This window comes from Macadamia integrifolia, chromosome 5, assembly GCF_013358625.1.
Source record: "Macadamia integrifolia cultivar HAES 741 chromosome 5, SCU_Mint_v3, whole genome shotgun sequence".
NCBI lineage: Eukaryota > Viridiplantae > Streptophyta > Magnoliopsida > Proteales > Proteaceae > Macadamia > Macadamia integrifolia.
The window spans coordinates 4511015-4573635 of record NC_056561.1 but is presented as its reverse complement, the minus strand read 5'-3'; the positions used below and the strand labels follow the sequence as shown (position 1 = coordinate 4573635).

Sequence of the window (62621 nt, the reverse complement as noted above, 5' to 3'; positions counted from 1 at the left end):
AAAAAAAGCTACTGCCTTATAGTAATCTAATATAAATTTAGGGATTGAAAAAAAAATATATATATATATATATATATTGCATTTCTTGTACCCATGAGTCATGACCATTCATGACCCATGGCTTCCTCCACAGGTCCAGAGAAAGAACCTTGCGGGTATGAAAAAGATTATACTATCCTCGGTTCCCTATGTTGAAGATACTCTTTCTGTCTTTCTATTGACTCCACGTGTTGACATAGGCAACGCTAGACTGGCAAGGTTCTTTCTCTGTAAACAAAATATCCTAAGACTATGTTACTTACTCATTGTTAATTAGAATATATGGGAGAGTTTCATACAAAGACAAGTATAACACAGAATTTGCACATTTCACCAATGAAGAGTTGAAAAATGGTATTATCTATATGAGATCCACATGGAGTTGAGATGGTCATAATAGGAGAGTTTGTCCATGTGGGCCCCATTGCATATAATGTGAGTAGGTTATAAAAGATATATATACATATATATATTTGGGTAGCATAGTAATCTGTTTCCTCTAGAATATATAACGTACATAAGGGAAAAAGATCCTCACGGCGCTTGAGTGGGGATTCCTTCTGACATTTTCTCACACAAAATGAGCCACAAGCTGACACTTCCTCTTCTCATACAAAATGTGGGCCCGTTACTAAACCAATCCATCTCTCACCTTCTCATTGTATGATTTCCTATTCATTTTGACATCATGGGAAATCTCTGCCCCTACATAATATTTTTTTGTAACATAAACAACACAATATTTAGAATAGGTGATTGCAAGAATACACAAATACTATTGAGAGCTGACTATATAATTCCTTGGTATATAATATTATATTCTTGATCTTTCATGCTATTGGCCTTCTATTATGTACGTTAGAGTTTTAAACATATCCAATGATGTTACTCATTTCAACTTTTTTTTTTAGGTGGGGGGAGGGTGTTTTTTAGTCTTATTTTTCCTTTGAATTTTGCTACTTTTGTTGTTCTTTAAACCTTCTCATGTGCTTTGGATTTTCTACATGTTATACTTAATAAAATGATTGAGCAACGTTGTATTACTGATTATTTTTTTGAACGAAGAAGATGATATTGGCAACAAATTATTAAGAAAATCTAAAGAAAAAGCGTGATGCAGGTGATATGAAGGAATCCACTTGCAGTGTGCCTCAACAACCCAATTTGTGTAATGTATTTTCCCTCATGTGATTAGTTCCTTAACTCAATTTGATTATCTTAATTCAATTTAATTATATAATGCATGGCACCCTCTTGTCCTTTTCGATATTTGTCATGTGATGCTTTTATTAGAGGAAACATGTGCATTCTTAAAGATTGTATATTAAAATTTTATAATTTGTTAGGGAAAAAAAGACTATCAAGTTGCGGGACACTTGGCACTTAGACATAGGCAAGATAAAATGACTGTCCGTGCTGTAAAATTAAAAGTGGGCACATATCCCTATGCTAATACAAGAGCCACACAACCTGCCATCGATCGCTCTTTCTTAAATTAATTTTAAGGATGAATGGTTGCAAGTAATGTATTAAGTTAGGTGGAGCCTAAATTTTGATGAGAAGTAGCTCATACTTATGTAATTATGTGTAAATTTAAGCCCAGTTTCACTCTCTCAAGTGTTCGAGTATAAAAAAATAAAATTAAAAACCCTTAAAAAATTATATAACTCTAAACCATTAAAAACGCAAAGAAGAATGTAAAATACAAGATAGCCCATGCGCTTGGATCAGAACCCTAAATTTGACTCTTTTTTTTTTTTGGATAAAAGAACCCTAAATTTGACAGACAACAAATAGGGTGTATTCATCCCTTCCATGATTAATTGACATACCATGTGGAAACCATGGGTAGAACCACACCTCCCTTGGACTTGCATCCATTTTATTTGTTGGTGGTCTGAAACGCTTTCTCATTCTTTGACTTCATAGTTGACTTATCCTGTCATAACTTATCATCTTCCCTCTTTGGGGGTAGGTGGGGGATAGGAGATGAGGGCAGCAATTCACAACTAATTAATAAGAACAATGTCGAATCAATCACAATGGCCAAAAGATAAGGGAAAAACCAATGCACCTTTGTTACGCTACAGTGAAAAGAGTCAAAGCATTGGGTGAGACACTAATGAATTGAAGGAAAAAAAAAAAAAAAAAAACCGAGTTGAAAAGAATTAAAAATAGAGTCATGAAACATGCATAATAGGAATTGAAACAAGTTTTGCCTCCAGCTTTTTGGATGTCTATGGAAGTATCACTTTCTTTTGGTAGAGGGGGAGTAATTAGAGTAATTATGACGTATGATTGATAAAGAATTTTAAGAGAGTGAAGAGATGTATAAATGGAAGCAAAAAAGGCTAGGTGTAGGTACTTGCGATGTAAGTTCATCGTTAAGAATTCATCCTCCAATCTCAAGACCCATTGCACTTGAATGGGTGTTTAGGAATAGTGATGACCTTAGATTCATAGGTGAAACCATTCACCGTGGATGAAAAAAAAAATATTTTTTCTTAAATTAATATGAAAACTAAAAAATATAATTATATACAAAAAAAAAAAAAGAGAGAGGTTTTGTGCACGGTTGTGCACGGTGTGTGACCACACACAAACTCATCCGATGGAGATGAAAAGGATGCACCATAGATCTTCATCTCTAGTGCAATGGTTATGACCGTGTATCATACACCGTGGTGCACAAAACCTTTTACCAATAAAAAAATAAAATATCTTCAAACTTTGAGGCAGTATTAGGCTTCCATAATTAGAATGGTAAGCATCTAAATCCTAACATTTCTAACAAAATATTGAGAGAGAGAGATGGTCCAAAGTAGAAGGCACAAAACAATCTTATCACAACTATGCCTCATGTAATTTGCCATTTTACTATTGCTAGGTATGCCATAATGTTAAACGTGAGACATGTTATGAAGGCTTATGAGTTCTGATGCTCATAGCCTCTGGTGGAAAGCCTAGCAAATAGCCAAATACCATGACCCCTTGAAGAAACGAGGTGAAGAGTCACTAAATGCACCACCAACCCAAGGAATCAGAATCCATGTGGGCAGACTATGGTGCTGATTATTATTTATTTATTTATTTTTTTTTTAGTAAAGGAATTATTTTTGAAACGTAATACCAATAAAAAAAAAAAAAAAAAGCGAAGTGGTGTTCTCTCTTCGGACAAAATGTGGGTCTTCTACTAGATGAATCCAACTCTTGCTTTTTCATTTGTACGATTTCTCACTCTGATGTCGTGAGAAATCTCTGTCCAAATTTTTTTTAACATGTACCAAATGCATGTATCATGCCTCTTTAAAGATCGCTATAGAGTGATGTCTCATTGATCATGAGATTGATTGAACAGAACAAATTATAACTATTTCTCTCCCTTCCCATAATTAGCCATGCATCATATCTCTATAAGGATCACTATAAAGTGAGACGGCACACCCAACATGTCCACATCTCCACTATTTTCTGGCATAGTGCTATATGCTATTGGATTGAAATTTACAGGATGAATCATAAGTAATTATGTACGAATTCTCCACAAATTTTTAAGATCATTTATTTATTTTTAATCCTTTTGGATTCTCATTTTTAAGACCACTTGAACTGAAAGTTCTAGGTATGAGTATGTCACCCTCCATATTAAGCGATATATATTGGTATTATATCGGTTGTATCAATAAAAAAAAAAAATATATATATATATATATATCTCGAAATCATTGAGTTTAGTTCCTATATATGTATTTGTCAGAGGTCAACATCTATTCATTTATTTTCATTAATGCCCCTCTTCACCCTGGAAATAACAATAAGTGGGACATAAGTACATTGGTCTATAACATAAAATTCCTATGAACATACATGCAGATGATCCATTCTCAACCACAACATTCTACCAGCTTTGTTTTACTCTGTCAGAGACTCGGAAGCCAGAAAGAAAACTAGATTTGGATATACTTACAGTTAAAATGATTCAGTAGTAAGTGTTGGCTAAGAAAAGGGGAGGGGGGGGGGGGCAAAGGCCCATGTAAATCATTTTTTTTTGGTAACAAAGAAAGACCCTGTGAATCATGTTGCTTTAAGCCAACTTGGGTTTTTGGCCATTGTGTTTAAAATGGATCATTGAGATGGAATTAGTTTTCCCACAACCCATGGACGGTATGAGATTGGGGGTAGTTATATATATATATATATATATGTCTTCTACCACCTAAAAAAGATTCTCTCTCTGATTCAAATCCCCTATGACGAGCAATGAGTTGGTTGTGAGAATTCAACAATTGGAAAGACCTCAATATACACCCTGTTCGTAGAATCCTCACCATGGTTCCCTGCCTCCCCGTATAGGATTTTTATGCCCCTCTCCCTATCTCTCATATATTGGTTTAATTAGGTTGTTGCAATAGTGACAAGTTGTGACTCACAACAGATTATGTGACTACGGTTTTGAAATCTGAGATTGTGGGATGGCTCAGAGCTTTAAAAAAATAATAATAATAATTAAAAAACATAAATTGTTGGGATCTTCCCCAACTTGCACAGACATACTTTTGTCCAAATACAAACTTGAATCACAAATGGTCAAACAAAAACTGTGTATAAAAGGCTTAGTTCTCTACCTCAACTCCCATCAATGCAACCAAATGTATAACAAGTAGAAGCTTAAAGCCATTGTTTTACAGAAAAGAGAATTTGCAGTGTCTGTGTAGGTTAGAGTGAGAGAGAGTTATTTATCTCTCATCAAACAGTCCAGAGTCATGGATTACTCTGCTCTACTGCAACCTACACCAATGCTGTTCCTCTTTGTGTTGCCGCTATTGTTTTTATTTGGTATGTTATTAAGGGGACGTAAGAAACTACCTTACCCACCAGGACCAAAGGGTCTACCCATCATTGGAAACATGAACATGTTGGATCAGCTCAATCACCGTGGATTTTCCAAACTCGCCAAACAATACGGTGGTCTCTTACATCTTCGTTTGGGTGGTCTCCACGTGGTGGTAGCGTCTACCCCTGAGATGGCTCGCCAAGTCCTTCAAGCCCAAGACATCAACTTCTCCAATCGCCCACTTAACATAGCCATCAAGTACCTTAGCTACGACCAAGCTGATATGGCTTTCGCCCACTACGGTTCCTTCTGGCGTCAGATGCGTAAGGTCTGTGTCATGAGGCTGTTCAGTCGCAGAAGGGCTGAGTCTTGGGCGTCCGTCAGAGACGAGGTGGATTCGATGATCCATACCTTGGTGTCCCAGGCCGGGGAAGGGAAGTCCATCAACGTCGGAAGCCTCTTCTTCTCACTAGCAATGAACATCACCTACAGGGCTGCCTTTGGGTCAGATGTCTTGGAGGGTCAAGAGAAGTTTGTGTCTATAATGCAGGAGTTCTCGCACCTGTTTGGGGTTTTCAACTTGGCCGATTTCATACCATGGCTCGGCTGGGCAGATCCCCATGGGCGCCGGATCCATAAGACACTCGTTAAGGCACGTAACTCGCTTGATGTGTTCATCGACAAAATCATCGACGATCACTTGGAGAAGAGGAAGAGCAGCAATCGATCTGATGATGATGATGTTGAAACTGATATGGTGGATGATCTGCTCGCTTTCTACACCGAAGAAGAACCACAGAAGAGTGGGGAATCGGCCGATTTACAAGGTTCCATCACCCTCACTCGAGACAACATCAAGGGCATCATCATGGTGAGTGAATCTAATAGTATGACTCAATACCAATTCCCGCCCCTTAATGATGAGTTCTGATTAGGTTTGTGTACGAGAATCATTACTGTATAGTGTCTGACTTATACATGTAATCCATTTCTTCTTTCTCCCAGATGAAGTGGATTACGTGTAGAGACCAAGCAGGCTCTTGCAGTCGAATCTGATCCAAAACACTTAATGAATCATCAAAATAGAGGTTTATAGAGGAGAGAGATTAAGGTCCTCTTTTATGTGAGGGGCATGCCAAGGAATCCATACAAAGACAACGTGCAAATCTTTTACCCTAATAATAATGAGGGAAAAAGGATGGTCCGCCTTGGGTGTAGAGGATTCAAAGAAGAGAGTGTGTAAGGCCCTCATTTATGTGAGAGGACATTCCAAGGAATCCACACGAGGACAACATGCAAATCTTTTACCCTAATTATAAGGGAAAAAAGATTGTCCGCCCGGGAATGGAATGGGGGTTTCATGGAGGAGAGCGAGAGTGTGTGAGGCCTCATTTATGTTAGAGGGCATACAAAAAAATCCACATAACAATGGGCTATTATCTTTTACCTTGATAATAAGGGGAAAAGGACTTTCTGCTTAGGAGTGTAGAGGCTACGCCAGTCACAAACAAGGTGAAATGACCACCCCGCCCCCCAAATGAGCTCTATTAACCCTCTGCTGGTGCAAGAGCCACGCTCCCAGATAAAGAACTCTCCCCCTAATAATACTAAGGGATGAAGTTTTCTATCCGGGTCTATCTCTCCTCCTTTAATTGGGGGAAGAGATGTCATTTTCATAGAGGAGGAAAGAGATAAACACATAAGAGTGTTAACATAGGCCATGCCTTGGACTGCAAACCTTTTCCCTATTTGTAATAAGGCAAAGGATATTTGAGCTAGTGGCATAATGAATTGACATCTGGTTCATGCCTTGATCATCATCATTCACAGGACGTGATGTTCGGGGGAACAGAAACGATTGCTTCATTGATAGAGTGGACTGTGACGGAGCTGCTAAAGAGTCCTGAGCATATGAAGAGGGTGCAACAAGAATTAGAGGACGTGATAGGGCTGGACAGGATATTTCAAGAGTCGGACTTAGAGAATCTCCCCTACTTCAGAGCCACAATCAAGGAGACACTCCGCCTCCACCCACCGCTACCGGTCTTACTTCACGCCGCAGCCGAGGACGCAGAAGTGGGAGGCTACACCATCCCAAAGGGAGCAAGAGTGCTTGTCAATGTTTGGCAAATTGGAAGGGATAAAGACTCATGGGAGGAGCCAGAAACCTACAATCCAGCTCGGTTCATGAGTGATGATGCCCCTAATTACAAGGGAAACAACTTCGAGTACTTGCCATTTAGTTCAGGTAGGAGGTCTTGCCCAGGAATGCAGTTGGGAATGTATGCCTTAGAATTGGCTTTGGGTCACCTCCTCCACAACTTCAAGTGGGAGTTGCCTAATGGCCTGAAGCCTAGCGATATCGACATGAGCGATTCCTCCGGAATTACCACTCCCAAAGCGGTTCAACTCGTAGCTGTACCCACTATTCGCCTCACCTGCCCCATCTTGTGAGTTATATATGACCCATCAATGGTGGCTGCTTGTGATCATTTAATGGTTGGCTATATTACAATTGTAAACATATCAAATTGGCTTCCTTGGTATATGTAATAGGAGGTCGTCTTCTTCTTCGTATTGTATTGTAAGAGGGCAGAAGTTATATTATGTAGCTAATAAAATAAGGGGCAGAAATAAGTTATATATAGATCTATATTATAATCAAAGTTGGTGAAAAATAGATGTGATTTCACTTTTTTACCCTTCTATTATATCACTCTTTTTTATTCCAAGGGTAAATCTTATTATTTACATAAAAATGATAATAATAACTCTGGTTGATGAGTCACCTTTAATTTATTTTAAAACAGAACTATTGGAAATAAGATAAGAGGCAACCAAAATATCAGAATAACTTATATAGTCATGATTCAACTTAAATTCCATTGAATTTTGATTGATTTATCATTTTTCGGATTTGATTAATTAGAACAATGGAGAAGTAGGAAGACTAATACATGGGGCTACGTGCCAATGGCCCTGAAACGAGTCTAACACTCCACACCTAATTCTCTCTCTAACTTATCTCAAATCATTCTGAGACTTAACGCATCGAGTGAGTACTCGTCCACTCAATTTATCAATTTCCTCCATTGCTCAATGGAAATCTCTCTGTTTTTGCGCTTATGTGTGCATTCTTTTGTTAATTACACAATGATACATTGGAGAATATGGGTTGAAACTCAGATTTGAAACCAGATTTAACTGACAGGCTCTGGTTTGACTTTAACCAATCTGTTTATCTATACACATTGAGAAAGGGTATATTTGGTATTTAGTGTTGGGTGTACATGTAAAAAGATAATTATGTCTCGCATTTCGTTTATTACAAATAAATCCATCCAAACTGACATCGTGAGGGATGCTTCTAAAGGTGTAATAAGGGCAAACACCAGGAGAGGTGGATGTAAATTTCTTTTGTATTTATCTAAGGTTGATTAATATTTACCGGAAGAAAAAAAATTCTAAGGTTGATTAATGCCCCCAGGGGTGTGGAGTTATATGCATCATGTGGGTCAAAGTTTCAATGGTTGCACCATAGTAAACTTCACATATGACTTTTATAGTGTAATAAGAACCGAGTTTTCTTTCACCCACTCCTATGTCACTCGTATTTAGATGGGACCCTTAAAATACTAGAAAAGGTAATTCAGACCTTAGACAATGGAAAGGAGGTACAATGAAATCTGTGGTAGGTGAAGAGAATCTGTGGGTGAAAGAAAATTTTTCCATAATTTAAGTTAATAGTGTTTGGGGGAAAAAGCCTAAAAGACAATATAACCCCCACACCTAGACAAAATTCGCAGTGAGAAGGGAGGCAAAATGATCATCCAAACCCTCATGAAACAGGTAAATCCCATATCAATGCTTCTACTAGTGCTCCTATTGATCCACGTTGCCTTTTACGGAACCCTAATGTTTGGCCTACTTCATGTTCAACAACCACAACCACATATCGCGTGATCTTTATTGCTGCTCATAGTGATAATGGTTATGCTGCAACGTACCTTTGTTGTGTTTCTTAGTACTACTACCTTCTTCAATGTTCTTCGGAGAAGAAAGGGTCGTCACTCTGTTGCTATCATTGTAGAATACATTTCCCCCTCCCTGATTTTGGTCATTTGGCATTCCATGTGCACAAAATCCAAAACTGTTGTATAGGAAAGGGAAACAATGTAATCATCGTGTGTAAAAATTGGAACAATTCAATCAAATGACTCACCATGCACTTTACATTTTCCGTAGTATTTTCAGATTCTAAATTCGTAATCCTCTTCCCTACTACATTTAGACATATGGCCATGCCAATTTGAACTCAAACACGACACAAAACTAAGGTCATGTGGGGCTATATATCACCAAATTTTGGGCTCCAGCTGATCTGCCGCATGCCAGAAAACACATCTGATACAAAAATATAGCATATGCATTATTTTAAAATTGTGGTCAGACAGAGAAATCTATGACCTAATTTTACCTAACCATTACATTTCTAATCATGCTTTCAGATGCACGTAATTTCTCTGTACCAACATATACGGGACGACACCAATCAAATTAATGAAAACAGAATCATGTTAATGAGATGTTCTTGTGCATACAATTCATTTTCTGTTTGAAGAATTTAGTCTCCATCTCATTCCATAATTATAGTTATCAACATATCATTGACCTGAATGCTTTGAATCACGAGTCTTGAGTTGGATCATCAATGCACCTGATCCAGGCAAACAGTAGTGATTTTACTCACACTAGCATAAAAAGAAGAAACATGAACAATGAAGACCACACACCAGGATGATCCAACAAATGCTGAATGATCTCTTCTTTATTGTCACAAAGTAAAGGCAAGCCCAGCTCTTATTTGGGTCGCCTTCTGTAAGCGTATAGTATATCATCAATATTATCCTTTATGTAATTGCCCACTCTATAGACGTTCCTGGCAACACCTGAAGCCACCAGACTTGCATTCCTCGTAAACCTGCATTTTTAATAGCTTCAATTTTTAGCATCTTGTATTGTTGCAATGCTTGGAACACATTATACATGTGAAAGAAAGTTGAGCGCACTTTATGATAACAAATATAAACTAATTAAATCACATTGCTAGCACACCTGCCCAAAAATTCCTCCCCAATGGAATGCGCTGGTTTATAAGTACGTGGTTGAGGGAAAACATGACCACCATCTTCACAGGAACATAAACCATGAGTCAGTTGGAAGCTACATATTAATTCATAAACCTCAAATTTTGAACTTTGCAGCCAAGAACATCTATTTGTTCGTCCACATATTCACAGAATTTTATCCTGAACATCAAGCAAAACTATCTTTCTAATCTAAGAAAATGATTTTCTGTAGAAAGTTCAAATGAGAACATATGGCAGCAAAGCTTGACAAATGAGGACATAATAAAAGATTCAATTTCGACTTTGAATCATTAAGAAAGTAATAGATTAAGAACCAATAGGTTGCAAGTGCTGAAACAAGCATATAACAATCACTTCATGGTGGAAAGCCAGCAGCAGAAGAATTGGATACTTTTTTTATTTGATGTTAAAAAAGAAATTGGATTCTCTTGCCATAAGTTTCCTAGAGTTTAGAGCCGGTATGATCAAACCCCTTTTGATTTTCCCATAAATCTTTTCTCTATGCAAGTACTGTTCTGACAAGATTTTTCTTTATTATATCCTCAGGCCCTTCGCCTGTAGATCTATTTTGCATCTTTTGAACCGTGCCTAGTGCCTACATCAGAAGGCCTAAATACATCTGAAACATAGAGATTCCTAGTACTATTATTTTCTTTCTTTTCTTTTCTGCTTTGAGGTCTCATCATCCATTTTTCTCATCTAATTTTTTTCCTAATTCCTATTAATTCTGTCTATGCTACTTATTCTTTTTTTTTTCCCAAAAGTAAGAGAATAATTAACCTTCTTTCTCAAATCCACTTCTAGTTACTGTTTCCAAGCCCTAGTCCCTAAGCTGAACACAAACCGACCCCAAACATTAGACCTAACGGTCTGCACTTCCTTTGTACTTAGACCTAATGGTCTGCACTTCCTTTGTACTCTTCCACTCCACCCCACTTGACTGGTTTGAATTCAGCCCTAAATAGTGAGTGCTTAGACAGCCTAATTTTCATCTCATTTCACCTTTCTACAAGATCTTTCCTCCAGCATCCAGTCTGAACTTCTCCAGAATTGAATAAGAACAGGGATATACTTACGAGCAAACCCTGTGCTAACCCAAAAAGGCCGCAATATGGATCCGAGTATGCTACACATAAAAAATAAAAATAAAAGGATTCAAGCAATTCTGCACTTATCGCACATCACAAGGCTGTTTCAACAAAGGTTGATACGTGTTGAAAAGGCTCAAAAACCGGCATTTTACTTGCTGCAATGTATGTATCTATGATTTCTAATAAAACGATACAAAATTTCACACATTTGGTTTTCGTTACTTTTGAGTGCAATTTTGTATTTATTTCATTTCCACATATGTTTCAGTTTTGACATATTTTGCACATTTCAGTGGACTCCTATCAAGGCAGGGCAGAGCATACGTTGTTGAGAAATGGACACAAAATAAAAATGAAGCTACAACAAAGAATAAAAGGGTAACAATAAAGGAAAATGAGGTGAAGTTACAAGAATTATGCATGTAGATATGCATGGATTGATCAGAAAATAAAGCAAAATTAAGGTACACAAAGAGAGAGAGAGAGAGAGAGAAGTTTTCACACCACTCATGATCTCCACAATGAATAAATATTAAAACATAATGGTGCACATAAGCATTTATGAATGCATGGTCTCATTACCTTCTTTATTGTGAACATGAGCAGGCGCATGGTCAGTAGTTGAAGCTCTTTTGTCCACCAAAAGCTGCACGACAATGCTTGTTCATGTGAGACTTCAATGAACAGAGCTTGATGGTATGTACATATGCAAGAAATTCAAACAGCGCTTGATGGTATGTATGTACTATATGTGCCAACAGTTTATTTGTAACAAGCAAAAATATTAACAATTTGATTTCATAATGTGAACTAACAAGCATGATATTAACCTCAATACCAACACAGAACGGCAATTCAGCCTGTCTATCTTGTGAATCTGTTGGAGTATCTTTGCTGTCCAAGTACACAGAATAGCCAACACAAGCATACTTGAAATCTGTAAGACTGCGGCCCTCTTTGGAAGCTTCCATCTCAGATTCTCCCACGATGTATCCAGGAACTGTTAATGACCAGCTTAGAAAATCAGTACATCTTCTGGAAAACTCGAGTAGCTTTCAATTCAGGAGTGGGGTAAGAGGAATAGATAAAATGGTTAGAAATAGTGACACCAACAACATATAATTCAATAACAGAGAGAAATTTAATGGGAAACCACAGAATGAAGCATATTTCAAATAGCAGAGCATCTTAAATGTCAAGGACAAAAAGTATATTTCTTATTTTATTTAGAGTAAGCAAGCAGCATAGTAATGACATGAGATTGTTAGGAGCTAAATACTGAATCAGGTCCATGGTAAAAAAGACACCAATTTTATCAACTATTCGTTTACAGGACAGGAATTTCATTTAACAGGCTCTTTCTGAACACATGTTAGCTAGAACAATACAAGTTGGTACACGGATCTGATGGGCAAAGAAATGAGAAAGAAGCAAAACGATTCATAAGCGAGTTGTATTGCACTCGAGATGCTTGTTCTTGGACCATGTTGGTTTATGTAATCTAGTTTACCAAGGAATCAGACTTAGAAGACAGGCAGTTGCCTAGGTGGCTTTCTTATGTGCCAGGAGGACCGAAAAAAATGCACCAGTAAACACAACTAACATAATGCAACTTGAAGGCTCTAGAACAAAGCCAAGGCAACAAAGAATTGGGGGCTGATCATCTAACAGAAAAGATAGCCTAGAGAATGCGAAGGCAGAACAGTAATCACAAAGCGAAGCCCAAGTGGTAAAGAAATTTGGATAAGGATTTCATCACAAATAAGAAATCAGGTAAAGGATATGAAATCATGACAGCAAAATAAATAATATGAACTGTTGAGCTGATGATAGAGCAGCACTGCAATATGAACCCCCTCATAAGGAATGATAATTTCCAAGGAACTGACCCCCATTGACAAATGAATTATGATTCAAATCCGATGGCCATTAAGTTTTGTGAGGTGGACCCAAGGTAGTAGAAAATCAAAGTGACAGGTGTGAGAACTTAGCAGTTCATAAAAGTATTGTCATGACGCTACAACGCTATGGGTTCTCAATAAGATGGAACTTAGCATGCAGTCCTCCTAGAAGGCTAACGATGCCTTAGGCCGGCTCATTTGGTATCACAACCGATTTTCCAGAGCGATTATTCTAGCAGCACTTCTTTGGTTCTTATAAGTGATTCTCATGATGAACCATTACTTGCAATAAATGATCCCTGTGGAAAATGATGAACTGATTCCTAGGATTGGATGCAAAAATCTTTTGAACTCTCAAACAGAGTAAAACGTTGCATTTAGTGTAATGAATATTTGTTCTTGCCTAATAGAATAACATCATCCCCTTCTGTAACTTGTTTTATCAGAAAAATTAATCAGAAAAAATAAAAATAAAAGATTAGCAAAGCTCTGAAGAAACATCAGAAAAACTTATCATGGAAAAGAAGGGTGGGGGAAGTAAAGAGCAAAGCATTGAAGAAACACTCTGATTTGGATCTGGGGTTCAAAAACCATGTTCGGATCGTTTATGGGCCCACTGAGGCAATTAAAATCCAAGTACAAGAAGCAATGGCAATTTTTTTATTAAAATAGAATTTTCAAGAGTAAAATTCATAGACAGGATAGATGACATAATAGGGAATTAGTTTATTTTATGAGGGTAATCTAGGAAGCAGTGAAAAGAAGGGACGAAACAGAAGAAATGAGGGGTATTTCTGGAAATTAGAGCGAGAACATAATAAAGAAAAAAACTCATAAAAATGGAGGTGAAGATTGTCTGCAACCGCACGACTTCCCAGCCACATATGAAACCAGAAAAGGCGGAAACCATTTCCAGGTTTGGGAAAGAGAACTCTCAAACGAATATCAATCAAACTGAGATTCTGGGATCAACTAACTGGCAAGTAGGGCTCTTGAATCGACTCAATCCACATCCAACCATCAAATCTGATTAACTATCCTCTGAAACCTGGCTGAGCGGAAGAACTGAACACAGCTCTATTTCAGAATCTGGTTCTTACAACAGTGGCTGTACTTGATCTCAAGCTTCAACAATCAGAATTGCCATTTGATGTATGCCCAGTCCAAGAAATTTCAGACTTGATTCGACTTAATGTTCTCTTGTTCGACCACAAGTATGGCAGCAGCAGGAACCAGAAATGGAACAATGAAGTAAAAAGAATAAGGAAGGGAAATAATGAAGAAGGTGAGGAAGAGTAATAAAGTTAACGTTTGATAGATTGTACCTGAAACAAGAGAGAGAGAGAGAGAGAGAGAGAGAGAGTCGCACAAAGAGGGGGGGTAAAAGGTCACAAGACCCTGCTGCTATCATATCATAAAACTTCATTTCTCAAATCTGAGAACTCTACCATACATGTCCCATTTAAAGGAAAAATTAAAACAATTAATGGAAACTAAACAATCCCCTATGTATCTATCTAACTTCCAAAAAATAAAGAGAATAAAATATAACTAACAAAGAAATAAAATCTCCCATAGAAAAAGAAAATTCCTTCCTTGCTTTTGCGTCTAATGATGCATATGATGTGCCTGATCATGTGTATGCTTGTGCGTGTGTATATGTGTATACTGCCAAAGAGGGTCCAACACTCAACAAGCAGATTTTATGGTCAGAGCTGTCATCTCTATCTGAACAAACAAATCTCTTTCCTTTCATTGCCCGGTACAAATCGTACTATATACTCCAGGGGGATATAGCTCCATTAATTCATGCATTTAGCAACATTGGACCACAAATTTGATGTCAGAATTGAAACTCCACTGGCCAACAATCTGAGATAATGACTTACTATGTAGCCTACCAAAATAAAAGATGACATAATATTTTTCCCAAACAAATCCTAAATTTCCTTGCTGAACAAAACCCAAATGGACCCGATTCGTCTCGGTCTAAATTGCCAGATGGGTCAATCCGGCTCAGCCATGATTCTGCATCACAGTCCAGAGAATCAAATTACGCAAAATGCAATTCTAGGCTCCAACTAATCAAAAACCCCTCACAATCACTCCACAGAAGTCATACAAATTATACCACTAATTGCCAACAAACATTGTTGCACTTGGCAATCCACTGCCATGGCACCAACACCAATTTTTCTCCTCGGCAGGGGGTGTTTCAGGAGGCAAGCAAGATTTGTATGAGACATCCAAAGGAAATAACACACCCAAAGAATCAGAGTTCATTCAAAGTAGAATTTCCTCGTGCTTCATGGTTAGATAGTTTAAGATGCAAGTATTGGGAAATGTGCCGAGCAATTGGATCCATCAGACTGTAAAATATTATGATATTGGTACACAGCTAATGTAGATCCACAGAGCACAGGCACATGAATACATCACAAAGAACTATAATGAACAATTCAAAGGAAGCAAGAAGTATGGACCATCCGGAGGGAGAGAAACAGAAGGATGTTTCAGGGGAACGAGAGGTGTCTTATTCAAGAGTTTCAGCAAGGGCTTTTAGGCTTGCTTCTTTTTGGTCTTCCATTATACCTGAGTTCAACAATGTAAAAACATTCTATTTGGGATGAGTGGGATAACCATCTAGTGCATAAGTTGAATATATTTCTGGGAGGGCCTCCCCAACAGTTTTTGGGATCACTTTGCAGAGATAGAATTCTTTTTGTACAGGGCCCTTCATGGACTATGATGTTGTACAACACTTTTAAGTGTACAGGTTGCTTATTGTTTTCCAATCAGTGCAAGTTTTCTTTCCTTCTCAAAAGAAATATATATATATATATATATATATATATCATATACAATAACAAAATCACGTCATAAGAAAAAACACAATTATGAACTTGCAATATTTTAAAAGGTAAAACCTCTCCATTCCATAACATACTAAAAGTCATACAAATAATTAAGTATAAAATATACTCATCTGGGAATACACTTGGAAGATGTGATGATACATATTCCACACGTTTATTCATTCCAGGTCATGTCGCACATGTAGTCTTGTATAAATTAAAAAATCCAGCTACCAAAGCTCAGGACAGGAAATATAAGCAATACTTTATTTAAACGGGTTTCCTATTTTTGTCTTATTTTTATGTACTTCTGGCACCTTTTTTGTCTAACACAATAAGACCCATTCATTCCTTGATCACAAGAGCTTCTATATTCCCACCTTCCTACTGTTTAAAATTATTTGTAACATAATGTTTTACTGGGTTTACCCCTGTTCCATGATTTCTTGGTTCTGACATGCTGGACACTCGATGATGCCATGTCATCAAGCACTCATGCCACATGCCTAGTAAACTGGTTTGATATATTGTGAAATAAGATGTCTATGTAGCAGTTAAGTTCGTCATCTAAGTCCAAACCAGGGGGTTTCAGTGATTACGTGGGGATCATGCCTGGCCATATGGGTGGCAGGACTCCTGCGGCCAGCCAGTAGAGTATGTACATGACCATAGGAAGCTAAATGAATAGTAGTTGTGGACGTATGATTGGTAAGTTTGCTATTCATAGCTGGTGGCTTGAGATTTGCAATGGTTGCATTTATCCAAGTCTACAATAACATTCACTTCAGACCTTCAACTTGTTTACAGGCACACTGCAACCACAGCTGTTTCCCCAGTTTCCCATATGGTGATTCAGTATTGACCTGAAAGGAAAGAATGAGTAGGTAGAAGTATAAGCAGATTGTATCTCAAACGAATATAGTCCCAAAGAACAAATAACACTATTCTAAATCCGGCATCCAGCTGGTCACTTAGTCAAAATATGAATCCATAAAACGCAAATTATTCCATGCTGATAATTAGATGACCAATTATTCCAGCGAATGATCCAGTTATTCCTTCTTTTCTTTTTTTTTTTCCATCCTCAACTGTTCCGGTAACTTCTTTTCAGTCCTCCGACCAGCTTTGGTAAGATAGCGGTCGGAAATAGGGCTTCCCTACCGTAGGAAAAGGGATGAGCAAATGCCTACAGAGGAAAATGACTGCACAACCCAAGCTGCCACCAGTTTTTTTCTGCTATGAATACCCAAGCGCCATTAGATCCACAATTCAAGACGAACCAACACAACCGAATCACCAAGAAGAAGGAAAAACTAATAACGTAACAAATTCTACTTGAAACAGCATAATCCACAACAAACAGAATCCTAAAGTCAAACTAAAAGGGATGAACTACGAATATTGGCAGATATTAGCAAAAAAAAAAAGGTCATTTTTAAGATGATTACAGGCAAATCAACATCCATATTTCCCCACTCGACCTCGATGGTAAAACGAGGTAAACCCAAATCCAAAACCCTAACGCGTAAAGCGAGGCAAAAGAAACGCAAAAGGCAAGTTGTACCTTGTTGAAGGGTTCTGCTAACACCGACACAGAGAGGATTCCGAGCTTTGGATTTTAGAATCGAAGAATAGTATAGACATCCCTTGCATGATTTCCCCTTCAATCCTTCCACTGGGTTCTGATTTTGGCTTCGATCCCCGTCATCTTCTTTAGTCATCTCCATAGCCCCAATTTTTTTCTCTCACGAATTCCGCGGTTTCTTGATTCTTCACGAATTCTGCATCCCTCCTATCTCACCCAATTTGCGAAAAATAATATTAAGCAGCGCAGCTGCCGCAACTGTGCGATCGACCTCAGAGAGATCGTTACCAATACCAAATGGAAGTCACAAAACTCACATCCGCTGAGAGTTGTATCTCACTCGGCGGTGACAGCAAATGCAATGGAAGAGCCGAGAGAATGGATTCTCCTTCGCGGCTTATGTACCATGGTTTTAACGTTAAGCATCGGCAGTGTAAACGCATCGGCCGATACTATCGGTTTTACCGGTTCCTCACTGATTCCGTCACGGTATTAGATCCATGATTCGATCGATCGTTCCATCACGATATGGTTTAAAGTATCGGTATTATATTGATTTATCGGCTAATATGCTTGATACGTATTGAATATTTTTATAAATTTTATTAAGTAGGAGATCGATGCCTAAACATGTAGCCCTATACCAACATGAGAACTATTGGGAACGCATGGGGCCATTTTCATGAATGAGATTTTTTTTACGTATGGTGTAAGGTGATAATTTTGTGTCTCTGTATCCCAAAGAAAATGTCATGCCATCATGCAGTTTTTTTTCCCTTTTTTGTTTTTTTAACTAATCCCAAAAAAGAGGTTCAAGTCAATGAATCAAAGGTTATAGATTAATTCGATTGATATCTATCACTATCAATATTTGTGTCAATCGAGACCAATATGAGTATTAGTATCAATACCTTAAACCGTGATTGGAACTTTTTGTGTCGAAGATGAGATACACGATCAACTATGCTCCATGAACTCAGAGTTTAATGTTTTTACTCCTACCAAAAGATTAGGATGATAAATTTTTATCTACGAGATCGTCTTGATGACAAAGCTTTGATCTAGATACCATTGCCACGTAGTGTAGATGTAATTTAAGAAAATGGATGCTTCTTGTTATCACCAAAGTGATGAATGCGAAACAAACCTTATTTTAATTACTCTTCGTCTTATTCAAAAAAATATATTTTTATCATTATATCACTATCAAGAGTTGTCATTGTTTTGTGTTTTTAAGTTTGTCTAAAGAAATGATAAGAGGCTATGCGCCTTTGCATAAGAGGGTTTTTTTTTTTTTTTCATTTTTATATCTTAAAAAAAAAAAAAGTTGTTAAACATGAAAAGAAAATTGAGCCAACATAGGAAAGGTGGCTTGGTTTGAGCCAAATCTATACATATATCTTAGCTAAAGCCGCCATAATGTTTGTGATAGCTTATTATCATCTTTAGTCTTTCAGCTCCCAAAGGTGTTTTAAAAAATCTAATATTATTTTAACAACATATTGATTTCCTCACTGTATTTTCCATTTAGGTTCAGCTCCTCCAACCAGGAAAACCAATTCTAAACTAAAAAAAATTACACAAAAGATTGGAGAAAAAAATTCGTTGATTTGATGGAACCAGAGTTAACTAGATTACTTCAAAGCAAAGGAACCAATCTGTTCTTCAGCCCAGTAGGTTTTTCATACTTACCATCAAAATATATACATACATACAACTGAGACTACTAGATTGTTAACAGCTTCTTCCATTTGGCTGCAGCAGAACAAAAATGACGATAGATAGATACATAATGTAGAAGAAATATGGCAAGGGTCATGATGCTGGCAGATCAAACTAGTTTGTATTTGCATGCTTGGTCAGGCCAAAGATTCTTCATGCCAAGCAACATTCCTATCAACCCAAAGAATGTAAATTTCTGTGCAGGTTTGAGCACGAAATTGATTGAGGAAAGCAAGAATTAGATATCGCTGCTTCTTTCTTCATCAGATTTGGCAGGATAACTCCTATAAACAGGGTAATACGCATCCAGTTCAAGGCGTTCCAGGATTTGTTGTGTTGCCCACAAATAAGATGAGTGGCCTTCAATGAGTTCTGTAACATCAACCTAGGAAACAGGGAAGGAAAGTCGTCATGTGAAAATTATGAATAGGTGACCACATTAATTTAGTTAGGACAGTAAGCAGAAGGCATACATTCTCAATCCCAGGAACATCGACAGGTTGAATTCCAGCTAACCCCTTGGTAAGTAGACTGCACAAGGCAAAAGGTTCACTTTCAATACAGAAGAAGCATCATTTAGGACAATCATGCCAACTGATACATGACAATGGTTTACTGTATCAACACCTCAATCTCTAAAATTCGAAGGATCAGAAAACGAGAATATTATATTACAGAGCAAAGATGCAATTATCTTACATTAGTATACCTTCTTTTATTCATTAAGAATATAAAATCAGTGATTTTAGAGTTTATGTTCTAGTCAAGATGCACTCTAATAATATGGAACATATCAACAGCACATTCACAGGTTTGAAAGCTATAATCACATTGCACAATTTGCTAAGCAAAGTAAGATCCTGTCTGGGATTAAATCTATTGCAAAATGCATCTAATATTGTTGGTCATACATAACCTTGCACGAAATGCAATTCCAAGTATCCAATCATTTGTTGAATAAGCATTAATAAATCTGCCAGCCACCATCTGCAAACCAGCATTGGTCTTAAAGTCATTATAGGAGTAAGCATATGCAATGATGACAGGGTTGTCGTTGAGAAACCAGTGGAGGAGACAATGGAAAGTCTCCAAGTACCTTTCTAACAATTTCCCAATTTTCATCTTGAATTGGTATTGGTGCTCCAAGAAGAACAACCTTTTCTACAATTCCAACTGCCAAAACAGAAGAGTGCATTAGCATAATTCAACCAAGTTAACATAGGAAGCTACTAAACCATAACAAGATGGTACAAATCACCATTATCTTTATTCTTGGCCAAGTACTGAAGACATTTGAAAACTACTCGCGCCCCCAGTGAGAAACCTATGAGTGTCACCGGTCTGAAAGTTCCATAGAAAGCAAGGGAGATGATTTGGTTAATTTCTTCAAGTTAACAAGGCGTTCAATGCAACAAAACAAGATCTGTTCATTCCTACCGCTAGCGTGACTATTTTACCTGTTCCCTTGCAATCCCTTGACTAACACTTCAGCAAGCATCTTTCCTGCTTTGTCTGATCTGGAGAATAGCAAAGAAGAAATAAATAGGAAACCCATCAACAGAACAATTTCATCCAGAGGATTCAATCAGGATTTGTTGTCAGAGGAATATCGATTTAAAGGGAAGAATGAAAATAAGTTCCTCCCATCGAGTCCAGCATTCGTCTAGACATTCAGGGAGTGAAACCACCACATAGCAAGTTCCAGGGGCCAAGAGAAACCTGTCAACTGCAATCGCCCATTTGCTATCTATAAACTCAGTTGCTGCAAGTAAGGTTGCCGGCCAAGCCAATGCAACTAGAAGCGTGCTTAGTACAGTCATCATGGCACCTTGTTTCATCATCTGCAATGCAAGTTCTGTTGTTCAAGAAGAAATTATCAATATCATGTATTATAGTGATAATATCAATATTTAATAACTAGTGCCAAATATGAGATCCAAGCCACTTACTTTCAGTTAACCAATCCTGGATTGCAGTGCTTACGGCAATCAAATTCTTGGACTCCCATTGTAGTGCATACCTATAGATTTGTTACATTGTCAGAAACATTATATATGTAGGCACGCTGGTTTTAGTTTCTGATTTTCTGGGAGCTACAGCACGTAAGTCACAATCATGTGAGTAGAGACTGGATCATGTAAAAGTTAGACCAAATGATATGAGCCATATATAACTTCCATCAGGACCTGTAACTTAAATATGCCACATACTAGCAAGAGAAAAAGTTGTTACTTGCTACAAGAAACACATACTACTTTGTGTACATATATGATTAACAAATCTTTTATGTAAAGCCATCATAATAACTCAAAACTAGAAAAAACAGTTTTGTAAGAACAAAAGAGATTAGATCGAATGAAATTGCAGGAATCAGAATAATATAATGAGATTTCTCAACCATATGCTGACTCATAAAGTCATAATAGATTAAAACTGAAAAATAGCACTGGATGGTGTTGGTTGACTCTTAACCACAGCTATCTATGGCGCACATCTGGATTACAGTCATCAACATCTAATGACAACTTTGAAGTAGGTGGAGAGTTGAGGGTGTTTATGATGCGTGTTGAGACAAATGCATCATAGATCACATCTCAGGACATACCACATCTGATTTGAAATAATTCAACTTGCACTAGAAAATTCTACATTACTACTGTCTTTTTTCTTGGGATAAGAGGAACACTTCATAAGAATTAGAATTGATCTTCAGCATGCATATTGACAAAATTCATCACGTACACCAGAAATGGATCTCAACATCTATACTAACAGTCATCCATGTCAATTTTGCCTCTCTATTTACACCACTTCAAACTCAAGAATCCAAATAAAGCCCCTTTCTGATGCGGAACCCAAGTCACAAAACCCTACTTGGTTCGCTTTTGGGCCCACCCAAGTGTGCAATAGCAAAAGTAGGAAGAAAATGGCAATTCTGTAAATATAACAAATATTGCAAAGGGGGAGTGGCAAACTTAAAACAGAATCTCAAGGGGTTATTCGGTGACCAGGTGAAAAAAAAAGGACATGATGCAGATTAGTATTTACTATAAACGGACAAACTTGGAAGGGTTTCTAAAATATGGACAAGCTAGGATAAAGGAAGAAGGAGAGGGTATTTTTGGAAACCAAAGTTACAAAAGAAAGATATTAAAAAGCAAATAGAAGAATGGCTCTCTTCTGCCTCATGACTCTAACAGAACCGTGAACAGTAGCCATGGGAGCCCACTTTTGAAAGGAGAGAAATCTTCTTCGTCACTCCACCTTCGGACTAGATATTCTAGGATTATCGTCTTAACCCTTAAGCCTTCCAAAAGCAACTGAAACTCGACTTAAAGGTCAAATATGTGAGCAAATCGACTTGAAGAGAAATCTGGTGGTAGTTCATACCAGTTCTGGGTTCTGTTGATATCTCCCAGCAGAGATATCTTTTGGGTCTGGATTCCTGAGTTTCAGATCGCCCAGGGTAGCGATCAAAACTCCAAAATTTCAAGCCCTATCGATTTCTGTCAAGGAGTTCAAAGCAGTTTCGTTTTACCATAAGATAGGTCATCAGTTGCAGGAACAGGAACAAACAGAGTAATAGTACAATAGAAGAGAAAGAAATCAAGGCAGAAAAGAAGGGAGGAGGAAAAATAGGACAGAGTACCTGATACGTAAGAGATAATTCAGGAGAGATTATAGACCTGTGCACACAGCTCTGGGCAGCACTAATGCATGGGGCGATATCAAGCATGTACCCTCCTTACCTTGATGGTATTCTTTGCACCATCCTAGAAAATCCCCAGCATGTTGTTGCCAACGTCACCCCAGAAGAATGTCGTAGTGACTAAGCAAGGCATATGGTACTGTAATGGCCCAACTTGTAGATGTACTTGAGCTACGGTACTAGCCTTTTCTCGAGTTGTAGGTTCAAAGCCTCGCACATGACTCTTTTGAAGAGCAGCTTCTATGGAAGGTTGTGTGCTCAAACAAATTCAGCTGAGTTATGATTTGCTTCTGCCCTGGTAGCAACAACTATATGCACATCTATAGAACCAACACCGTGTAGAAGAATACCCTTTTGTCTGAAGAGAGGAGCTTCATCAACTAGTCTAATTGAGAATGATGTGATTCTAGCGGAGTAAGCTTCAATTTTTCATCAAGACCATCCTCCTCTAAAGGATACAACGGACTACAACAAACTCAACCTTATCCCAACTTAATGGGGTTGGCTACAAGGATCCATGCAAAACAAAGTAGGGAAAAATGGAAATAATAATAATAATAATAACAAAATAAATCAGAAATGATAAAGAGGGAAAACAAGCAGATGAAATTAAGAAGAAAGAGGCACAACCCAGCAAGATGGGAGAAATCAGCTAAACACGGTCTACTACTTAGGTCCTTACCCTCCAATAGGCTCTATCCAAGGTTATAATTGGGACAAGACCTAGATAATGCATATCATTCCTCATAACTTTTCCAATAGTCATTATAGGCCTGCCCCTGGATCTTTTAGCCCCTTCAATTGTTATCATATCACTCCTCTTTACTGGGGCGTCCCCATGCCTCCGTTGAACATGACCATACCACCTCAGATTACTTTCTCGGAGCTTGTTATTAATCGGGGGCCACTCCCAAATCAGCTCTAATATGTTCATTCCTTACTCCATCCTTTCTAGTTTTGCCGCATATCCATTGTAACACCCTCATCTCTGCTACACATAACTCAGTTGGCCATACAATAGTCTTATAGAACTTTTCTTTAAGATTTAAAGGAATATGTCGGTCACATAGCACTCTGGTCGCACCTCTCCACTTCATCTATTCTACTTTAATTCTCTGTGAAACATCATCCTTTATGTCACTTTATTTATAATTGACCCCAAATATTTAAATAGTCACTTTGTGGTATCTCTCTCTCCTCAACTTTCACCATGTTATTATCCCTTATAGTGTGGCTAAAGTTACACTTCCTATACTCCGTCTTTGATCAACAAATATTAAAGCCTCTTGATTCTAGGGTTGATCTCCATAGCTCTAACTTAGTGTTATTCCCTGCTTTTGCCTCATCCATCAAAGTGATATCATCAGCAAAGAGCATATATCAAGGAACCGCATCTTGAATGTTCTTGGTTAACTCATCCATGATAAGTGCAACCAAATAAGGACTTAGGGCTAATCCCTGATGCAACCCAATCGTGATGGGGAATTCCTTGCCTTGACCTCCCACAAATCTCACACTAGTCACCATTCCTTACCCTGTCCTCTAAAGGATAAGGCTATAAATTCTCTGTATTGTCATCGTCATCCTTCTCTGACGGTTGCATCTTTATTACATTCACGAGACAAGACTTATTGGGATATTTGTTTTCGAAGTGACCCTTCTTGCCACAATTACGGCATACGATGTTCTTCAACCAAATCATTGCCTCTTATAAACTCTAGCTTCCTTTCTTCCACTCTACGGATTCAAGTTTCTTTTCTTCAATCTATGGCAAAGGTCTATAAGTTGAAGGAATTTTGAGCATATTCTTTAAATAATTGTACTTCTCTTAAGTTGTCTTAGCTTAAGTAGCTGCCATATCAAAGGACTTGAAAATATTGTTAGCCAACTCTAGTTGAATCTTAGTACTCCGCCCACTGATATACCTCGGAAACCATTGTTGGTCTTTCTCCTGGAGTCGACACCTCAAAGATAATTTGTGGAACTTTAACGTGTAGGTATCCACATCGTTGTTGCCTTGCTAATTTGTGAAATATTACCTTCTCGTAATTAGAAGGAACAAACTTCTCGTTCAGAATCTGCTTCATGGCCTCCCAATTAATAACAAGTCCAAGTAATTTGACAAGTCTTGAATATAATACAACATCCACCACGAACATGCATAACTAGTAAATTTAGTGAGGATGAGCTCACACTTTGTTTCATCTAGGAAGGACTTGTAAGCGAAGATCCTCTCGACTTTAGTAAGCTAGTCAAGAAAATCTCCAGGTCCCTTCTCGCCGTTAAACTCTAGAACCTCAACTTTGACGCCATTAGTCCCTGTTTGAAGATTTTCGTGTAACATCCTAGGGTAGCTGGATCAAGTTATCGTTTCTGAAGTTTATCTACGATTTGTAAAGCATCAAATTGAGGAACTGGTGTAGACAGTCCAATTCTTTTTTGTCCAGCCCTTCTCATAAAAGCACGAAACTCTGTAAAGAGGTTATGAGTTTCTTCTATGAACTTATCAATCTTGGCCTCAGTCTTCTGCTGATTCTCAGCCAATTACCAATATAACCAGTGCAACTCGAGATTTGCGATGTGAGATTGTCCTTTCATGGTTAGTAACCGCCAAAAAGTTCGTCTCTGGACCAATTGATGCAGAACCCAGGTCAAAACCCTATTTGGTGAACCTACGTGCCCAACCATATGTGAGAAACCTTAGGCCTTCCAAAAGCAATCGACAATTGATTCAAAGGTCAAACCGTATGTGATAAAAATCGATTCGATTTCAAGAGAAATCTGGCGGCCGAAGTTCAGGCCACTTCTGACTTCTGTTGATATCTCACCAGAGATATCTTTTGGGTCTGGACACCTGAGTTTCAGATCACCTTAGGGTAGATTCAAACCCCAAAATTTCAAGCCCAATCGATTTCTATCAAGGAGTTCAAAGCAGTTTTGTTTTACCATAAGATAGGTAGCCAGTTGAAGGAATAGGAACAAACAGAGAAATAATACAATCGAAGAGGAAGAAATCAAGGAAAAGAAAAATGGAGGAGGAAGTATAGGAGAGAGTACCTGAAAAGAGAGAAGTCAGAGGAGAAAGATTAGACCTGTGCATACTGCTCCGGGCAGCACCCTGTAAGTCGTTCAATTTTCATTCAAAAATCCAACTGGTAATTGGTGCTTACAAGCTGTTATATAGAAGGGAAAAAATCCTAATCCAATCCTGGAAACTGAAATAGAATTTGACTCTAACTTGGACTCAAAACGAAAACAAACTCTATCTCCTACTCGCGATTATTTACTCTAACAATATAAAGATAAAAGAAAAACAAATTACATTATTATCTCTAAGCAACCTTAATTAACCCAACGTCTATCTGCATCCCTTTCCCATAACGTTGCAGATAGGAAGTCTCATTTCACTGGCAACATGAATATATTAACAAAAAACACCCTCTAAGTGTGCTCTACTTGGAACAAACCAGTGATGATGAAGCAATATGCTCTGAGAGTTCTGATCTGACTTAAGTTAGAAGATGAAAAGTTCCACAGTGACTCTAAATTGGAAGCAAATAAAATGGGGACAGAGAATAAATGCCACGGCAAAGAAGAGCAGGAAAATTACATTGAGGGAAACACGTGATTCCAGGGAATAGGGAAGACAGAAACAAAACAGAGACGGTACAAAAGCAGTGCATCAAACAATATTATTTCTACCTCTCCAAATTGTCATTTTGTACTTCCCAAGGCTTTACAAAATCCTCCTCCTCAAAAACAAATCCAGAGATCATGATCCCAACAGCCAGCCGCTGAAAATGAGAAGTTTTATTTGTATCGAAAAGAGAAGTCAGAGTTCAAAAATCAAGTTTGACAATCATGTTAAAACAGGAAGTGAAAGCACCAAATACCAACCCCTTGCCGGTGATTTTCTCCAACAGCTTTGAATTCAAATTCATCAACGTTACCAGTCCTCCGAGCCATTTTACTCCCAGTAAGTCCAGCTCCAGCAGCTAAACCACAAAAAATCAGCATTGGTGAAGAGATGGAAATGCATATTCCCTAGTACCTAAAAAGTCAGTTTCATCGGTTATAAATGCCTTTTTAGCTAGTCAGATAAACAGATCTGACCATTATACCTTTACCAAAGGTTCAATCACATGAAGATCATTGATGCCACATGATGCCATCAGCCTTATTTCTTTTCATCTAACCATTCAATCACAATCAATTCAACAATAATATGTAATTGTTTTGTCCATGAATATTGAGGTCACTGACTCTTCAGTCTTAACCAACTTGTTTCTCTCAAAGACTAAAACTATGGAAGAGTCTTCAATGTGTGCACAAGGTCTTAAATACAGTCCTTCCAGACATTTCGGCCATTTTCTCCAGGAAGAGAAAAGATGTACAGATGATGGTTGTAAATCGGATATATGGAATCATCTGAAAATGTTAAGTTTGGCTGCAGTCAATCCAAGTGATGTCACATTTATATTCTGAATATTGATGACCCCATGACCTAACATTGATAATAGCTGCATTTGCTAGTATCCCCATTTATTACAACTAGCTCCTAGTTATCCTAGTTTCTGTGCCAAAAAAAAGTTAAAGAAAATCCAAAGCTACTACTGCCTTTGGAAGGCTAGAAAGATGTAATATTTTCCAATCTTGCACAACAGCAAGAGGTCCGCACAAAAAGTTCTATTTAGGTAATGATGTTAATATCAATGTTCTTAAAAAGTCTGAGGCTGCTTCACTCCATCCCTCCAATGCACACTTTGGCAGGGAAAACTAAAATATAATCTTTCAAAAATAAATTAAATAACTGAGTACCAATAGTTGGTTGTGGACATCTGTTAGACCACTTGACCCGATTTACCATCCCACTGCCAATTTTCTCAACAAGACAAGTTAAAATGACTTTGAAAGAACAATAAATGATCAACAACAAAGTTGATTCCTTTATCTTTCTACTGGATGATTAAGGATCCATTGCATGAAAGGTACAATACCATGTTTCAGGCACAAAAATTCAGAACCAAACTCAAGAAAATTTTCTAACAATTTGTGGGATTAAATGGAAAGAAAGGAATAGAAGAGTGTCTGTGCGAAAAAAAAAGAGGAGCAACTCAGGGCTATGCATCAACATAGGTCAATACTGGCTGATTGGCAGCCGCAGCTAAAGAGTTTGAAGATGTCAACATTAAGGAGCTCAGTGACAGCGGGTGGTTTATGCTGGAAAATTAAATTTTGCCCCATGCAGATACATTTATTATGGATCTCTTGTATCTTTTGCATAGTCGAGTAAAACTTTGAAGTTCCTTCCAACATCTCTAGAATAAAAAAATAAAAGAAAAAAATTTTTTAAAAAATAAAATAAAATTGAAAAACTGGAATTTGACTGATTTAATTTACAATGCAGAAGACTCAGGAAGAAATCAACTTAAATATAAACCATCAATTACCTCCAAATGATGCAGCAACAGCAACAGATCCAGCAACAGATCCTGCAGCAGTTGCAGCTGCAGCAAACCCACTCGCTCCAATCACAGGGATAAGAGTACCCAATGTAGGAGCTAAAGCACCAAAACCAGCAGCAATTGCTGGAGCAGCTAGACCTGTTGAGGAATGAAAATGTCAAGTTAATGACCAAAAACAATGAACACTCGCAACCCGGTTCCAAGATGAAAAAAGTGGGCCAAATTTGGAAAGGAAAAATGTAAACACCTTACCACCAGTGATGGCCAACAAAGTTCCTCCAGTTAACGCAGCTGCACCAATGATACCTCCACGTTTCCATTTGGCCCAACTGCTTTTTGGAGATTTGGCTTGTTCCTCCTGTGCTTCTCCCTCTTTTGCTAAAGCCATTGCAGAGCAAGCAACCATAATCTCCATGGCTTCCTACAGAACAGGAGTTCCCTACTAGTCATGTATTTTATGGCATTAATTCAAAATAAAGACCAAATACTAGAGTTCATACATAAAAAGCTCCACTCCCACTGTGCATAACATCTTATACAATGGGGCATCATTTTAACGAACCTAAGAATTGTTGACATGGACACCTTCTTTGACCTTGAGTTAATCCGGGGAATGGTTAACCAGATTACAAAATAGAGTCAAGACTGAATTAACATGAGTATCCACTGACAGAATCAACAATTGGGCATTGCCAGATCTGGTTGATGAGATAGATATATGCCTTTGTGGAAGCCTAAAGCCTACGGAATCCAAACCCAGCCGTCAAACCTCCATTTTGAGGCCATATGTGGTCAAGGTGTTAAGTATCCTATCTTACCATATCCACTGATACTAACTGATACATATATTATCTTTAAGGTATTAATATGATACCTAAAATAAATGGTATATACTGTATCAGGTCAATATATGGTCGATATCTATCAATACGCTCAATACATTTCTTATAAACTACATATCACGATCCGTGCCTGCAAAACACTTATCAAGAGCTCTTGTAAGGCATTCTAATCATTTTTTTTTTTCTGAAAAAATCAATTTGATTACCTGCTTCTATTGGCAAAAGCGACTCCAGTGTTGGCTTTCATTTGGGATTAAACAGTTTACAATCAAGAACTGAAACCAGATTTGGGCAAGAGAGTAATCTATCAAAACTTTAAAATTTTTGCTCAAAAATTGATTTGTTTTTTTTTTAGTGTTGTGCTTGCACTGGATCATTATATTAGTGAAAAATACCTGAATGATTGCATCAAACTAGGTTGGTTTTTTTTTTTTTTTTTTTTTTTTTTTTTTTTTTTTGCAATGATGTTTCATCCAAACCATAAATCTTCCCCCACACTGAAAATGACATCTTTTTTGGTGCTAGCACGTGTAAGAAACCTTATCCTTTGTACATAATCATTTAAATGCACTTGTCTCGTCATACTTTGTTCTCCTTTTTATACATGATAGATTTTAGAAAGAATCTCATTTATATTATCTACATCACAAACTTCCTCAAGTGTTTTATACTTCAAAACTGCAATTTTCAAGTACCCTAAGCATTTTCATACATTTCTTGATCATTATCATGCATATTTTTAGCACATCTTGCGTCTCTTCAATACAATATGATATGTCTCTTACAATCATCCTTTCTGATACAACACCCAATACCAATACTGTAAGACTTGTATGTGGTCTTATTACTAGGCTGGTGTAAGGGAAAATCACATTTAGATAGGTCTTCTTCTATTTTAAGTGTTTAGAGTATTTTAATAAAAATTGTATCTACTCTGAAAGGAGAGAAAGAAGACAAAAGATGGCAAGCATCAAACCAGCGAGAAAGGATTATAAGGTCTATGTATTAAAAAAGGATTTGCTCTGTTCTTGGAGATGGTGCATGGTCTATGCATTAAAAAAGGATATATTGTGTTTGGAGATGGCTCATCACAAACTTTTTGTTTGTTGTTTTCCCCTTTTTGACGATATGACATTTATATAGTCTAAAGGGGAAATTGTGGTAAATCCTAAATTAATTAATGCCTAGCATTTAAGAGGAAATGTATAGGGAAAAAATTGATGGAGAGAAAAGTGTTCTCTTGAGGTGCATGCGCTCCATAGCAAGATAAATCTTCAAAAAGAAAGGTATCTACATAACAGACATGTAAGTAGTAAGTAATACACCTTTTTACCTAAAGTTGGAATCCATTATCATCTACTGAATAATTGGCCTCTAATACACGCACACCTATATATGGATTTGACATGTCTATTACCAATCCTAATTATATTGATTTTTGAGTGGGTTTTGTATTTGAATTATTCATGATGAAAGTAGGCAAGGCGCTAGGCCCAGATGAGGTCCCAATCGAAGTGTGGAAGAACCTAGGAATATGTGGTGTATCTTAGTTAACCAATCTGTTTAACAAGATTATGAGCACAATGAAAATGCTAGATGATTGGAGGAAAAGCATAGTAGTTCTGATCTACAAAAATAAAGGGGATATTCAGAGCTGCAATAACTATAAAAGCATAAAATTAATGAGTCATACTATCAAATTATGGGAGAAGGTTATTGAAGACTGTTTAAGAAGAGAAACTCATATCTTGGAGAACCAAATTGGTTTCATGCCAGGTATATCCACAACAGAAGTTATCTACCTACTAAGGATGCTCATAGAAAGATAAAGAGCCTACAAAAAGGATCTCCATATGGTCTTTACTGACCTAGAAAAATCCTATAACAGAGTCCCTAGAGATTTAATCCAGCATGTTCTTGTGAAAAGATATAATTAAAGATATGTATGAGGACGTGGTGACTAGTGTGAGATCTGTGGGAGGGAAAGGCAATGAATTCCCAATTACGATTGAGTTACATCAGGGATCAGCCTTAAGCCCATATTTGTTTGACTTATGATGCAGCATTGAAGACATACTAAAGGAAGAATGATTTTGATAAACAAATTGATGGTTGATGTTATTGTCTTCTCCATGGAGAGTTGTCTAGTGTTTGATCAAGGCTGATGGAATTGGTGTTTGATCCAGTTGACTCTCTGCGGTGTGAAGCCCTAGAGGATCTTCTTCAAGTTTATTTACAAGGCTTTGATACCACTTAATGTAGAACTAGGATTGACAAACAACCTAATCCCAACTGCAGGATTTTTATAATCAGGGAACAACCATAAACCAGACCATTCACATAGTAGAAATCAGATTAGAGAAAATTAGGAGAACACAAGTCTAACGATCCCAACAGCAAGTATCCTCCACATTGTTGAGTTTGCTTACAACAGTTCAGTGAACAAGACAACGGGTCGTACTCCTTTTGAGATATTGCTTGGAGTTCAGCCTAAGCTACCTATTGATCTTGTGTCACTCCCACCCCAAGCTCGAGTTAGCCTTGAGGTTGATGAGTTTTTGCGCCATATTACTGAGGTGCATGCCAACGTCCGACGACGTATTGCCTTGAACAATGATGTGTATAAGGCTTCTACTGATCATCATCGGCATTATGTGTAGTTCAAACCAAGGGACATAGTGATGATACGTGTCAATCCTAAATGGTTCCAAACAGGTGTCAACACTAAACTCCACCTGCGGAAGATGGGTCCCTTCAAGGTGCTGAAACGTATAGGGCCTAATGCTTATGTGCTTGAGTTGCCTGATGATATGACCATAAGCAATGTGTTTAATGTGGTTGACCTTCATCTGTATGTTGGGCATCATTCGGATGATGAAGACACGGAGCAAATGTTGAGGCTGCCCCAACTTAAGCCACCTATCACTGATGTTATTGAAGATGTCTTTGATGATAATTACAAGACTACTCATTGTGGTACCGGCTATCACACATTACTTGTTGTTGGGATCATTAGACTTGTGTTCTCCTAATTTTCTCTGATCTGATTTCTACTGTGTGAATGGTCTGGTTTATGGTTGTTCCCTAATTATAAAAATCCTGCAATTGGGATTAGGTTGCTTGTCAATCCTAGTTCTACATTAGCTTATCATAGATGATTTAACCAAGAGCATTCAGGACGAGGTCCCGTGATGTATGCCCTTCATCGATGATATCGTTTTGGTGGATGAGACAAAAGCAGGGAATAACGCTAAATTAGAGGAGATTAATCTTGGAAACAAGAGGTTTTAAGATTAGTAGATCGACGAGAGAGTATCTAATGTGTAACTTTAGTTACAATGTGATTGATAATAATATGGTGAAAATTGAGCAAAGAGAGATACCGCAAAGTGACTATTTTTATTATATATCTAGGGTCAACCATAAATAAAGAAGATTGACAAAGCGGAAAAATATTACACAGAGAATTAAAGTGGGATGGATGAAGTGGAGAAGTGTGATTGGAGTGAGGTGCAACCGACATATCCCTTTAAAGCTCAAAGGAAAGTTTTATAAGACTGTTGTACAACCAGAGATGAGGATGTTAAGATGGATGTGTGGTAAAACGAGGAAGGATAAAGTAAGGACTGAACGTATTATAGTTGATTTGGGAGTTACCCCAATTAATGACAAACTTCGAGAAAGTCGTTTGAGGTGGTATGGCCATATTCAACGGAGCCTAGGGATGCCCCATTGCCCCAATAAGGATAAGTGATTTTGATTTCGATTGAAGTAACTAAAAGAGCTAGGGGCAGGCCTAAAATGACCATCGGGGAAGTAGTGAGGAATGACGTGCATAGCCTGGGCCTTGTCCCAAGTATGACCTCGGATAGAGCTGATTGGAGGGCAATGATCCATTTGGTTAACCCCATTTAGCTGAGATTTTCCTGACTGCTGATGCTGGGCTTCTTTCCTTCTACTTTCATTTCTCCTATTTTGTGTATGCATGGATCCATGTCACCGATTCCGTTAAGTTGGGATAAGGCTGAGTTTGTTGTTGTTGTTGTTGTTGTTGTTGTATAATTCTAGGATGTCAGTCTTGTACATTGCATGGATTGTATCTGTTAGAAAGCATATACATTTGTTTTGCTGCTAGTAATCCTAAAGGAATAAAGACACAAGGTGGAGTCAAAAGGCAGCACTTTATGCAAAAGAATGCTGACAGTTAGAACCACCTTAAGTCCACTACTGCCAGGACCCTGCAAAGCGGGACTTGCACCATGTTTCAGCCCTTTAATGCTAAAGGATGAAGGGAGTATTTTAATAACCCTTTTTTTCCTTCAGTCTTTCAATACATTTGATGACAAGGAAGACTTCCGCTCCAAAACTTATCGTGCTTGGAATACAAAAATCAGTTTTTCCTCATATGAAAAGAAAATCTGAACCATCCACTACCACTGAAGAAGAAAAATGAAAACAAAAATTGCCCATTAAAAAGCTCCAGAAGACTACTACAGCTGTATATAAATGCAGCATACAGAGAGTAAACAGTACGAGAAGACAAACCATTTTTATCCAATTGACATCAAGCCATGTTCCCAGCAACCGTAGGGCTACCCGATGTCGAGCATCATAGCCTTTTTTGACTCGCGAGCGCTTCTTGTCATCTTCAGGTGTATCCGCTACACAAGCAGAAAGAAGCTCATAAAGAACTGCCACTTTCCGCTGATAACTGAGCAATAGTCCCTCTTCCTTGGGTTTCTCATTACATATCCTCCCAGACCCATCTGTTGTCTCCAATTTGCTGGTATATGTGTTAGACAAGTTTCCAGCAGGCATATTTGCTGGTTCAGAACTTAGTTGCTTCTCACCAGTAGAAATTTTCTCACGGCATTCATTTTCGTACTCACGTTGTTTCTCCCTACTAGCCTCCGAAGAAACAGGACTGCTTTCAATGCTCATCATCATAGCATCAACAGCTTTTGTTAAGGCAACTTCTTGATCCATCCTTTCCGAAGATTCTCCATCACTTTCTTCAGAGAGTAACCTCAAGAACTGTCACAAAATGAAAATAATAATTGGTTACAAAATGGCAACTTCTCTGGAAGAAAAGCATTAAAATAGACACACCAAGCTTACAGATATATTTAACAACTTTGGGAAAAGGATTCAAAATCACTAGTAATTTAAAGTTTCCAGCACCTTTCTCCTAACAACCCAACCTTCCCACCTCCATATTTGCATTTTTTGAAAAACCCATATGACTTTCAGTTTCAGCAGTTGGAAGACCAAGCTAAAATCATCCAAGCTTCATAAAACAGAGTAATTCTAATCATAACTCCAACATTGATGTCTGGAAACACCAAATGTACAATACATACAAAAATGGTAAAGAACCCCATCGGAAATATGGTGTTCCAGGGTCAACTGTTTCCTTAATCACTTGGTGCAGAACAAAAAGTAGTGTCAGAAAACAGGGCCTTTTCTTTGGGCTTAGAGAAGGGAAAACAGCAAAAAGGATAAGATATGAAAAGATAAAAACTTTTAGTTATCAAAGATAGAAGATAGAACACTATGAATAATTATTCATGGTAAGTTTTACAAAATATCTTTAAAATAGAAAGATCACATGTATCTGCCAATGTTAATACATGTTTTTTTTGGTACTGAGTAGTGATTACTGAAATGTTTGTAAGGAAGCCTGATCTCTTATAGACATCTAACACATCTTCCATGACATGTGTTACACATGTACACAAAGTCGTAAAATCTATATCACTACATGATGGGCCACTACTCAGACGGATCATAACCCAGAAAATACTTTCAACCTGTATCAAAGCCATTAGATCAAGAATACAAAAGGTAGACAGACTAAGCAAACATTTGCATCAAATACACAGGGTTTTCCCAAGAGTTGTAGTTATCGGGTTATGATCAGCCAAAGAGAGGACTAAAAATTAACTATCCATATTAATGAACTAGTTGTCAAGTGTGGAAGGAGAAGACACCAAAGCAACCAACGTGTTCTGAAAACATCCAATTGATTGAACAATTCTGAATAACTAGAGTAAAATTGAAGAACCAATACAAAATCTCTCCTTTTTTTATTTAGTATTTGAGAATCCAAACTCCTAAAAATATATCAAAGTCGACATATGCTTGATGAAGCCTGACCCAGGCATCATTGCAATCACACATTATGCCACATCTGTTTAATATTTGACATTGAAATTGGACCCAACTCCCATGAAATACCTTCTAGTACGATCCATTTCCCAGGGTTGAAGGTTCTCAATTCCAGCCTATGAGAAAACTGTGTTCTGGACTTATGAGTTCAAGTGTCATTTAGCAAATATCATAAAGAAGCTTATTATTTATTTAATTATTCATTTACTTATATAATCCAAATACATGAATGGGAATCAAGACCAACACGTACAGCTCCAACATGATGACTGACGTGAGAGGATGCAGCAGTTTCCTCGAGCCCAGACCAGGCCACAGAATCTATCTCCAGGAATCTGTCCATAATATAACATAAACAAAGACAATCAGCCGAAATGCACTCAAATATTGAAAGCCCAGTCCTCAATTGCACCCCAATCTAAAGCTAAAGCAAATCCCGGCTTCCTATATTATAATCTTCCATCCCAACCCAAGATTAAAATGCCTCGGAATCCAACAAATGCAAATCCACAGTCTAATTAACCAATTGAGTATAAATATTTAAATTTCTTCTCCCACAATTCATGAATGTGCATTCCCCAAATTAATAACCAGACAAACCTCATGGTTCCAAAAGAAAAAAAAACCACAGCCAAATATATGAAATCACAAGGCGAGGAAAAAAAGCAAACAAAGAAAGTCTAGAAAGAAAAATGAAATCGAGAAAATTGAGACCTAAATACAGGCCGAAGAAGACCGGAGCTATTGTGGACCCAGAGGTCAGGATCCTCCGATACCGAATCGCTACTACTACTGCAGCTGCTCCCTCTTCCATCAGTTGGCTCCTCTTCCTGAGGAGTGATAGAGCCCAAAGGGTGGGTTTGGTGAATCTGAGCCTGATAAAGGGCGAGACCAAGTAGGGCTCCCGCTGCGTATCTCTGCGTAGGCGTTAACATCGATATCCCCATTACTGAAATTTACAAGCTGCTACTCCATGAAATTTGCTTCGATTCCTCCGATGCGCTATTTCGAACGAAATTAATTTCTTCCGACAAACAACTAAATTCTCAACCGCCCTACCTCGAAGAGTACCGACGTTTCTGTATTCCAAATTTCCAATTCGTTTCATTTGGTTTTGGAGTTTGATCGTTTCTTAGAATATGTAGATTTGATCTTTGACATATTTCAAAGTTGAATTTCAACCAAGTGACCGTTTCAATAAACCGGTAATTGGGCCTAAAGTGGACTCCTAGGTGTCACTATGCCTAATGAAGTATAATGCGCACTAGATAATACATGAGTTTCTATTAAAAAGCAAGAGTCGTGACTCATGAGTCGGTTCTTGTATATATGGTTTTAGCCTTTTATGTGTTATCAGAATAAGGGTAAAATCATAAAAAATATATATATATATATATTTTTTTTCCCGAAAGGCAAAGGTAAAATTGATTGATCAAACTAATACAGGCGGTTTCGGGATTAATATCGTCTCAATATTGGTCGAGACTGATATTGATATCGATAACTAAATTCAAACTTGTAATAGAGTTTATCCCGCATATATTTCAATGATCAAATTTTAGTCCAAAATAAATAAGAAAAATTATTCAAATAATGATTCAAAGTTTAAGTAAGATTATCAAAACGTTATTAAATGGAGATAAATTTAAAATATAAAATATCATCTTTTATAACGGTAACTACTTTCCCTAGTAATTTTAAGTTGAAACTCTTCCAATGAGATGCTTATCTAGCCCTCTATCACCGGATTAATCCATGTATTGCCATGTGATAAATAGTGAAACTTTATACTTCATGATAGAAAAGAAAACCCTGTTAAGAAGTTATCTTTTGAGTTGTTCAATTGCGTCCTTGACGGAGAAAGAACATAAAGTAATACGAAAAGAATATAATAAGTGCTTTAATTGACAATGCATTTGATATTTTTAATAAAAAAAAAACACAGTCAATGTAATGTAATGTATAAGATACTTTACACCAACCCATTTAGGAAGAAATTCTTAAACAATCCGCTCTCATTGTAAGGTTATTTCAATCTTTAAGCTATTCCCTATAGAATATATGAGAGTTCTCTAAGCAAGTGACATAGAAGAATGCACCAATGAGATACTACCAAATCAAACCCCTACCTAATTTGAGGGCATGGAGAAAAAATATTTTACATTGAAACAGACCCTAAAGTAATTTCGGCCTTCTTGTTGCAAAATTGTGGGTGTGAATCAGGATGAAGGTGGTATATGTATGCCAACTATTTTAGAGAACCATGCCAAAAGCATTAGAAGTACAGCGGGCCAAAGGGAGGGGAAAGTAACAAGAAATCTAAGATTGAATTAACTGTACAAAACCCTACTGTTTCGTTATACTTATGCATTATCACCGAATCATATGTGCAAATAACTACATTCTGTTCCTTTCCTGCAATGCCCACTCTCCTGAAATTTGCACACTTTCTGTCCCTTCAGAGGCGTCCAAGAAGACCCTCCACCTAATGATGATTGCCTGTTCAATGTCCTACCACCACCAGTACCGCGACCAGAATCACCACCCTGAAAGACCCAGTCCTCCTAGCTAGAAAACATCTCCCCATTGTGCTTCAGCTGGCTTGCCCATGTGCCCGACTTTTCTGCTTGCACACCTGTTGTGCCCCAACCCATATTTGTACTTCCTTCCATAGTTGTACCCTGATCGGCACCCCCAACTGTGTTTGTACTTCCTTGTGCTGATCCTCCCCTGCCCGTGTTCGCATTTCCCTGTGGCTGGGCCCCGCTAGCATTTGAATTTTCTTGAGTTGTACCCCAAGCATGGTTGGTTGGTGATTGAACGTGAACACTTGAACTCCTTTCACATTGTTTCCTTGACATGGCCAAGAGAGGTTTATGAGGATCAGCAGGAGCGAAGGATCTGTTTTGAAAGCTGCCATGGAAAGCACCTGGAGCTACATCCCAGCTCACAGGCTGTCTAGGTGGAGCTGCTGATGGGGCAGACCAATCACTTCCCTGTGTACCTGGCAGCTGCACCCAATTATGAGAGGGTGCCAATTCAGAAACTGATGAGCCTGGATTAGGATGATTTTCAGTATGATCAGCTGTGCCATGAGAATCCAAGTTTGGGTTACCTGATTTGGCAGCTTTGGATTTTTGGCCAGTGTTTGGTTCTGAATCAACACCTATATTCGTATTTCTCCCAACAGAAGAAGGTGCAGAAGGGTCTGACCAACTATTTGAAAGCTCACCTTTCTCTACTTCAACATGAGCCAAAAAATCACCAGGTACTATGCCGGCATCAATTACAGCACCTTCAAGAGAATTAGCACTGGGCTTCTTTTGGGTATAAAGCACATTAGCCTGAGCAAACTTCTGTGGGTCATCTGCCACAGTAGATTGGGAAGGAATTTGCATATCATGCAGGCAGCTTAAACTTCTACCCTTCTCAAGGTCAAGTGATGAACTTGAACCATTCACCAAGCTTGGAAAACCATTTTCATGATCCTGGATCAAGCACTTTGCACCTGTCGCAGAGATAGGGACCAACCCAGAGGGAGATGATACAAATTCATTTTTGGTGGAGAAACCAGAACCTGATTCACTGTATCCAGAAATACTCCCGCTCTCACCACTTGGCTTCACTGAAGCAGATGGTGAGCTGGAACTATGATTGACTTGGCTGCATTCAGGAGATGTAGTGGCCTCATCAGAATTGATTGTTTCAGTTTGCTTAAAAGTAGAACACTGAGCATCAGACTCCCATTCTCCACCAGGAGATTTTTCTGGGGTGGGAGACTGTCCACCCCATTGAACAGAAACTTTACTAGGTTCATTTACTGGGGAAGCATCACGCACTTGGTTAGGAGCACCACCCAAGCCAGCGGTTGTTTGGTCAGCAGTACCTGCCAAAGCTGCATCCCATTTGTTTCCTGCATTCTGAACCCCTGTCCACATACCACTGCTTGGCTTTGGGGTTCGAGGTGGGGTATTTGAAAAATCAATTTTGCCACCTTGATCCAGTGTCTTGGATGATTTGGGCATGGAAGGAGAATCAGAGTGGGATTCCCATCCCCCAAGCAACGGCTTGACAGAAATATGGCGGTGCTCACTCCAATCAGATGTACTCTTGAGAGGTTCACGAACAGAAGCAGGAGAATGTTCTGCCACATTTACTCGTGGGCTTTGAGTTGGGCCCCAACCAGAATTTGTGGGATGACTAGGAGCCGAAACCTGGCCCCCCAACCAGCCTGAGATATTTGGCTTCGGAGTAGTGGGAGTAGAGAGGTTGGATGAATCATTTCTTCTGCCATGGTCAGAAGCCCAGCCTTCTCTAGCAAATTTAGGTGTCTCAACGAAGGATGCCGTAGACCAGCTCTTCCTATTTTCCAGTTCAGATCTACCACTTTCCAGAGATGATTGGCCTGAAGAACCCCACTTACCAGATTGCTTCTCATGACCATGTTTACTGCTAGTCTGAATCCCACTGGATTCATTTGAATTCCAAGTTCCATGATTCGAACCAGAACTCCATCCATCTCTCCCTTGACTGTCTCTTCCTTGCTGCAAAGGCATTCTGTATGATGGATGTGGACTGTGCACTTGGGGCTGAGCAGACCAAGCACTGTTTGCCTTTGACGAGTCCCAGCCTCGTGAAGAATTTCCACCTTGTACTTCTTTGGGCTTGCTAGCTTCCATTGCTTGTGCAGTCCAACCAGTTGACTGAGAGACCCACCCTTCATTTTTTGCATAATCAGCATTACCACTACTGTTAACACGGCTGCCTGAATCCTTCCAACTTGGGTTCCAGCTTCCATCACACTCTGTTTTTTCTGTCCATGATGAGCTTTTGTTCCCTCTCCAACAACCATCCCAGTTATTTTCTCCATTATCAGATGCAATTATTGCCTTTTGAGACTGTGAAAAGCTGTTGTCCCTCCGGGGTGGCTCCAAATAGAACTTCCCATTCAACACATCAGTCAAAAGGATTGAGTCATCTCGCTTCTCAGTTGTTCTCCATATTCTCAGATCAGCAGGGAAGTACCCAGTTGTGCTCCATTTACGCAGTTGAACCATAGAAAATGGTCCTTGTATTTTTCTAGATGGATCCTGGTAAAGCCATATTTGTTCTGTGTCACTAATATTAGATGACTGCTCTGAAGGTGTAGGTGTACTCATTGCCGCAAGCCCAGATGATGAACCAGATGTCAAAGTGGCTTGGCTGGTCCAAGCATCTGCATCTGAACCAGTTGTAGCCACCTGGATATTTGATTTTTCCCAAGTGTTTGGTTGGTGTAAATCTCTTCTTTCCAAGGAACCTTTTCCAGGAACAATTTTACTTGGTTCCCAGCTGGCAGAAATATTTTTCCTTGCTCCACTCCAGGAATTATCACTTGAAGTTGAACCTCCTTTTCCTGGAGAGATTGGTCCCCTCCCCTTCCAACCAAATCCACCATCTCTTGGTCTCAAATAGTTGTCTGCATGTTTCACAAACATCAAAACAGAAGCTTGAAGAAATAATAAAGGCAAGAATCCACAAAGATAAGAAGGTTACCTCTATTGTTATCATCAGGTTCTCCTTCATCTTCATCAGATTCATGGCTAGGATCCATTTTAGGATCAGCATGTACTGCAGGAACTTCCCGTAGCCTACGGGAGCGCTCTTCGGGTGTGTTAAGGAGCTGCAACTTTTCTACACATTCTCTAAGCGTAAAACATGGTCAAGGATCCCTCAAAATTCATTTTAAGAGCTTTTGCAGTCAAGTTTACAAAAAACAGGAAACAGATAATACAATTACACTAGCTAGCAACCATCTAAATGGCACATTAAGATACAGCACATGACAGACACCTTTGCTTGTTACTTTGTCTTTGTTACAAACCAGAATCTAAGTAATCAAACCAAGAGAAGGCAAAGAGAAAGAGGAAGAGAAGAATACTATTTTCTTTGCCCCTAGAGCTTTAACAGTCTTCTTTGCTTTCCTAGATTCTCCTTAGTACTATCCTGTAGTTCCATGAAGCTAAGAAGTTCAAAAGTGATTTCATTATACTAATAAAAAGAATACCTAAACCATAACCATGTGCAATCACCTTCACGTTTTGAGGAGTACGACTTCCACAGTTGAAGAACAAATAGAGCACATAAATTGCCCCCTATCACACAATTAATGAACTTCAGTTTGCAAGAGAACATATGTGTAGCATGTCACAGGCTCACAGCATGATTGACCTTCAAATTTTGTTTCCCAATTAGAATTAGCAATAAGAACCCAGTAGCCTATAGCTGATACGGTATCTAGGGAAGTCTTTATTCCTTTAATAGCCACACAATTAATACAGATGAACATGCACCTGTTCTCAACCTGACTGGAAGGATCTGATTTCAAACAATTGCCCCCCAAAAGAAATGATAACAGATACAGTTAGGAAATGATAATTATACAACTGGAATATGAGGATGTCAGAATGAGCAGAGGGCTATGATCTGAATAGGACATGGCAATCATCCAGGCACAGTTGTTTGATGCTGCCTCATCATGTCACTATATATAACATACAATGATACAATATGTTCCGTAGACAAGCTCCCTGCATCCATCCCTCGCTACATTTTTCCCTCATTTTTTTTTTTGGGGGGGGGGGGGGGTTGGGGGGGGGGGTTTCGGGGGTTTAAGCATCTGGTGTGGGACACAAGTTCCCGTTTCCAAAATAAGTGGACAAATATGAACCCCTTAATGATGCATTGCACTGAAGTCTCCATGTAAAATCCTCTCAAAAGGCAAGCAAATTAATTTATAACCAAACCCTTGTAAGATTGTAGCCCATTGTAGGAGGATAATTAATGCAACCCAGGGTTCCAAAATACCCTAATTTGGTCGCTATTGGTCCACAAAAGCTAATAAAACTCAAAATGGTGAGATCAGTGGAAAAATCATATATAGTGGAAATTTCATTATATATTCAGAACAGTTCAGTACCTCTTTCGGACAGGTAACAGAATCAGGGATGTAGAAGTAAATTACTTTAAGGGGAAAATTGAAACTGGGATTTTTAAATTAAGAATGGGGCAGAGCAGAAATAACTTTAGACAAGAGGGGAGAGCTGTAATTACCGCACAAACTAGACTCTTCTGGAATTTCAGAATGGCCTGGGGTAGAACAGAGAAATTCAGGAACTATGGGTTTTCTAAAAATTAATTCTCATACGCAGGGGCAAAATACAAGGTACTCAGAAATAAAAGGGGTTTCGAGCAATTACCCAAAGAAACGTCATTAGTTGCAAATTAAGAAGTTGGACATCCCCAACCTCTTGACCAACTGAACCAGCGGCAATATCCCTAAAGTTCAGGTGAGAGAACTCACTTGACACACCACCTATAAACTCAAAAATTTAGGATTATGTTGCTAACCCACTAATCACTAAATCCCAACCAAAAATCCACCAACCAACAACTAAAAATTAATTAAAGCAAATTATAAAACACAACTCGGCAGAAAATGGGAGAAGATCTGAGTTCTCATTTAAAACTCTCTAGCCCAGCAGACTTTCGGATTGGAACTCTGTAGATTGGGGTCTCCCATAGGTAGTGATCCGACGAACCACCTGAATTCTCTCTCAACCTTTCCTTTGTTTTTTTTCTTTTTCTGATTGCTTCTAACTCTTCTTCCTTCCATGTTCTTTTTTTTTTTTTTTTTTTTTTTTTTTTTTTTTTTGAATATTGATATTCTGTTAGACAGCAAAAAGGAGGACTCGATCTCTCTTGTGATCCCATGAACCAACCCTTGGCTCCAGCAGGCACACAGCACGGAATATCAAACATAGATTTCATTCAATCAAATCTGTTTTCAGTGGGAACATTGGTTACATGTATATAGCTGCTAACCCTGACCCTAAAGTAAAGTTAAGTTTGAATCTTACTCAAAAAATTCATGCTCTACAATAATTAAAGCAACAATAAAACAATAACTATAAATTGAAGGGAGGAAACCCCAAATGAAATGGTAAATTCCCTAGCTATACCTGCTGAATTAAAAGCCAGGTTTGGAACTGGTTGTTCGTGGTCTGGGTCAAGCCGGTCCAGCCATGGAAATGAATCAATAATGTAAAACAATATAGGAACCTCCCTCTCCTAGTGAGCAGACAAGTAAAACCAAACAGATATGAGTCATTTTCTGTAATGCTCTTCCAATGCCTGAAGGCCCTTGGATTACACCAAGTTTGGTTTGGAAAAGAAAGGAGGGGGACTCGATCGAGGATTGATGTTAGCAACAGCCGACAAATTCATGGAAATATTCTTCACCAAAAATTCCTTAAGTCTACTCTTGCCAATTCTCCCCGAATTTTTATTTTTTTTTCGTGTGTGTAATTTTGACACATTTGCATCATCATGAGATATTTCCCAATCACCCAAGAGACTAAAACAATCACCAAGCACAATAATTGAAAACCCATCACAGTTTTTGAGGGGAAACAACTACCCAGTGTAGGTGTCAGGAGTCCTCAAAAGGTTTAGCAATCAGCCACAAAATGCTCTTACCTAACAGATCGTCAGAGTTTCCAGAAACATTCTTCCACATCATATAGGTTCTCTGACGATATTTTATAGAAAGACCTCATAAAAATGTCAGATGTCAAAAAGAAAAGAAAAGGGAAAGAGTGCCATCGAGTTCAACAAAGGATATTCCTTTCTATGCCCCTTTTCGCTGGCTCGATCACGAAGATGACTAAGCCGCAATATCTCAGTTTCCAGCCACTACATCAGAATAGAAGTGTGTTACGAAAAGCGTATGCCTGTGAGCCTCAAATTTTAAAACCACAAAAATTCTTACAAATAAAAATAATAGGGAAGATTAATCCATTACACAAAGATCTAAACTAAAGCAAAATATTTATACCAGGATTCCTTCAGAAATAAAACTAAATGACATGCATATGCTGCAATGACAAAGATTAGATCAACTAACTCACATCATTAACTCTCGTTGTTTGGAGGGCCATGGCCTTCTCCTGAACCTCACCCTACAAGCAAGCCCAAATTTTCTCAGGTTAGCATAACGGTATGCATATTTGTGCAGAAATATGGAAGTGAATTTAAATACAAGCATTACCACTGTCATTCGTTTAATAAATCCACATTTTATGCTCTGGCGTAAACGCTTGCATTCATCCTGAAAACACAGAATTTACACATTAAAACGTAAGGCAAACGGGAATGATGGACAAGCAGGCACAGACTTGAATATTTGAAGAAATGAAGATTGCAGTAGCTGCAACTGGCTTGACATAGGTAACCAAAGGACAATGAGATGGCAACCAAAACCTAATAGAAAATAAGGATTTTTTTTTCTTTAAATGTAATAAAGTTTTTATTTGGTTGTGAGGATGCTGCCCATGATAGGGCCACCATATCCTGACATATGAATTCATTCATCCGATCATGCACGCATGGCCCAACATTCCTTAGAGAAATCTGTCATCTGCTTAATGACATTAGCAGAGTTCCCTTCAATCACCACGCGACAGAAACCTCCACTTATCAAGTACTTTATCACTACTGTAACAAACATAAATTCAGCTCTATATAGCTGATGAGTTAGCTTCCTTTTTTCTTTTTTCTGGGCCATGGGTTTCTATGAATTTCTATGAATTATAATTTTTAGAGGGCCCCTGCCCTATCAAGTATTGATCCTTTGTTTCTTTCTGTTATTGTTGTCGTATATGGATGTTTTATGTTGTTCTGCTTGCCAGCTCTTTATTCTGAATTTAAATTATCAGTTATCAGAAAAAAAAAAAAAAAAAAAAGGGACCCAAATAAGAAACAACAATACACTACCCAATGGTCTAATGGTCACTGCATCGCCAGATGGACCTGGATTCCCTAAGGGGGTGTTTGGTTCGGTAAATCTTTGGGATGACATTCTTTAGAATGATAATTCTTAATTTTTGGAGTTGTTTGGTTCCACTAGAATGACCCTATTACAAAGGATGTGTTCCAAATCTGAGTTTACCTCAACACTTAAACTCAGATTTGAGCAACCTTTTTACCACCTAATATAAGAGGAGAAAGCGGAAAGAAGTTCTCTACGGAAGCCAATATCTCAACCCGCGAGAAACATGTATTAGCCTCAAGGTAGGGGTGTCAATTCCTAAACCGAACCGGTAAAACCGGCCAGACCAAACCGTTAACGGACCGAACCGAACCGAACCGAACCGAAGCCTTATTGGTTTGGTTCGGTTTGGTTTTGGGGTTGCTCGGTTTGGAGTATTGCAACCCCAAAACCAAACCGAACCGCACCGGAAACCGGATGAACCCGAAACCAAACCGAAACTGGCTCAAAATCCGGACCGAAACTGAAACCAAACCGGTAAGAAACCAAAACACTCCAAAATTCATTAAAAAAAAAATCAAAATTTGCATAGTTTTGTATACATTTGTATGGAAAGTCGAATCCAAACTGGACCAAAAACCAAAACCAACCCGGTTACAGATCGATTTAAGAAACCGAAGACAAACCGAAACCAAACCGCACCGAAACCAAAACCAAACCGAAACCGGAATTTCCTTATTGGTGCGGTTTCGGTTTCAGCTTTCCCACACCAAAACTGACTCAACCCGGACCGAAACCGAGCCAGACCGACCGATTGACACCCCTACCTCAAGGCAACCAAACGATTTTTCAGAAAGAAACATAATTCAGAAGAATGTCTATCAAAAGATTGACATTCATATCCGATATATACACCATTTGATTTACCGAACCAAACACCCCCTAAAAAATCATATTTCAGCTTAGCAAGTCCCTCAGTAAGAGAATAAAATTATCTACATGTTTGCTCACCTCAGAAAACTCCTGGTTTGAAATTGTATCAATTGAAATTTTCTCTGTCCTGTTTAAATTTAATATCTCGAGCATGAAATTTGTAGTCCTTTTGCCAGTTTTGTAAGGTTCATCCACCTTGCAGGTACCTGTGTTCAAATCATTAACCAGTTTACAATTCTATACAATCTGCTTCCCAAATGCACGGGAAAAGATGAAATTGAGATGGGAATCATAAAGATTTACCTACAACTTGAACAAGCCTATACATATCTTGCTTTTGACTGCTGCCAGATATTCTAATTCTAACAAGTGCGCCAACAACCTTGCCATGGAAGGTTTCAGTATCTCGAAGTAACTCCTCCATCAGGTTACGTCTCAGGTAAATTAAGTTGATGTTGTGCACATCAATTGCTGCATAATCATCCAGATTTATCTGTGGTTCTTTCTCATCCCCCTTTTTACGTGTTTTACGTCTCTTATCTTTACCAGCCTTCATTAGTGCATCAGTATTATCATCAACCTCCAGGAGACTCCCCTCAGCATCAACAATACCCCCTTGAACATCATCAGGATGTGAGTCTTCTTTCATAAGAAAGTGCACTTCCAGAAGCTTCAACATTTCAAAATGCCCTACACGTGCTTTGCCGAACAAATTTTCTAGCCTTGAATCACAAATTATTTGACTTTTTCGACGAGGATCACGAAGATTATTTCTCTTTATATATTCTAGCAAGAGCGCCTGGACATCAAACTGAGACAAGACAGATGTATCACCATTTTTCATGTGCGCAACAAATTCCAAGAGCTCCTTGGAAGCCCACTCAGCGCCATCAGGTATAGACATTCCTTCAACACTGTCTCCGGCTGCACTTGAAGAATTAACATCCTTGGTGGACTTTAGCCGCTTTTTTGGCTTTCTTCGTTTAAAACTGCTTCTTTCAAGGTTCCCAGCAGAGCTGTCTGAGCTATAACCTTTATCTTCATTAGCATCATAGACCTCAACAGAAGATTCTTCCTCTTGGCCCAGTGCATCAGACCCTTTCCATGGATTTCTAGCTTGTGTGACTTCATCAAAAGTTAATGACAGCTTTCCTTTCAAATCTAACCAATACTCCTTAAAGAGATACTCCCAACTATTTTTGTCATTAAAATCTACCAGACCCTGCATACAGGAAACAGCGAGGAAATGGATAACCATCAACAAAGTGCTACATGATAGTCTTAATATTCTGCTACTGCTTTGATATAACTCAATGTCCCTGTGGAGAACATAAAGCTCCCAGGAATCTAGTGAAACTCACTATTGAAATATTCCTAATTGGAGGAAAAATCTATACCCAGCTTGGTTTTGTCATGTTAACTTGTCTGATGCTCATGCTTGCCTCCGGGCCTAACTCTAATTGGGCATATTGCAAAACAAGAGCCTCTCATCAGAGATTAGGCTCTGCTCATGAGCTGATTCAGAGATTAGGCTCTGCTCATGAGCAATGAGAAATCAGCTCATTCAAAGCCTTAGCTCCAAGTATAAACAGACGCATTACTAAGAGGACTGCAATGTAACACCTGATAAAGTTCTCCTCCTAGACACTTCATGGATCCACATTATTAAGACAAGAATAATGTCTTAATACAGGAACTATAAGGCCGGCAAGCTAAACTTCAATGATTAAAATAAAATAGCATCAAGTCAAGATAATTTCAGCATGAATTATTGCAGCTCAAGAAAGTTACACAATCAATTTTCCATTACATGAAAGAACATGATAAGGCTTCACATAGTCTCATCCATGATAATTGAATACAGGCAAATATTTCATCAGACTTAAGAGTTTCTCAAGCATACCATTTCCTTGCTTCCCTGCTCATTTTTTTCAGTCAGCATAACTATTCTCAAGCACGCCCCACAGAAACCTTTGTTTCCTCTAACAGACACAAATTCAGCCTCTTTAATGCATGTTTTACACAAAGAATATGTACACGTATAGCACATGAATTGAGCAGACTTTTCACATGTGCTACATATATGCCATCCTGAAAATGAATGACAAACAGAATGAGAAAAGTATTGACATATATACACTGCAGCAAGTAAAACTCACTTTTGAGATGTAAGTAACCAAGACCTGATAATATTTTATTGGGATGGTGGTGGGGGAAGCAATTTAATTGTTCAAAACAATTAAAAATGCAAGACATCAAGACAAAAGAAGGCATCAAACGACTCTCAGTATGGAATCAGTGTCACATGATTTTATAACTAAAACAACAAACGATGGAAGGATTTCCGAACAAAAGTTTTGCTTGTATACGGCATGTTCACCATACCCTGCTAACGTAAACTTCCACAACCAACATTTGATAAGGAAAACACCATCAGCAGCACACAACCAATAACCTCAAGGCCACACACCCGACGTGCCAAACAAAAACTATACGAGCAAACCCCAAGGGGGTTGCTCTGTTGATAAAGACTAATACCTAAAAATTAAGAGGTCAAGAGTTCAACTTTCCTTGGGGCCTAACTACCATTTAAAAAAAAAAATACAAGTAAAGAAAAATGCCAGCAAATGAGAGAAAAGCATGGTTAGAAAAGAAAAGAATACTTCATACCACAATTCCAGCGACCCTTGGAACGGAAGAATGTCTCATCCCGATTCACACAAGTAGGATGATACGCCTTAGGGCAGCCCCTAACAACCCGAAACAGAAATTTTCTTACCATCATGAACAACCAAAAATGGTGAAAGAATAAACGCAACAAAACCAATAGAAATGAATAGAGTCAGATAAACCAGGGCAGAGAGGGAGATAAGGTATACTCACCGACGATCACAAAGTACAAGGTTCCCGCCATCGAAGCATACAAAACAAACATCTTCTTCCACTTTCCCCTTCGATAGAACTTTTGTCTGAACCCGTGGCTGCGTACCTCGCTTACTTCTTCCACCTCTTCCGCTCTTCTCTGTAGCCTCAGCTTCTTCCGTTTCCATCTCTACTTCCGTCGTAGGCCTACCTTCTTCTTCGACCACAGTGGCGACATCAACAACAACTGGAGAAATCCCGAGGAGGTGCGAGTCATCCATCTCGACAACAGCTTCGCATTGTTCTTGAGTGTTAGGAAGCTCCTCAGCTAGTTCCAACTTTTCGTCGGATAAATGATGCTCAACTTCCATGGAAGACTTGTAGAGTCCAGAAGGGTCTTCTTCTACTTCCCCGGCGGAGTACGAGTCTACGAAGAAATGGAAATCCAACGAAACCCTAGGTTTCTCAGTTGCACCACTACGTTTCGCCACTTGGAAGCGGGAAATGGAGGAACAGTAGTGAGCGGTTGTTTTCCACCCTTCGTGCTTTAACTTCCAATACTCCTCCTCCAACTTGTCGAGGAACTAAAGCAGGATGAGACGACAGTGACGGTTTCGCTCGAAATGGCAACTCCGCACGTACGTTCACCCGAAAGTATATGTTAAGTGCCAACATTCGTCCTTTTTATTCTATGTAAATATTTTTTCTTTTGAGCTACTATACATACCCACTTAGACCTCCAAGTGGTAGGAAGTGGGATTGATTCCATATACCGAAAATCCAAGCATGGACCCCAGCACCTTGACATACACCCCAAGGAACTCCTAGCCATCGGATTCATGCTGGGCCCTCTCTCTTGCGGGAGAAGATTCAAATGCAAGTGGGACAGATCCTACCAAATTCAATCTCCTCCCTTGACTCTTCTTTTCTTTTTTGGGTGGGAGAGAACGCTCCATGGTCATGCAGTCCCTACACTAGCATGGAGGCCATTTACCATAGGGGATCCTAATCTTCTCCAAATCTTAATTGTGCAATTCTTATGTTATTCTCTTAGTAATAGTTGTAAAAGCTTATTGGAATTTAAATCTATTTTAACCCATCAAATGCCTTAAACTTCTATAATTATTTTCAATATCAATAAAGTACACATGTAAAATTACACTGTTACCCTTATTGGAAGAAAACTAACATACCTAAAGTGGAAAAATGTAAGGTTAGATGTTAATAAGAAAATCTCATATATATATATATATATATATATATATATATATATATATATATATATTAGCCAATACACTTATAGACATTAGTGATACCTCCTCACTCGCTGTGCTCTATTTGATTCGATGCAAAATCAATAAATTTTGGAACATAAAACAAGGATTGCAATTTCCCACGATATCTGAGGGAGAAGTCCCATCAATAAGGGTGAAAGATAAATTCGCTCAGTAATGACCCAAATTTCGCCAAGGGATGAGAGTGTCAATATGAGCGTGATGACTCTATGCAAGTGAAAGGAATCCCCATTCTCGCGTTGTCAGGATTTTTTTTTTTCTAAAAATAAAATATTTAAATAATAGGTTCTCTAGGCCTAAAAGGATATTTTATATACTAATACGGAAGCTTCTATCATGTGAAAGGTGACATGGCAAAATCAACTCTTACTAAAAAAAAACAAAGAAGAAGATACGGCGAGATCAACTTTATGAATCTCTCATTTGGAAAAGAAAAAAACAAGGGGAGGAGGAGAGAGAAGTTATGAATATGTAGGCAATGGTTTAGATTGACTATTAATCAAATTCAATTATACACTCTTCCATCAATGTCAATGCATCTTATCTAACTCTCTTGATAGTCATAAATGTTTATTTACGCCATTTAGGCGAAAACTTAATCTAAGAAACCTTATTTATACAAAATAAAATTCAGCCATACCCCATCTACAATGCAACATAAATTTTAATTTTTACCATGGGTCACACTAATTGGAGTATTGGACATTTTGCCACGTGCCTCCCTAATTGGACAAATATCAACTACTAAATTAAAAGACGACACCATATACCATCAACGGATTAAAAATGGCTCTTATTTCAATGGTCATCCAAACTCGTATTACATATTATATGTTGTTGAAATGGATGAGTAATAAAACTAAAAAAATAAGATAAAAAAATGAATAATTAAAACTACTTTAAAAAAAAAAAAAAAAACAAAAACAAAACCAAACCAAACCACATTTGACATAAAAATATGCAGTTTTGTTTCTTCCTTTTTCTATGCTGTAACATCATGTGCAATGTAGAACTTTTATATGCTCCAATAATGAGGAGTGAGAAGTGACATGCTCAATCTAAAGGAACTAAAACTAGCCAAGGGTAGGCCTAAAATGACTCAAAAAACATATATAAGTATAAACTAACAACAAATATGGGAGAAAAGTATCTATTTAGCCGAATCCATTTGGTACTCTCCCTCTCCCTCACTCTCTCTCACAAACACATGGAATATGTTAAAACCTATCCACAACAACAATCCTTAAGTTTTCCAATTCATAAAAGAGATAAATAAAGTAGTTTCTCAATTTGAAGTCCTCAACAATGCCCCTTACAGACCTGTGAGCTATCCTGTCAGTAACGTCGAGGTCCACGGTCCATAAATCGAGCAGAAGGGCACTCAAACGCCAAGTGCCCTCGGCCACCACAGTTGTGGCAGATCATCAATGCGCCCATGCAATCCCTGCTCATGTGACCCACCTGATGACAACTCCGGCAAACTATATCTCGGTAACCGCTGCTGCGACCCCCAGCAACCCTATCTCCTAGAACTTCGGACTTCGGGCACTGCCTAGCCACATGCCCAGAGATGTTGCACAAGTTGCAGATTGGTTCATTTTGGCAATCACGTGCCAGGTGGCCTGTCTTCCTGCAATTGTTGCATGCCTTGTCATTTGTACAATCTGCTGCAATATGACCTTGCTTATAGCAATTGTTGCACAACCTCATGTCCCCTGGTGGCAATGGAGTAGCTGTGCAATCCTTGGCGCGATGGCCAGCCTTGCCGCAAGTATGGCAAATGCCCTCATTAGTACAGTCGCTGGCCATGTGGCCTGGCTCTCGACAGTTCCAGCATAACGACTTGGTAGTACACTCGGATGCAATGTGCCTGGTAAAGAGTTCGCATGCCAAGACAGATGACAATACTGGAAACTCGGTGAAGTCTGTGTTATGTGTGTCTGTGTGTGTGTGTGCGCATGTCTGTGTGAGTTGTGTGCTCTTTCGTGCAAATGCATATATGGATTTACAACTCAAGTAATGTATTTGAGTACAATAACGGAGCAGGACAGATTCCTACCCAGGGAGACCGCAGTTGTTGCAGACAGCTGCATTAGGGCATTCTCTTGCATAATGACCCGGTCGCTTGCAATTTTTGCACAGATTTCCTTGGCTGCAGGCACAATATCACCAAATTTAGTGCAAAAGCAGGAAAAAAAAAATGGCAGTTCTCAAAATCTATAACCAAATCAAATTGTTCGAAAATAATTTCGTTTCAAGTACCATACATTTTACATCCTTCACAGGTATGAGACATTATGAGATATCAACATGAAATTTTGTTTTTCAGCAGACAACAAAAGCCTCGTTGACTATTAAAGAAGTAGAACACACCCATAGTGAATGAACATATGAGTCATATAACCCCGACACAGGATGAACACTGTGAGTTATGGGCCCAGCAAATCAACCCACCTACATTTTTTCTTTTTTGGTAGAACCCACCTACATTATTAGCTTCACAAAATGTTGCAGGAAGTGAAGAGGGGTTAAAAAGGAGCTTGGATGAAGAAAAACAGAATCTTGATGATTGTTTTGCAATGAGTTGACAAAAATGGGATGTAGGGCAGTGGGGTTTTGGAAAGAAAAAGATGAAACCCAAACTTGATCAAAAATGAAACAAAGGAACAATATGTATATCCAAACAATGAGGCCACGATGAGAATTTCTTACAGAAAATATACTCCATGGCTAAGATGGAAACAAGTTTCTTGAGGAGAAATTCAATCCCTAGTCAAGCACACACTTGACCTGGGTTGCAGTAGAAACCTTGGGCAGCCTAAGCTGTGTGGACTCTGCTCAAATCCATGGATCTCATTGTTGAGTTGAGCACATCAACTTGATAGTCGCATTGGATCAGGCACGGATAAACAGTTCAATTCTGAGCAATGGATTTGAATTATCACTAACCAAGTTGTACACAAAATTGTAATATCTAAAAATTTCATAAAAACTGGCTAGGGTTATATATATCAGAAAAAAGTATTGTACTGAGAACTAGAGGAAAAGCATGGCACATATCGTGTGGCTGTGCAATGAGGCTTCATATTTGTAATGCATTCAGAATATGATGGCATTCTTCCCCACATTAGTGTCCACAGATATTTTTAACTGGACACCTCTAGACAGAGAATTTGCACACATCATAGGTAAGGGAATACAAACAAACTAAGACACAGATGCACGGAAGTGCCACCCTTGGTTTGGTGGTAATCTCTCTCTGGCTACTCAAAGTCAACTACATACCCTCCCATGTACATCCATGCATCTTTATATTTTTCAGCCGTCAATGCCACCCCCCTATATTCCCTAGATTTGAAAAGTTTTACCTTACAGCTTGGCGAAGTGCATTTTGGCTGATGAAATTTAGGCAGGGGATCTTGAGATCTACCCGTTGACAAAAATTAGGTCCCCTCTGATGTGTCACGTGGTGGATATTTTGGCCATTCTGATTCTGGACAATTAAAATAAAAAATAGCCTATCCAAATCCAATAGATCAAGGAAACTGCTCCTTAATTATCTGTCGTCGCCCCCTCTAATGAAGTGAGAATCCCAAACCCACGAAATCCAGTGGGAGATCAGCTTGCGACAGGATCTCAGGGGAAAAAAAGGACAGATGAGATTTGAAAAGAAAACAAATAACAGGATACCAGTAGGTATGATTTGGCCGATAATCAAATCAAAGGGTCTGATTTTAGTCTAGAAGATATTTTCCAAGTGTGATCAAAATCTGATCATCAGATTCACACTTTTGGAGTAATCCTATTTGGAGAAGGATAGCTCAACTGTACAATCAATGGACAGAATTGAGGCTCTAAACAGAAAACAACTAAGACTCTAATAACTAATAGAACGGTAATAAAATATAGAAACAGAATTTCAAAAACTAGAAATCTGAAAATTGTATGAATCCTATTTGTAGTAGGATTTCATATTTTAATGGGACAGTTCAGATCTTGAAACCGTCACAAGATTCAAAACTCATAGCAGAACAGAGAACTAAAATCAGAATTTAGAGATCAATTTAAAACAAGAGATTTGGAGAAATCAAGTTGAAGTAGGAAACTATTATTCAAAGGGAAAGATATAATTTTTGTTCTAAACTTGATTCTGAAACGGCTAAAAGGAGGCAGCATGTACGAATAAATAACTTGCTAGTGCGTTATTCAACTAACAAACGTTGATTTAATCCCATCCCATCTCAGCCATTGTAACTGCTTACATCGGCTGCAACCGTTTTCTCTCTCCCCTCCATGCTCTCCATAACCCCTCAACCATGAACTCAGTAGCCCCCTTCCCCTCTACCTTAATTTTCTGCTTCTCCTTGATACCGGTTTCATCACTGTAAGGAGATTTTGGTTTTCTATTATTTTGTTCGTTTTCAGAGTGCAAAGGGCTGTGATATCAGAGTGAGAAGTTTAAGATCTTTGATCTATGCTTGGGTCTTTAGGAGATGACTGTGGATGGAATATGTAGTATACGAAAATTATGATTGGTTTCTTTTAACTGAAATATAATTTCATGAAATTCTCAATTGATCCAAGGCATAACCTCTGTCATTTTGGTAGTTTGGTCATGTTTGCGGTAGTTTCAAAGAACATCAGTGTAGAACCCAGATGCCCCTTTGTTAATCCCAACAGCTTTCTGCCAAGTAGAGGATTTTTCCACAAAGTGGTGAAGGTTGATAAAGACCTCTACATGGTTCTGTGATTACTGGATTTTTCCGCAGAGTGGTGGAGCTGCAGCCTCGTTAAAAATTATTTTAATGGAGTTGTGGGGAGTGGAAGAGACAGAGTCGCGGCAGAGGAGGGAATAGAAGAGAGAGGAGTCTGCAAGAATCGGGAAGGAGTGGAGAGAGAGAAGAAGAAGAAGCAAATTGGCCATGAACCTCTCCCCACAAAAGCTGGGAACTGGTAACCATAGAAAACCAATTAATGGCTCAGATTAACTTTATGCCAAATGTACGGTTAATAAAGGAAAAAACGGGAATATAAGGTTGCAAGACATCCGTTCCGCTACCACCCACCCTTCTGAAATATAAATAACGAAAAGATAGAAGATATATGATCATGAATCACCACCTGATCTGCAAGGTTGGAATCACCACCAAGGGCTAAGGGAGTGATGTAGATCGAGCTGTCTAAAAGAGAGTTCAATGCTGGCCCAATTCTGGTTCAGGTCTGGTTCAGTTTCATACATCGAACCAGTCTTATTTTTCTCCAATCAGATCAGCCAACCTGCTGTTACTGCTAAGCAGGTACTGCTCACGTGAACAGTAACTTGGGGCCAATATTGACAGTTGGTTTGGGAAAGATGTTGCCAGCACTTGTTAGGATATCAGTTTCTATTTTTATTTACTTGTTTTCCAAAACCCACCCACAGTTGACAAGAGCAATGAAATCATCGAGCTCTATTGTGCAATGCATTGCAAAGGAACAACAAAAGAAGACACCTTCGACCAATGACCAGAGTCAAAAGTTGAGGTTAGTGTTAGTGAAAATCCAGAAAATCCTACTATCAAGGGAGAGGCAGTAATTGATGTTCCTATCAGAGAGATTAATGTGGATGAAGTCGAAAGCAACATAGTCCCAATTGTGGACAAAGAGATGGAACCCAATGAGAATGTGCTTCAACATCTGTGATGACTGTGAACAGCCAAGAGGAAGATCCTAATGAGCTTGAGATTGAAATTGCGGAGGTTAAGAACACAATGGTTGAAGACGTACTTGTGGATGATCTCATGGATACATTTGAGGTTGCTGAAGCTGAGCATGTGGAGTTCGTCATCCCATTAAAGTATCTTGAAGATCGAGCACCTCACATTCTAGACTACATCCTTATTATCAAAGAGCTACCTAAAGTAGTTGATGGACGTGCACCATACTACAATCACCCTCACACTACAAAATTCGAGGAAGAATTTTTTCTAAGAGGGGGCGAATTGATGTAGATCGAGCTGTCAAAAAGAGAGTTCACAGCTGGCCCAATTCTGGTTCAGTTTCGTACATCGAACCAGCCTTGTTTTTCTCCAATCGGATCAACCAACCTGCTGTTATGTTCATGTGAACAGTACCTTGGTGTCCAATATTGATAGTTGGTTTGGGAAAGATGCTGCCAGCACTTGTTAGGATATTAGATATTAGTTTCTATTTTTATTTCTTTGTTTTATCTTGGCACGCAAGCTTTGTAACTTAGGAAGATTTGTTTCCTTTCTTAGTTTCTATTTTCTTATTGAGCAAGTTAGTCTATTTGTTTCCTATTTTGTTGGTCAAAGAAGTTTCTAATTTGTAACTTAGGTTAGTTTCCTTTTTATAATTAGTGGTTAGTTTCTAATGTACTCTTAATTGGCTTCTGTTGTTGTGTTGGTGAGATGCAATTGGTGAGATGCCTAAACCTAAGGGTGAGATGCCCACTCACTAGTTCTTTTTCCCCCTTCTCAACTCTCCATCGAATTCTCTTTCTTTTCTTATTTTCCTTTGATTTGTTTGCTGTGAGAGAGTATTTGAGAGCTAGAACCAAGATTATTGGAGGACATCTTCTCTATTCAGCCAGAATTTCAGATCCTACCTGGGATTATGATCACTTGTAATTCTAGTTCTACATTAAGTAGCCTACTGAATCACCACAGCAGAGAGGAATTCTGAATCAAAGTCAAAAAGCAAAATCCATCACTCAAATTTGTGTAAAAGGTTGGACCCCTTACATCTTATTTAGAAGACTCAGAAACATACTCAAAAATGAAAAGGAAACGCATAAAGCAATCCTTAACTAAGGTAACATAAACTGACTCAAAATAGGACTCTAACTAATGAAGTAAATGCTGTATTCCTACATTCTATCTGTATTTTAGGTCTATTAAAATAGCCTATTACAAAGAGAACCCATCGAACCACAGGGCCAAGCCGTCCAACATGTATAGAACCCAACCCAAGGCTTATTTTTGTGAAAATAAGCCATCTGTGATTTTATTTAATGACGACTTATTTCCCTATCCACTTGATGTAAAGAGAATGTTGGTGATGGCTAATGATAATGATGATGTGAATGAGGAAGCCTATAGTGTTCATGTGGTTAGCCGGATCCTAGTGGCTAAAACCAAGGAAGAGGAGTGGCAACGTCATAGTATCTTCTACACCCGTATGTGTGCAGAAAATAAAACAGCTCAAGTGACTATAGATAGTGGCAGTTGTGTAAATGAGACTTCTAAGGGTTTTGTAGAGAAGGCTAATTGGAAAACACCCACAGCCAAATAAGTCTCTCTTCTTAATGGCAGTACGTTGGAGGTAAATTAGAACTGTTTGGTGCCATTAAAACTCCATTGTTATAAGGTGTGATGTTGTGCCTATGAAGCTGATAGATGTATTACTCAAACGAATGCGTCTTCCAATTCAAAGGTAAACGTACTATATTTCACCCTATCAATGTCCCAGCTAAGGACGTCAAGTGTAAGCCATCGAGAACTAATCATAAGGATGTTAATACTGTAAAGAACATGTTGACTATCACATTGAAGGAGATTATTAAATATACTCAGGATTCAGGACCTATCTGGCTCGTTACCAGGGACGTGACTCCTCAAGCAGAGGTTAAGCTTTCCAAACTAACTAAAGACCACATCTACTTTTCAAACTTAGTGCCTGAAGAGCTACTATATGACTTGCCACCCATGCATTATAGCATATTATTGACTTGGTACCTGGTTTAGTATCACCGGCTTTACCGCCTTAGTGTTACAAATCATGAGTGAAAGCAGCAATTATACAAGTTGTTGCGAAAGGGCTTCATTTAGGAAAACCTAAGTTTGTGCACCTTACTAGCCTTGTTTATACCAAAGAAGGACGCCTCTTGCCGTATGTGGGGACAGAAACGCTATAAACAAGATTATCATCAAGGACATATTTCCTCTTTCACAACTTGGAGCCAAGGTCTTCTCAAACTTGAACTTGAGGAGCGGGTATCATCATATTCGTATTCATCTAGGCAACGAATTAAAGACCGCCTTTACAACCAAGGATAGTCACGCATGTTGGTGACGTAGATACATCACCAAACTAGCCTTGTTTTGTTACAAATAAGTCTAGAGTTGGGTAATATATATGTTGTGCAGCCATATGGTTTTGTTTGTAATATGTCACTTTTATGGGCCTAAAATGGGGCCATTACACTGCATATGGGATTAGTTACTATAATTTATTTGGTTTGGTCTAGTAGTTGTTTGCTCCATGAACCAACCATGGGATCAATAAATATTTACAGGTTACTTTACCTTTCTTTTTTTTTCTTTTTTCTTTTTTTTTACTTTTATAGAAAGGGACAAGGGGGATCAACTCACTTATGTAAGTGATGGTAGGTGAAGACATTTCCAAATTTATAAGTTGGTAAATGAAAACTTTCATATTCCAACTTTAATAGGTAAAGACTTTTCCAACTTTGGTAGTTGATAGGTGATGGCTTTCCTATTCCAACTTGGATAAGTGAAGACTTTTTTATTCTTGTGAATGGCCTTTGTCAAAGTTAAACAAATGTTTGTTAGGTGAAAGTTATGTATGTTTGGTAAATGTCTTTGTAATATTTTGTTGGTATATGATCCTATTAATAGGGATCAATGGTAAACATCCAGGAAAACCCCCACAATTTCTAAAAAAAAAAAAAAATTTTACAGTTGCAGCTCTCTTCTCCTTTGAATAACCTCTGGTCCCAATTGTTGTAGTACTGTAATTGAAATCAAAACAATATCAGGATAGGACATTTTCTGAGAGAATAGATGAAATCCATATTTGGAGAGTAGTGGTTTGCAACAAATTAGGTGGATAGATGGGGCTACACTTGGGTTCAATAAACATAGGGTAGAATACTCTGATACAAATTGTTGTAGTATTGTAATCTGTTAGTAATGAAGAAGATTATGGTATAATAAAAACAACAAAAGATAACACCGGAGCTTCACAACACAAGGTGGTTCGATTGGATCAAACACCAACCTACTTTGATCGCACTATCAAACACAAGGGATTCTTTAATGGAGAAGAGAGATGCAAATCAAAACTTTGTTTTAGAAATTGTGGGTTATTCCCTGAATACTTACAATTGATCCCTAATTATAAGGTCATTGCAACAAAACATTATAAAGACATTTATCAAATATACTCAATTTTTGCCTAACAAACATTTGCCTAACTTTGACAAAGACCATTCAAAAGAATAGGAAGTCTTCACCTATCGAAGTTGGAATAGGAAAGCCCACACCTATCAACTACTAAAGTTGAAAAAGTCTTTACCTATTAAAGTTGGAATAAGAATTCTTCACCTACCAACTATTAAAATTGAAAAAGTCTTCACCTACCATCACTTACAAAAGTGACTTGATCCCCTTTGTCCCTTTCTATAAAAATAAGAAGGTTAAAAAAAAAAAAAAATTCTAAACACTTATTAACCCCAGACTTATTCCTAAGTCCTAACAAAACAAGGCTAGTTTGGTGATGTATCCGAATCAGTTGGCCTGACGAATGCACCTAGAACTTTTACGAGGATAATGACTAAAATACTTCGCCCTTTATTGGTTGTGTTTTGGTAGTTTATTTTAACAATTCTATAATTTACAAGAAGCATCCGGATGACCATATTGATCACTTAAGGCAAGTCTCGAGAGTACTCAATAAAAAGCTCTAAATTAATCTAAAGAAATGTTCCTTTATGCTATATAAGGTGGTGTTCCTCACTTCCTTGGATTTATTATCTTTCCAAAATGAGTGACAATTGATCCTGATAAAATCAAGAGCATCCTAGACTGACCAGCACCAAAGACCTCAATGATTCAAAATAACTCGACTTTTTTAGAACATGTCCAAGTCAAATAGCAACGAAACGAAGCACTACTTTTCACATAATTTTGGAAACCTAAGGAGTCAATCGTATGGAAATGTAAAATATAATATTTCAAGGATAATTTACAGCGCCACCCCCTGGAGAATGCCACAATTATAAGAACATCCATTATGTTTCACCAAATTAGACTCAGACCCCCTACCGTCAGTCACCGTTAAAGAATATACCTTATATGCTGATGTCAGCAACTGTATTTTATTTTAAATACCAAAATGCCCTGACTCGTTTATTGTGCAGGTTCATTATAGGGTGCACCCACGCCGAGAAAACCCGAGCCTTAACCCGTCCCTGTCGAACTCCAACAAGAACCCTTGTTGCATTAGGTTCCCTATCACCGAAACCCTACCTACTTGCGTGTCCACGCTTCGCAGAGCCAAGAACTTCACCTAGTCCGCCATATATATAAAGTAGTTACTCACCAGCGGCGAAAATAAAGACCCACCACTGAGCTTGAATTCCAATCTGGGTAGCCTCTCATTCGCCACGCCCGACACATTTACTCAGAGATCCAAGATTCCTCTTGGGTCCTCTGCTCTTGGTAACCTCACCCTCTTATTAAACACCTTCTGAATATGTCAATAAGCCGGCTCTGCCAAGAAGGTTAATGTTATCCCATAACCGATTATGGTGCCACCATTACCCTCTTAATCGATGGCCCAAACGGAGGGGTTGAACCGCAATGTTACTTCGTTGGCACTAACACTCTTTATCCCCACATAGTAGAAGTTTGGGGAGTGAGGGTTGGTCAGCAATGGCGTGTATCTCATTTTCTTCTTCTTCGTGATAGACTCCTGTGCTTCTCCGATCAATAAATAGCTCGTCGGAGGTGGAATAAGGTGTAATCCATGAGGTAGTAAGAGAATTTGTTGCCGAACTGTTTACCCAGTTGGGTGGCATTGTAAATAAAAGGTTTTGTAGCATAAAATTTTGGGTGTCATTCTAACCACTTTTGCTACGACTAACATTGCAACGAAGTTCCAGACTGATATATGAAAAGCTTTGGCTTCAGAGATAGTATCAAGAAGAAGGTAAGAACACTAGCTTCCATACACAGAACCTTTATCCATATTTTGGTTTCTTTATGTTGTACATTCTTGATTATCATTTTTCACTCTGAGGACAAGTGCTTTAATATTTAGTAATGGATTCTTCAAATTTGATTAGGATTGTACATCATCTACATTTTGGGGAGCTCAATTGCTTAGAAGCTAGGTGTTTCTTAGGACCCACGAGTCCCTACAGTCAGCTTATAATATTGTCAGTAAGATCTGTTTTGGAGTCGTCATCTTCTTCTTCTTCATGTCTCTTCTCTATTTTGATATCCCTAGCCTTCTAATTTTGCATGTTTCGCAGGGATCGCCAGAGGTCGAAACGAAACCTCTGATGCCTTTCAAAAATCCACTGTTTCAACTGGTTCCGACCAGTTTCGACCATGTTTCCCATATTTCAACCAAAAGAGGAAAATTTCGACCTTCTCTTGTGCAATTTTTCTCCTAAATGTGGAAAACTTGGGAAAACAGTGTTCTGGCACTTATTTATGCCAAATATCATTTAAGTAAATGAAATTTACTTAAGATATTACTCATAAATAAGGAAATACCCCCTATTTGAATCCAATAAAAATAGTTTAAAAATCAAATTCCCAAAGGATAAAAAGTCAACTCCCCAGTCCAAGAACAAAAACTGGATTTTGGTTATAGGAGCGATTTTCAACTTTTAAATGCTGGGGTTTTTCTCAATTATAAAAATTTTATAAATCCTATAATGTTAAAACATTGCTAAAAATCAAAAGTCCAATAAAATAATCTTTTGTTTTGATATCCCTAAAATTATTTTCATTCAGGCAATTTTAACAGTATTCACGCACTTTAAAATAAGTTTGACTGAAGCATAACTATGTAATTACAACTCAGATTTAAGTAATCTTAGACTTGTTGGAAAGTTGGTTTTATATTATACCTAAAACAAAGAGTCTCATGTAAAAATAAAAATCATTTGACCAATCAAACTTATTATAGAACAAGAGCATTCCTCTAAATGTTGATTCTTTATAACTTAATGTGACTTAATGTTGATTTTTTATAATTTGATGTGGCTAAATGTTGAATTTTAATGACTTGATGTAGCTTAATGTTGATTTTTTATGATATAAGGTATATATAGCTTACTAAATAATGTTAGAAAAGATAATGCATGCCTTGAGGGTAGTGAGTCACTACTTGGATGGAACCGCCTAGACACTATTTGGAATTGAGTCACTACTGTTGAGTGTTGATAGATAACTGTTGATGATATAATATTTTATTTATTTTAGATCATTTGGATTATGTCTTATGTTTTGATGTAGATTATAGACTATATACAGTCATTATGTAGTACAGTTTCCGAATTTAAGTCAACAAGCCAGTGTAATGATTATCGAACCTTTGGTTCACCA

At 38.2% G+C, this 62621-nt stretch overlaps 5 protein-coding genes and 1 long non-coding RNA gene across 6 annotated transcripts; 1 reads left to right on the top strand and 5 right to left on the bottom strand.

The window, feature by feature from the left end:
• Positions 1 to 4717: 4717 nt before the first annotated feature.
• Positions 4718 to 7519, top strand: LOC122080398 (cytochrome P450 84A1-like). The gene is made up of 2 exons (XM_042647358.1): positions 4718 to 5744; positions 6704 to 7519. The coding sequence occupies exons 1-2, from the start codon at positions 4803 to 4805 to the stop codon at positions 7325 to 7327; spliced, it is 1566 nt and encodes a 521-aa protein (XP_042503292.1). The 5' UTR covers positions 4718 to 4802; the 3' UTR covers positions 7328 to 7519.
• Positions 7520 to 9430: 1911 nt separating this feature from the next.
• Positions 9431 to 17844, bottom strand: LOC122080405. Its single transcript, XM_042647368.1, has 5 exons — positions 17435 to 17844; positions 11945 to 12114; positions 11697 to 11760; positions 9989 to 10061; positions 9431 to 9854 (listed from the first exon to the last, which is right to left on the bottom strand). The coding sequence occupies exons 1-5, from the start codon at positions 17595 to 17597 to the stop codon at positions 9734 to 9736; spliced, it is 591 nt and encodes a 196-aa protein (XP_042503302.1). The 5' UTR covers positions 17598 to 17844; the 3' UTR covers positions 9431 to 9733.
• On the bottom strand, positions 10781 to 11685 carry LOC122080406. Its single transcript, XR_006140706.1, has 2 exons — positions 10917 to 11685; positions 10781 to 10885 (listed from the first exon to the last, which is right to left on the bottom strand). It is a non-coding gene; the product is annotated as an uncharacterized LOC122080406 (long non-coding RNA).
• A 1199-nt stretch (positions 17845 to 19043) lies between the features above and the next one.
• LOC122079698 (transmembrane and coiled-coil domain-containing protein 4-like) lies at positions 19044 to 36582 on the bottom strand. The gene is made up of 15 exons (XM_042646378.1): positions 36076 to 36582; positions 35615 to 35696; positions 33739 to 34227; positions 28604 to 28772; positions 28337 to 28489; positions 26784 to 26881; positions 26589 to 26680; positions 21127 to 21197; positions 20897 to 21032; positions 20635 to 20694; positions 20436 to 20518; positions 20274 to 20350; positions 20094 to 20164; positions 19651 to 19708; positions 19044 to 19562 (listed from the first exon to the last, which is right to left on the bottom strand). Exons 1-15 carry the CDS (start codon positions 36306 to 36308, stop codon positions 19416 to 19418), a joined length of 2019 nt encoding a protein of 672 aa, XP_042502312.1. The 5' UTR covers positions 36309 to 36582; the 3' UTR covers positions 19044 to 19415.
• An 886-nt stretch (positions 36583 to 37468) lies between these two features.
• LOC122079895 (zinc finger CCCH domain-containing protein 19-like) lies at positions 37469 to 49796 on the bottom strand. Its single transcript, XM_042646672.1, has 11 exons — positions 49692 to 49796; positions 48986 to 49548; positions 48773 to 48852; positions 48006 to 48193; positions 46406 to 47324; positions 46181 to 46308; positions 44450 to 44509; positions 44310 to 44360; positions 44024 to 44094; positions 40897 to 41051; positions 37469 to 40819 (listed from the first exon to the last, which is right to left on the bottom strand). Exons 1-11 carry the CDS (start codon positions 49794 to 49796, stop codon positions 37926 to 37928), a joined length of 5214 nt encoding a protein of 1737 aa, XP_042502606.1. The 3' UTR covers positions 37469 to 37925.
• Positions 49797 to 51354: 1558 nt separating this feature from the next.
• Positions 51355 to 52422, bottom strand: LOC122079892 (DNA-binding protein HEXBP; the record flags this gene model as incomplete). Its single annotated transcript, XM_042646667.1, has 2 exons — positions 51355 to 52129; positions 52319 to 52422. Coding segments are annotated over 2 exons (639 nt in total), but the record flags the coding sequence as incomplete, so codon positions are not given.
• Between the last annotated feature and the right edge of the window lie 10199 nt (positions 52423 to 62621).

What these genes read in the sequence shown, in the direction of transcription:
- LOC122080398 (XM_042647358.1), top strand. Translation starts at nt 4,803, where the DNA reads ATGGATTACTCTGCTCTACTGCAACCTACACCAATGCTGTTCCTCTTT. An exon ending in ACATCAAGGGCATCATCATG is followed by an intron (nt 5,745 to 6,703) that starts GTGAGTGAATCT and finishes CATCATTCACAG; the next exon opens with GACGTGATGTTCGGGGGAAC.
- LOC122080405 (XM_042647368.1), bottom strand. Translation starts at nt 17,597, where the DNA reads ATGGAGATGACTAAAGAAGATGACGGGGATCGAAGCCAAAATCAGAAC. An exon ending in TAGCAGAACCCTTCAACAAG is followed by an intron (nt 12,115 to 17,434) that starts GTACAACTTGCC and finishes GGTCATTAACAG; the next exon opens with TTCCTGGATACATCGTGGGA. An exon ending in CGTTCTGTGTTGGTATTGAG is followed by an intron (nt 11,761 to 11,944) that starts GTTAATATCATG and finishes ATTGTCGTGCAG; the next exon opens with CTTTTGGTGGACAAAAGAGC.
- LOC122079698 (XM_042646378.1), bottom strand. Translation starts at nt 36,308, where the DNA reads ATGGGGATATCGATGTTAACGCCTACGCAGAGATACGCAGCGGGAGCC. An exon ending in TGTTGCTGCATCATTTGGAG is followed by an intron (nt 26,882 to 28,336) that starts GTAATTGATGGT and finishes TTTGTGGTTTAG; the next exon opens with CTGCTGGAGCTGGACTTACT. An exon ending in GGCCAAGAATAAAGATAATG is followed by an intron (nt 20,351 to 20,435) that starts GTGATTTGTACC and finishes CTGTTTTGGCAG; the next exon opens with TTGGAATTGTAGAAAAGGTT.
- LOC122079895 (XM_042646672.1), bottom strand. Translation starts at nt 49,796, where the DNA reads ATGGCTAGGAGTTCCTTGGGGTGTATGTCAAGGTGCTGGGGTCCATGC. An exon ending in CCACTTGGAGGTCTAAGTGG is followed by an intron (nt 49,549 to 49,691) that starts GTATGTATAGTA and finishes ATCCTGCTTTAG; the next exon opens with TTCCTCGACAAGTTGGAGGA. An exon ending in GAAAAGGGGCATAGAAAGGA is followed by an intron (nt 41,052 to 44,023) that starts ATATCCTTTGTT and finishes ACCATGTTTTAC; the next exon opens with GCTTAGAGAATGTGTAGAAA.